A 72089-nucleotide genomic window follows, 5' to 3' on the forward strand; every position below is an offset into this window, starting at 1 on the left:
AAGTAACTCGGAATCCTCCAAGTCAGTAGTAGCCACAGGCACATCAATAGGTTGGTTTATATGAAAGGATGAAACCACTTTCAGCAGAAATTGTGGACGGGTCCGCAATTCTGCTCTGTCAGCATGGAAAACCAGATAGGGGCTTTTATGTGACAAAGCCGCCAACTCTGACACACGCCTAGCCGAAGCCAAGGCTAATAGCATGACCACCTTCCACGTGAGATATTTCAACTCCACCGTTTTGAGTGGTTCAAACCAGTGGGATTTCAGGAAACTCAACACCACGTTAAGATCCCAAGGTGCCACTGGAGGCACAAAAGGGGCTGAATATGCAGCACTCCCTTTACAAACTTCTGAACTTCAGGTAGAGAAGCCAACTCCTTTTGAAAGAAAATGGATAGGGCCGAAATCTGGACCTTAATGAAACCCAATTTTAGGCCCAAATTCACTCCGGACTGTAGGAAGTGAAGGAAACGGCCCAGCTGGAATTCCTCCGTAGGAGCATTCCTGGCCTCACACCAAGCAACATATTTTCGCCATATACGGTGATAATGTTGAGCTGTCACGTCCTTCCTAGCCTTTATCAGCGTAGGAATGACCTCATCCGGAATACCTTTCTCTGCTAGGATCCGGCGTTCAACCGCCATGCTGTCAAACGCAGCCGCAGTAAGTCTTGGAACAGACAGGGCCCCTGTTGCAACAAGTCCTGTCTTAGAGGAAGAGGCCACGGGTCCTCTGAGCATCTCTTGCAGATCTGGATACCAAGTCCATCGTGGCCAATCTGGAACAATAAGTATTGTTCTCACTCCTCTTTTTCTTATTATCCTCAGCACTTTGGTTATGAGAGGAAGAGGAAATACATAGACCGACAAACACCCACGGTGTCACCAGGGCGTCTACAGCTATCGCCTGAGGGTCTTTTGACCTGGCGCAATACCTCTGTAGCTTTTTGTTGAGGCGGGATGCCATCATGTCCACCTGTGGCAGTTCCCACCGACTTGTAATCAGTGCGAAGACTTCCTGATGAAGTCCCCACTCTCCCGGGTGGAGGTCGTGTCTGCTGAGGAAGTCTGCTTCCCAGTTGTCCACTCCCGGGATGAACACTGCTGACAGTGCGCTTACGTGATTCTCCGCCCAGTGAAGAATTCTGGTGGCTTCCGCCATCGCCACTCTGCTCCTTGTGCTGCCTTGGCGGTTTACATGAGCCACTGCGGTGATGTTGTCTGACTGAATCAGAGCCGGTTGGACGCGAAGCAGGGTCTCCGCTTGACGTAGGGCGTTGTATATGGCCTTTAGTTCCAGGATGTTGATGTGAAGGCAAGTCTCTTGACTTGACCACAGACCTTGGAAATTTCTTCCCTGTGTGACTGCTCCCCAACCTCGGAGGCTTGCGTCCGTGGTCACCAGGACCCAGTCCTGAATGCCGAATCTGCGGCCCTCGAGAAGGTGAGCACTCTGCAGCCACCACAGGAGTGACACCCTGGCCCTGGGGGATAGGGTGATTAACCGATGCATCTGAAGATGTGATCCGGACCACTTGTCCAGTAAGTCCCATTGAAAGGTCCTCGCATGGAACCTGCCGAAGGGAATGGCCTCGTATGATGCCACCATCTTTCCCAGGACTCGAGTGCAGTGATGCACTGACACCTGTTTTGGTTTTAATAAGTTCCTGACCAGGGTCATGAGTTCCTGAGCTTTCTCTATTGGGAGATAAACCCTTTTCTGGTCTGTGTCCAGAATCATGCCCAGGAAAGGCAGACGAGTCGTAGGAACCAACTGCGACTTTGGAATATTTAGAATCCAGCCGTGTTGCCGTAACACTTCCAGAGAAAGTGATACGCTGTTCAGCAACTGCTCTTTTGATCTCGCTTTTATGAGGAGATCGTCCAAGTACGGGATAATTGTGACCCCTTGCTTCCGCAGGAGTACCATCATTTCCGCCATTACCTTGGTAAATATTCTCGGCGCCGTGGAGAGACCAAACGGCAACGTCGGAAATTGGTAATGACAATCCTGTACCACAAATCTGGGGTACGCCTGATGAGGTGGATAAATGGGGACATGAAGGTATGCATCCTTTATGTCCAGAGACACCATAAAATCCCCCCCTCCAGGCTTGCGATGACCGCTCTCAGCGATTCCATCTTGAACTTGAACCTTTTCAGGTATATGTTCAGGGATTTTAAATTCAATATGGGTCTGACCGAACCGTCCGGTTTCAGGACTACAAACATGGTCGAATAATAACCCCTTCCCTGTTGAAGGAGGGGAACCTTGACCACCACCTGTTGAAGATACAATTTGTGAATTGCAGTTAACACTATTTCTCTGACGTCCTAGTGGATGCTGGGACTCCGTCAGGACCATGGGGATTAGCGGCTCCGCAGGAGACAGGGCACAAAAATAAAAGCTTTAGGACTAGGTGGTGTGCACTGGCTCCTCCCCCTATGACCCTCCTCCAAGCCTCAGTTAGGTTTTTGTGCCCGTCCGAGCAGGGTGCAATCTAGGTGGCTCTCCTAAAGAGCTGCTTAGAAAAAGTTATTAGGTTTTTTATTTTCAGTGAGTCCTGCTGGCAACAGGCTCACTGCAACGAGGGACTTAGGGGAGAAGAAGTGAACTCACCTGCGTGCAGGATGGATTGGCTTCTTAGGCTACTGGACACCATTAGCTCCAGAGGGATCGAACACAGGCCCAGCCATGGAGTCCGGTCCCGGAGCCGCGCCGCCGACCCCCTTGCAGATGCCGAAAAGTGAAGAGGTCCAGAAACCGGCGGCAGAAGACTTTTCAGTCTTCATGAGGTAGCGCACAGCACTGCAGCTGTGCGACATTGTTGTCAGCACACTTCACACCAGCGGTCACTGAGGGTGCAGGGCGCTGGGGGGGGGGGGGGGGGCGCCCTGGGCAGCAATGATAATACCTTGTTCTGGCTAAAAATACATCACATATAGCCCCTGGGGCTATATGGATGTATTTAACCCCTGCCAGGTCTCACAAACACCGGGAGAAGAGCCCGCCGAAATAGGGGGCGGGGCCTATCTCCTCAGCACACAGCGCCATTTTCCTGCACAGCTCCGCTGCGAGGAAGGCTCCCAGGACTCTCCCCTGCACTGCACTACAGAAACAGGGTAAAAAAAACAGAGAGGGGGGGCACTTTTTTGGCGATATTGATATATTAAGCTGCTATAAAGGAAACAACACTTCTGTAGGGTTGTTACTATATATTTATAGCGCTTGGGTGTGTGCTGGCAAACTCTCCCTCTGTCTCCCCAAAGGGCTAGTGGGGTCCTGTCTTCGATAAGAGCATTCCCTGTGTGTCTGCTGTGTGTCGGTACGTGTGTGTCGACATGTATGAGGACGATGTTGGTGTGGAGGCGGAGCAATTGCCGGTAATGGTGATGTCACCCCCTAGGGAGTCGACACCGGAATGGATGTCTTTGTTTATGGAATTACGTGATAATGTCAGCACGTTACAAAAATCAGTTGACGACATGAGACGGCCGGCAAACCAGTTAGTACCTGTCCAGGCGTCTCAGACACCGTCAGGGGCTGTAAAACGCCCTTTACCTCAGTCGGTCGACACAGACCCAGACACGGACACCGAATCTAGTGTCGACGGTGAAGATACAAACGTATTTTCCAGTAGGGCCACACGTTATATGATCACGGCAATGAAGGAGGCTTTGCATATCTCTGATACTGCAAGTACCACAAAAAGGGGTATTATGTGGGGTCTGAAAAAACTTCCTGTAGTTTTTCCTGAATCAGAGGAATTGAATGAAGTGTGTGATGAAGCGTGGGTTAACCCCGATAGAAAACTGCTAATTTCAAAGAAGTTATTGGCATTATATCCTTTCCCGCCAGAGGTTAGGGCGCGCTGGGAAACACCCCCTAGGGTGGATAAGGCACTCACACGCTTATCAAAACAAGTGGCGTTACCGTCTCCTGAAACGGCCGCCCTCAAGGATCCAGCTGATAGAAGGCTGGAAACTACACTGAAAAGTATATACACTCATACTGGTGTTATACTGCGACCAGCCATCGCCTCTGCATGGATGTGCAGTGCTGGGGTGGTTTGGTCGGATTCCCTGACTGAAAATATTGATACTCTGGATAGGGACAGTATTTTATTGACTATAGAGCAATTAAAGGATGCTTTTCTTTATATGCGAGATGCTCAGAGGGATATTTGCACTCTGGCATCGAGAGTAAGTGCGATGTCCATATCTGCCAGAAGAAGTTTATGGATGCGACAGTGGTCAGGTGATGCGGATTCCAAACGGCATATGGAAGTATTGCCGTATAAAGGGGAGGAATTATTTGGGGTCGGTCTATCGGATTTGGTGGCCACGGCAACAGCCGGGAAATCCACCTTTTTACCTCAGGTCCCCTCCCAACAGAAAAAGACACCGTCTTTTCAGCCGCAGTCCTTTCGTTCCTATAAGAATAAGCGGGCAAAAGGACAGTCATATCTGCCCCGAGGCAAAGGAAAGGGTAAGAGAGTGCACCAAGCAGCTCCCTCCCAGGAGCAGAAGCCCTCCCCGGCTTCTGCAAAGCCCTCAGCATGACGTTGGGGCTTTACAAGCGGACTCAGGGGCGGTGGGGGGTCGACTCAAGAATTTCAGCGCACAGTGGGCTCACTCACAGGTGGACCCCTGGATCCTGCAGGTAGTATCTCAGGGTTACAGGTTGGAATTCGAGAAGTCTCCCCCTCGCCGGTTCCTAAAGTCTGCTCTGCCAACGTCTCCCTCAGACAGGGCGACGGTATTGGAAGCCATTCACAAGCTGTATTCTCAGCAGGTGATAGTCAAGGTACCCCTCCTACAACAGGGAAAGGGGTATTATTCCACACTATTTGTGGTACCGAAGCCGGACGGCTCGGTAAGACCTATTCTAAATCTGAAATCCTTGAACCTGTACATACAAAAATTCAAGTTGGAGTCACTCAGAGCAGTGATAGCGAATCTGGAAGAAGGGGACTTTATGGTGTCCCTGGACATCAAGGATGCTTACCTGCATGTCCCAATTTGCCCTTCACATCAAGGGTACCTCAGGTTCGTGGTGCAAAACTGTCATTATCAGTTTAAGACGCTGCCGTTTGGATTGTCCACGGCACCTCGGGTCTTTACCAAGGTAATGGCCGAAATGATGTTTCTTCTGCGAAGAAAAGGCGTATTAATTATCCCTTACTTGGACGATCTCCTGATAAGGGCAAGGTCCAGAGAACAGCTGGGGGACGTAGTAGCACTAACCCAAGTAGTGCTGCAACAGCACGGGTGGATTCTGAATTTTCCAAAATCTCAATTGACCCCGACGACACGTCTGCTGTTCCTGGGAATGATTCTGGACACGGTTCAGAAAAAGGTGTTTCTTCCGGAGGAGAAAGCCAGGGAGTTATCCGAACTTGTCAGGAACCTCCTAAAACCAGGAAAAGTGTCTGTGCATCAATGCACAAGAGTCCTGGGAAAAATGGTGGCTTCTTACGAAGCGATTCCATTCGGCAGATTCCACGCACAAACTTTTCAGTGGGATCTGCTGGACAAATGGTCCGGATCGCATCTGCAGATGCATCAGCGGATAACTTTGTCTCCACGGACAAGGGTGTCTCTTCTGTGGTGGTTGCAGAGTGCTCATCTGTTAGAGGGCCGCAGATTCGGCATACAGGACTGGGTCCTGGTGACCACGGATGCCAGTCTGAGAGGCTGGGGAGCGGTCACACAGGGAAGAAACTTCCAGGGAGTGTGGTCAAGCCTGGAGATGTCTCTTCACATAAATATACTGGAGCTAAGAGCGATTTACAATGCTCTAAGCCTGGCAAAACCCCTGCTTCAGGGTCGGCCGGTGTTGATCCAGTCAGACAACATCACAGCAGTCGCCCACGTAAACAGACAGGGCGGCACAAGAAGCAGGAGGGCAATGGCAGAAGCTGCAAGGATTCTTCGCTGGGCGGAAGATCATGTGATAGCACTGTCAGCAGTGTTCATTCCGGGAGTGGACAACTGTGAAGCGGACTTCCTCAGCAGACACGATCTACACCCGGGAGAGTGGGGACTTCATCCAGAAGTCTTCCACATGATTGTGAACCGTTGGGAAAAACCAAAGGTGGATATGATGGCGTCCCGCCTCAACAAAAAACTGGACAGGTATTGCGCCAGGTCAAGAGACCCTCAGGCAATAGCTGTGGACGCTCTGGTAACACCGTGGGTGTTCCAGTCAGTGTATGTGTTTCCTCCTCTGCCTCTCATACCAAAAGTACTGAGAATTATACGGCAAAGGGGAGTAAGAACGATACTCGTGGCTCCGGATTGGCCAAGAAGAACTTGGTACCCGGAACTTCAGAAGATGCTCACGGAAGATCCGTGGCCTCTACCTCTAAGACGGGACCTGCTTCAGCAGGGACCGTGTCTATTCCAAGACTTACCGCGGCTGCGTTTGACGGCATGACGGTTGAACGCCGAATTCTAAGGGAAAAAGGCATTCCGGAAGAGGTCATCCCTACCCTGGTAAAAGCCAGGAAGGAGGTGACTGCACAACATTATCACCGCATTTGGAGAAAATATGTTGCGTGGTGTGAGGCCAGGAAGGCCCCGACGGAGGAATTTCAACTGGGTCGATTCCTACATTTCCTGCAAACAGGATTGTCTATGGGCCTCAAATTAGGGTCCATTAAGGTTCAAATTTCGGCCCTGTCGATTTTCTTCCAGAAAGAATTGGCTTCAGTTCCTGAAGTCCAGACTTTTGTAAAAGGAGTACTACATATACAGCCCCCGGTTGTGCCCCCAGTGGCTCCGTGGGATCTTAATGTAGTTTTGGATTTTCTCAAATCCCATTGGTTTGAGCCACTCAAATCGGTGGATTTGAAATATCTTACATGGAAAGTAACCATGCTACTGGCCCTGGCTTCAGCCAGGAGAGTGTCAGAATTGGCGGCTTTATCGTATAAAAGCCCATATCTGATTTTCCATTCGGACAGGGCAGAACTGCGGACGCGTCCTCAGTTTCTGCCTAAGGTGGTTTCAGCGTTTCACCTGAACCAGCCTATTGTGGTGCCTGCGGCTACTAGCGATTTGGAGGATTCCAAGTTGCTGGACGTTGTCAGGGCATTGAAAATATATATTTCAAGGACGGCTGGAGTCAGAAAATCTGACTCGCTGTTTATACTGTATGCACCCAACAAGCTGGGTGCTCCTGCTTCTAAGCAGACGATTGCTCGTTGGATTTGTAGCACAATTCAACTTGCACATTCTGTGGCAGGCCTGCCACAGCCTAAATCTATCAAGGCCCATTCCACAAGGAAGGTGGGCTCATCTTGGGCGGCTGCCCGAGGGGTCTCGGCATTACAACTCTGCCGAGCAGCTACGTGGTCGGGGGAGAACACGTTTGTAAAATTCTACAAATTTGATACCCTGGCTAAAGAGGACCTGGAGTTCTCTCATTCGGTGCTGCAGAGTCATCCGCACTCTCCCGCCCGTTTGGGAGCTTTGGTATAATCCCCATGGTCCTGACGGAGTCCCAGCATCCACTAGGACGTCAGAGAAAATAAGATTTTACTTACCGATAAATCTATTTCTCGTAGTCCGTAGTGCATGCTGGGCGCCCATCCCAAGTGCGGATTGTCTGCGATACTTGTACATAGTTATTGTTACAAAAAAAAATCGGGTTGTTATTGTTGTGAGCCGTCTGTTCAGAGGCTCCTACGTTTGTCATACTGTTAACTGGGTTCAGATCACAAGTTGTACGGTGTGATTGGTGTGGCTGGTATGAGTCTTACCCGGGATTCAAAATCCTTCCTTATTGTGTACGCTCGTCCGGGCACAGTATCCTAACTGAGGCTTGGAGGAGGGTCATAGGGGGAGGAGCCAGTGCACACCACCTAGTCCTAAAGCTTTTATTTTTGTGCCCTGTCTCCTGCGGAGCCGCTAATCCCCATGGTCCTGACGGAGTCCCAGCATCCACTACGGACTACGAGAAATAGATTTATCGGTAAGTAAAATCTTATTTTCTCTAACGTCCTAAGTGGATGCTGGGACTCCGTAAGGACCATGGGGAATAGCGGCTCCGCAGGAGACTGGGCACAACTATAAAGAAAGCTTTAGGTCTAACTGGTGTGCACTGGCTCCTCCCACTATGACCCTCCTCCAGACTTCAGTTAGAATCTTGTGCCCGGCTGAGCTGGATGCACACTAGGGGCTCTCCTAAGCTCCTAGAAAGAAAGTATATTTTAGGTTTTTTATTTTACAGTGAGATCTGCTGGCGGGTGTAGTACGGGTGACCGGCGGTCTCCTGACCTCCGGTCACCTTACCGACGCTGGGATCCCGGCAGCATACCGACGCCGGGATCCCGGCGGGGAGGGGCGAGTGCAGCAAGCCCCTTGCGGGCTCGCTGCGCTCGCCACGCTGCGGGCTCGGTGGCGACCTGCGGTCGCCACGGGTTCTATTCCCACTCTATGGGTGTTGTGGACACCCACGAGTGGGAATAGTCCCTGTTGGTCGGCATGCCGACCATCGGGATAGTGAGCCGTCGGGCTCACGGAGGAGGTCATGTGACTGTCGGTCAGCCGACCGGCGGTCACATGACTACCAGGCCTGCTGGCAACAGACTCACAGCAGCGAGGGACTAAGGGGAGAAGAAGCGAACCTACTTAACAGGTGGTAGTTTGGGCTTCTTAGGCTACTGGACACCATTAGCTCCAGAGGGATCGACCGCAGGACCCGACCTTGGTGTTCGTTCCCGGAGCCGCGCCGCCGTCCCCCTTACAGAGCCAGAAGCATGAAGAGGTCCGGAAAATCGGCGGCAGAAGACTTCGGTCTTCACCAAGGTAGCGCACAGCACTGCAGCTGTGCGCCATTGCTCCTCATGTACACCTCACACTCCGGTCACTGATGGGTGCAGGGCGCTGGGGGGGGGGGCGCCCTGAGGGCAATATATGACACCTTGGCTGGCAAATCTACATCATATATAGTCCTAGAGGCTATATAGATGTAAAAATACCCCTGCCAGTATTCCAGAAAAATGCGGGAGAAGTCCGCCGGAAAAGTGGCGGGGCCATCTCCCTCAGCACACTGGCGCCATTTTTCCCTCACAGCTCCGCTGGAAGGAAGCTCCCTGGCTCTCCCCTGCAGTCTGAACACTACAGAAGGGTAAAAAAGAGAGGGGGGGGGGCACTAAATTTAGGCGCAGGATATATATATATATATATATATATATATATAAAAAGCAGCTATAAGGGAAAACACTTATTTATAGTGGGATCCCTGTGTTATATAGCGCTCTGGTGTGTGCTGGCATACTCTCTCTCTGTCTCCCCAAAGGGCTTTGTGGGGTCCTGTCCTCTGTCAGAGCATTCCCTGTGTGTTTGTGGTGTGTCGGTACGGCTGTGTCGACATGTTTGATGAGGAGGCTTATGTGGAGGCGGAGCAGATGCCTGTAAATGTGATGTCACCCCCTGCGGGGTCGACACCTGAGTGGATGGTGCTGTGGAAGGAATTACGCGACAGTGTCGACTCCTTGCATAAAAGGTTTGACGACATACCTAATGTGGGACAGCCGGCTTCTCAGCCTGTGCCTGCCCAGGCGTCTCAAAAGCCATCAGGGGCTCTAAAACGCCCGCTACCTCAGATGGCAGACACAGATGTCGACATGGATACTGACTCCAGTGTCGACGACGATGAGACTAATGTAACTTCCAGTAGGGCCACACGTTACATGATTGAGGCAATGAAAAATGTGTTGCACATTTCTGATGTTACCCCCGGTACCACAAAAAAGGGTATTATGTTTGGAGAGAAAAAACTACCAGTAGCTTTTCCTCCATCTGAGGAGTTAAATGAAGTGTGTGAAGAAGCGTGGGCTTCCCCTGATAAGAAGCTGGTAATTTCTAAGAGGTTACTAATGGCGTACCCTTTCCCGCCAGAGGATAGGTCACGTTGGGAAACATCCCCTAGGGTGGATAAAGCGCTCACACGCTTGTCAAAGAAGGTGGCACTACCGTCTCCGGATACGGCCGCCCTGAAGGAATCTGCTGATAGAAAGCAGGAGGCTATCCTGAAATCTATATATACACACACAGGTGTTATACTGAGACCAGCTATTGCTTCAGCCTGGATGTGCAGTGCTGCAGCTGCATGGTCAGATTCCCTGTCAGAAAATATAGATACCCTAGACAGGGACACTATATTGCTAACCGTAGAGCATATAAAAGACGCACTTTTATACATGAGGGATGCACAGAGGGATATTTGCTGGCTGGCATCCAAAATTAGTGCAATGTCCATTTCTGCCAGGAGAGGGTTATGGACTCGGCAGTGGACAGGAGATGCAGATTCCAAAAGACACATGGAAGTTCTGCCTTATAAGGGTGAGGAGTTGTTCGGGGATGGTCTCTCGGACCTCGTTTCCACAGCAACAGCTGGGAAGTCTACATTTTTACCCCATGTTCCCTCACAGCCAAAGAAAGCACCGTATTATCAGGTACAGTCCTTTCGGCCCAATAGGGGCAAGCGGGTTAAAGGCGCGTCCTTTCTGCCCAGAGGCAGAGGTAGGGGAAAAAAGCTGCAGCATACAGCCAGTTCCCAGGAGCAAAACTCCTCCCCCGCTTCCTCTAAGTCCACAGCATGACGCTGGGGCTCCACAGGCGGAGCCAGGTACGGTGGGGGCCCGTCTCAAATATTTCAGCAATCAGTGGGCTCGCTCACGGGTGGATCCCTGGATTTTTCAGATAGTATCTCAGGGGTACAAGCTGGAATTCGAGACGTCTCCCCCCATCCGTTTCCTCAAATCTGCCTTGCCAACCACTCCCTCAGGCAGGGAGGCAGTGTTACAGGCAATTCACAAACTGTATTCACAACAGGTGATAGTAAAGGTACCCCTACTTCAACAAGGACGGGGTTACTATTCCACAATGTTTGTGGTACCGAAACCGGACGGTTCGGTGAGACCCATTTTAAATTTGAAATCCTTGAACACATATATAAAACAATTCAAGTTCAAGATGGAATCACTCAGGGCGGTTATTGCAAGCCTGGACGAGGGGGATTACATGGTATCACTGGACATCAAGGATGCTTACCTGCATGTCCACATTTACCATCCTCACCAGGAGTACCTCAGATTTGTGGTACAGGATTATCATTACCAATTCCAGACGTTGCCGTTCGGTCTATCCACGGCTCCGAGGGTCTTTACCAAGGTAATGGCCGAAATGATGATACTCCTTCGAAAGAAGGGAGTTTTAATTATCCCGTACTTGGACGATCTCCTGATAAAGGCGAGGTCCAGAGAGCAGTTGTTGGTCGGGGTAGCACTATCTCGGGAGGTGCTACAACAGCACGGCTGGATTCTAAACATTCCAAAGTCGCAGCTGGTCCCTACGACACGTCTACTGTTCCTGGGGATGGTTCTGGACACAGAACAGAAAAAAGTGTTTCTCCCGGAGGAGAAGGCCAAGGAGCTGTCATCTCTAGTCAGAGGCCTCCTAAAACCAAAACAGGTGTCGGTGCATCACTGCACGCGGATCCTGGGAAAGATGGTAGCTTCCTACGAAGCAATTCCATTCGGCAGGTTCCATGCAAGAACCTTTCAGTGGGACCTGTTGGACAAGTGGTCCGGATCGCATCTTCAGATGCATCGGCTGATAACCCTGTCTCCAAGGACAAGGGTGTCTCTGCTGTGGTGGCTGCAGAGTGCTCATCTTCAGGAGGGCCGCAGATTCGGCATACAGGACTGGGTCCTGGTGACCACGGATGCCAGCCTTCGAGGCTGGGGGGCAGTCACACAGGGAAGAAACTTCCAAGGACTATGGTCAAGTCAGGAGACTTCCCTGCACATAAATATTCTGGAACTAAGGGCCATTTACAATGCCCTAAGTCAGGCAAAACCCCTGCTTCAAAACCAGCCGGTACTGATCCAGTCAGACAACATCACGGCGGTCGCCCATGTAAACCGACAGGGCCGCACGAGAAGCAGGACGGCGATGGCAGAAGCCACAAGGATTCTCCGATGTGCGGAAAATCACGTGTTAGCACTGTCTGCAGTGTTCATTCCGGGAGTGGACAACTGGGAAGCAGACTTCCTCAGCAGGCACGACCTCCACCCGGGAGAGTGGGGACTTCATCCAGAAGTCTTCCAACTGATTGTAAACCGTTGGGAAAGGCCACAGGTGGACATGATGGCATCCCGCCTAAACAAAAAGCTAGAAAAGTATTGCGCCAGGTCAAGAAACCCGCAGGCGATAGCTGTGGACGCTCTAGTGACACCGTGGGTGTACCGGTCGGTTTATGTGTTCCCTCCTCTTCCTATCATACCAAAGGTACTGAGGATAATACGGAGAAGAGGAGTAATAACTATACTCATTGTTCCGGATTGGCCAAGAAGAGCTTGGTACCCGGAATTTCAAGAAATGATCTCAGAGGACCCATGGCCTCTACCGCTCAGACAAGACCTGCTGCAGCAGGGGCCCTGTCTGTTCCAAGACTTACCGCGGCTGCGTTTGACGGCATGGCGGTTGAACACCGGATCCTGAAGGAAAAGGGCATTCCGGAGGAAGTAATTCCTACGCTGATTAAAGCTAGGAAAGAAGTAACCGCAAACCATTATCACCGCATATGGCGAAAATATGTTGCGTGGTGTGAGGCCAGGAAGGCCCCAACGGAGGAATTTCAGCTGGGCCGTTTTCTGCACTTCCTACAGTCAGGGGTGACTATGGGCCTTAAATTGGGTTCCATTAAGGTCCAGATTTCGGCTCTATCGATTTTCTTCCAGAGAGAACTGGCTTCACTACCTGAAGTTCAGACTTTTGTTAAGGGAGTGCTGCATATTCAGCCCCCTTTTGTGCCTCCAGTGGCACCTTGGGATCTCAACGTGGTGTTGGATAGTCACATTGGTTTGAGCCACTGAAAACCGTGGATTTGAAATATCTCACGTGGAAAGTGGTCATGTTGTTGGCCTTGGCTTCGGCCAGGCGTGTATCAGAATTGGCGGCTTTGTCATGTAAAAGCCCTTATCTGATTTTCCATATGGATAGGGCAGAATTGAGGACTCGTCCCCAGTTTCTCCCTAAAGTGGTATCAGCTTTTCATCTAAACCAACCTATCGTGGTGCCTGCGGCTACAAAAGATTTGGAGGCTTCCAAGTTGTTGGACGTAGTCAGGGCCCTGAAAATATATGTTTCCAGGACAGCTGGAGTCAGAAAGACTGACTCGCTATTTATCCTGTATGCGCCCAACAAGTTGGGTGCACCTGCTTCAAAGCAGACTATTGCTCGCTGGATCTGTAGTACGATTCAGCTTGCACATTCTGCGGCTGGACTGCCGCATCCTAAATCGGTAAAAGCCCATTCCATGAGGAAGGTGGGCTCTTCTTGGGCGGCTGCCCGAGGGGTCTCGGCTCTTCAACTTTGCCGAGCAGCTACTTGGTCGGGGTCAAACACGTTTGCTAATTTCTACAAGTTTGACACCCTGGCTGAGGAGGACCTAGAGTTTGCCCATTCGGTGCTGCAGAGTCATCCGCACTCTCCCGCCCGTTTGGGAGCTTTGGTATAATCCCCATGGTCCTTACGGAGTCCCAGCATCCACTTAGGACGTCAGAGAAAATAAGAATTTACTCACCGGTAATTCTATTTCTCGTAGTCCGTAGTGGATGCTGGGCGCCCATCCCAAGTGCGGATTGTCTGCAATACTTGTATATAGTTATTGCTTAACTAAAGGGTTATTGTTGAGCCATCTGTTGAGAGGCTCTGTTGTTGTCATACTGTTAACTGGGTATTGTATCACGAGTTATACGGTGTGATTGGTGTGGCTGGTATGAGTCTTACCCGGGATTCAAAATCCTTCCTTATTGTGTCAGCTCTTCCGGGCACAGTATTCTAACTGAAGTCTGGAGGAGGGTCATAGTGGGAGGAGCCAGTGCACACCAGTTAGACCTAAAGCTTTCTTTATAGTTGTGCCCAGTCTCCTGCGGAGCCGCTATTCCCCATGGTCCTTACGGAGTCCCAGCATCCACTACGGACTACGAGAAATAGAATTACCGGTGAGTAAATTCTTATTTTCCCTCTCGTGGGGGGGAGCTGGCAGGGCCGATTTGAGGTATTGGTGAGGGGGCATCTTCTCGAATTCCAGCTTGTATCCCTGAGACACAATATCTATTGCCCAGGGATCCAACTGGGAGTGAACCCACCTGTGGCTGAAATTTCGAAGACGTGCCCCCACCGGGCCTAGCTCCGCCTGTGGAGACCCAGCCTCATGCGGTGGATTTTGTAGAGGCCGGGGAGGACTTCTGTTCCTGGGAACTAGCTGTGTTGTGCAGCTTCTTTCCTCTGCCTCTGGCAAGAAAGGACGCACCTCGAACTTTCTTGTTTTTCTGTGATCGAAAGGACTGCATTTGATAATACGGTGCTCTCTTAGGCTGTGAGGAAACATATGGCAAAAAATGTGACTTTCCAGCAGTAGCTGTGGAGACCAGGTCCGAGAGACCTTCCCCAAACAATTCCTCACCCTTGTAAGGTAAAACCTCCATATGCCTTTTTGAGTCGGCATCACCTGTCCATTGCCGAGTCCACAGGACCCTTCTGGCAGAAATTGACATAGCATTTATTCTAGAACCCAGTAGACAAATGTCTCTTTGAGCATCTCTCATATATAGGACAGCGTCTTTAATATGCCCCAAGGTCAACAATATAGTATCCTTGTCTAAGGTATCAATTTCCTCAGATAAGGTATCCGTCCATGCTGCTACAGCACTACACACCCAGGCCGACGCGATCGCCGGCCTCAGTGAGGTACCTGAATGTGTATAAATGGACTTCAAGGTAACCTCCTGTTTGCGATCCGCATCATCTTTGAGGGTAGCCGTATCCTGTGACGGCAGGGCTACCTTCTTGGATAAGCGTGTTAAAGCTTTGTCCACCTTAGGGGAAGATTCCCAGCGTAACCTGTCCGTTGGCGGGAAAGGATACACCATAAGAATCCTTTTGGAAATCTGCAGTTTTTCATCTGGAGAATCCCAAGCCTTTTCACATAACTCATTTAGCTCGTGTGAGGGGGGAAAGGTTACCTCCGGCTTCTTTTCCCCATACATATGAACCCTCTTGTCAGGGACTGGGGTTTCCTCTGTGATGTGCAACACATCCTTAATTGCTATAATCATATAACGGATGGATTTAGCCAATTTTGGCTGTAACTTTGCATCATCGTAATCGACACTGGAGTCAGAATCCATGTCGCTATCTGTGTCAACAATTTGGGATAGTGGGCGCTTCTGAGACCCTGACGGCCTCTGCGACATAGGAACAGGCACGGGTTGGGACCCTGACTGTCCCGAGGCTTCAGCTTTTTCCAGCCTTTTATGCAAGGAATTAACATTATCATTTAAAACCTTCCACATATCCATCCAATCAGGTGTCGGCGCCGTCGGCGGACACACCACATTCATTTGCTCCCGCTCTGCTTCCACATAGCCTTCCTCATCAGACATGTCGACACAAGCGTACCGACACACCACACACTCAGGGAATGCCCTATTTGAAGACCGTTCCCCCACAAGGCCCTTTGGAGAGACAGAGAAAGAGTATGCCAGCACACACCCCAGCGCTATAACCCAGGAATAACACAGTAACTTAATGTTAACCCAGTAGCTGCTGTTTATATATTGTTTTTGCGCCTAATTATGTGGCCCCCCCCTCTCTTTTTACCCTCTTCTACCGTGTATCTGCAGGGGAGAGCCTGGGGAGCTTCCTCTCAGCGGAGCTGTGGAGAAAAAATGGCGCTGGTGAGTGCTGAGGAAGAAGCACCACCCCCTCGACGGCGGGCTTCTGTCCCGCTTAAATATGCAATTTATGGCAGGGGCTCATACACATATACAGTGCCCAACTGTATATATGTTAAACTTTTGCCAAAAGAGGTCCCAAATGCTGCCCAGGGCGCCCCCCCTGCGCCCTGCACCTTTACAGTGACCAGAGTATGTGAGGTGTGTGGGAGCAATGGCGCACAGCTGCAGTGCTGTGCGTTACCTCAGTGAAGAACGGAGTCTTCTGCCGCCTGTGAAGTCTTCTTTGCTTCTCATACTCACCCGGCTTCTGTCTTCTGGCTCTTCGAGGGGGACGGCGGCGCGGCTCTGGGATCGGACGGTGAGGGTAAGATCCTGCGTACGATCCCACTGGAGCTAATGGTGTCCAGTAGCCTAAGAAGCAGAACCTAACTTCAGAGAGTAGGGCTGCTTCTCTACCCTCAGTCCCACGCTGCAGGGAGTCTGTTGCCAGCAGAGCTCCCTGAAAATAAAAAACCTAACAAAATACTTTCTCTCAGCAAACTCAGGAGAGCTCACTGAAAAGCACCCAGCTCGTCTGGGCACAGTATCAAACTGAGGTCTGGAGGAGGGGCATAGTGGGAGGAGCCAGAATACACCAGAACCTAAATTCTTTCTTAAAGTGCCCATGTCTCCTGTGGAGCCTGTCTATCCCCATGGTCCTTACGGAGTCCCCAGCATCCACTAGGACGTTAGAGAAACCCAGAGCTGGGGTACAGGAGCTCAGTTTAAATTAAACTTTCTTCTGGTTCCATAGGGGTCCACAGGGATAACATTGGGGTTATAGGTGGTAGGATCAGCTCCTGGGCACCATACAGTTAAGCCTTTCAGATATCCCAGGATGCTCCGGTCCTTCTCACTATAACCCCGACCCCAAGCTTTTTGTATGGTGCAGCAGGAAGCTGGATGCACCTTTTGTAGCCCCAAAGCCTTTTTCTACTTATTTTTTTTTCTTTTATGTCCTAGAGGATGCTGGAGTCCACATTAGTACCATGGGGTATAGATGGGTCCACCAGGAGCCATTGGCACTTTAAGAATTTGAGAGTGTGGGCTGGCTCCTCCCTCTCTGTCCCTCCTACCAGACTCCGTTTAGAAAATGTGCTACTAGCTGTGACCGGCTCCACCGGGCACATTTTCTAAACTGAGTCTGGTAGGAGGGGCATAGAGGGAGGAACCAGCCCACACTGTTAAACTCTTAAAGTGGCAATTGCTCCTGGTGGACCCGTCTATACCACATGGTACTAATATGGACCCCAGCATCCTCTAGGACAGGCATTCCCAACCACGGTCCTCAAGGCACACCAACAGTGCAGGTTTTAGTGATATCCAGGCTGCAGCACAGATGGTTCAATCAAAATAACTGAGCTACTAATTAAGTCACCTGTGCTGAAGCCTGGATATTACTAAAACCTGCCCTGTTAGTGTGCCTTGAGGACCGTGGTTGGGAATGCCTGCTCTAGGACGTAAGAGAAAAGGGCTTACAGCAAACAGTCTCAGCCAGACAAATCTGGTAAGACGAGGAACAGGAATGTACAAGGGAAACAGACCTTGTCAACTAGATGCCCAGCTTCTAAACCAGAAGACAAGCTATCAGTTTGATGGCACGGGCCTCCACCTGGGCGACCCCAGGGTGGGAGGAAGACTTCTTTTTGCACAGGTTTGGAAAAATTCCACCACAGATACCTGGGTGCAAGAAGCGGTATCTCATGGTTACGATTTTTCCTTCAGGAAGTTTGCAAATGGGCCTTGCACCCAGAAGTTTTCTAGGTTCTGGTAAACAAATGGGGTCTGCCGGAAGTAGATCTGAGGGCCTCTCGCCAGAACACAAAGGTCCGGGTCGAGAAAAAAAGATCCTGAAGCGAGCTTCGTTGATGTGCTATCTGTGAGATGGAATTTTCATCTGGCTTACGTGTTTCCACCAATCTCTCTGGTACCCAGAGTGATTAGAAAATTGAAACAGGAAGGGGGCGCCGTGATATTAATAGCTCCGGCGTGGCCCAGAAGAAGTTGGGACACAGATCTGCAGATGCTGTCCACGGATGCTCCGTTCCTATTGCCTCAACGTCCAGATCTGATTCAGGGTCCCTTTCTCTACAAATATCTGGTTCGACTGTCTTTGACGGTATAGCTCGTAAAACATCTGTATTAAAGGCTAAAGGGTTTTAGCAAGAGGTAAGCTAAATGATGCTTAAAGCAAGAAAGCCGCCTTCTGCACGCATCTATTATAGGATATGGCATGCATACTTTCAATGGTGCGTTGCCAAAAAGTTGGATCCTAGGTCCTTCAGAGTATCTAGAATTCTAGCCTTTCTTCAAGCGGGAATGGACAGGGATCTCTGCGTGGCTTCCTTGAAGGTACAAGTCAGCATTATCTGTATGGTTTCAAAAGAAAATTGCAAACCTACAGGATGTTCGCACATTCTTCCAAGGAATGCTTCACATTAAACCTCCGTTTGTTCTTCCAACAGCTCCCTGGGATCTAGGCTTAGTTCTCAGGGCTCTTCAGGTTGCTCCATTTGAACCACTGTCTCTGGTGGATCTCAAATGGTTGACAACCAAGGTGCTGTTTCTTCTGGCAATGACTTTTGCCAGAAGAGTATCAGATTTAGGAGCACTGATGTGTCGTCCTCCTTATCTGGTATTTCATCCAGACAGAGTAGTTCTCAAAACCAAATCTGGATATCTTCCTAAAGTGGTCTCTAAGTTCCATCTTCATGAAGAAATAGTAGTTTCTGGCTTTTCAGGGACCAGAACTCTCTGCGGGAGATGCATCTTTAGACGTAGTTCATGCTGTAAGGACCTACGTGGATCGTACCAGTGCCATCAGAAGGACAAACTCTTCGTCCTCTACGGATTTCACAAGAGAGGATGGCCTGCCAATAAGCAAACACTGGCAAGATGGCTTCGGATTACAATCTCAGAAGCATACTTCCAAGCTGATCTCCTGATTCCACATAATGGGGGTCATTCTGATCTGATCGCAAGCTGCCGTTCATCGCACCGCAGGGATCAGGTCAGAAGTGCGCATGCCAGACAGCCGACGGCTGTCGTTGCCCAGCGATCGCCTCTGCCTGATTGACAGGCAGAGGCGGTCGCTGGGCGGGAGGGGACAGTACGGTGGCGTTTGGCCGCCGTTTTGTGGGTGCGGTCTGGCAAACGCAGGCGTGGCCAGATCGTGCTTGGGTGGGCCGCAGCAGCTGCGTGAAGTCACACGCAGCCGCAGCAACGAGTAGCTCTCAGCCAGCGCGCAGGAGCTACTCGTTGGCAGGGACTGACAAGCGGGACGGGCTAGCCCTGTGCTGGGCGTCCCCCCACATGTCAGTGTGCCTGATCGTAGCTATGCTAAATTTAGCATAGCTACGATCAACTCTGAATCACCCCCAATGTCTCTGATCACTCTTCCCGTAAGGTAGGTCCTTCTTGGGCAGCCTATCGAGGTGCCTCAGGATATTTAAGGCAGCCACATGGTCATCCATTAACACATTCATTAGACATTATGCCTTTGACACATTCGCTCAGGATGCTGCATTTGGGCTAAGGATTCTCCTGTCTAATAAGGAGTGTCCCCTCCCTTAATACTACTTTCGGAAGTCCCAAGGTAGATCCTGTGGGTCACTGTGGACCCTGATAGAGAAAGCAGAGGTTATGGTAGACTTACCTAGATAACCCTCTTTCTTTGAAGTCCACAGGGATCCCACCCTGATGCACATGATTTGAGAATCTGTACACTTCCTAACTTCTTACTATCCTTTGGTGTGAAAGTGTGTGTATGTTTTCTCGCCTGAATAGGTCTCCCTCTATTAAAACTGCTCCTGCCTTGAGCTATGGAACCAACTGAATTGCCTGAGCCGGGAGGCGGGGATATATGGGGCTGGCCCGATGCATCCTGGGAGTCTGAAAAGCTTAACTGTTTGGTTTTAATCCGCTGTCACTTCGCAATATCCCAAGGTAGATCCTGTGGACACTGTGGATTTCAGAGTAAGAGGATTATCTAGGTAAATCTACCATAACCTCTGCTATTTCACATTTAATACCAATGAACACTTTAATAAGAGGCGCTGTCTATTTTTAGATAGTCTTTGGTATACATGGCTGCTAGAATTGTGCATTAGTCATAATGGTGTGGGCAGTACAATAACTTACCTGTGGCTCTCTGCCCTGAAAAATCCCTCTGGCCTAAACAATCCTACATATAAATTGTCTGATATAATAGAGCCAGTAGTGCCATACACTTTAATATGCACAATATGAAGACTCATTGAGTGACTACTCCCAGGATATCACCGGGTGAGACCTAACTGCTGTGCAAGGGTCTTATAAGGATACATTGCAGTACCAGATTTAAGAAAAAAAAAAAAAAAAACTATTTAAAAAGAACAAGAAATAAAGTTTTATTATAATGTTCCCTTAACATGTTTACAATGTTATATATTACTGTTTTAATTTGGGAAGATATTGTACTGGTCCACTACTGCCAAGGTAATCTATTCTATTTTACCTCCCCTAACATCACTTTTCCACGTCACACATGACCGATATATTAACAATAGAGTCTGTCAGGCTTGGATCTGTGGAGCGTCCACACACCCGGCTCTCATTGGCTTAATTTGGTCATCCCACGTGAAACAATCTGCACAGACCCAGCAAGTCGGAAACGATGCATGTATGAGGCGATTCACCTATCCAGATAGGTCATGTGACAATGGGGCGGGGCCTATTCACATATGATAGACGGATACATCAGGTGGGTTCAAAATGTGTTCTCCACTTTCATCAGGGAACTGGGTAGTTGCCTGGCCCGTGGTGGCTTTTATTGTGGCCTAAATGTAGGAGCACTGACTGGGTAGGTTCCTCTGCCAACAGTGTAATGACGCGGCAGAAGGTCAGCGAATAGGTCCCACAGAGTAATGCTGCTCGTAGTAATCAGACTTCTGGGAAAAATCATTGTAAATTGTACGAGAACAGCGCGAGACCCACGGTCGACTCAGTTCTCCGTGTCCTGGCGGTAGTATCAGTGATAAGGGCAGACTCTCCCTTAGAACACGCCCCATAGAGACTGCTTAGGGGTCTTGGAAGTCACTAAATGTTGGGGAAATGGTCAAATTTGTGGGCCCGGGGCTTGTTTTTCCCCTCCGGAGCAGGAGAAACGCCATTGCCGGGAATCTGCGGCAGCAGCTGCGTCTGCAAAGAAGGGGAAAGAAATATAAGTAACCCCCATCCTGGTATTTAATCTGTGGGACACAGAAACGTTTCCTGTGGGCATAGAGATTATTGCTACAGTAAATGTTTTTTTGTAGAATTGATCATTGCATCATATAGGAATATTCCACAGCAATTAAAGTGTAACAATTAGGCCGTGTCACCCCAATCTCCCCAGATGACGCTGGCCAGGAGGACACTCAGGGGTATTATTACCTGCTGTCTCCGCCTCCCCTTTCCCTTCCTCTTCTCTGGCTCCTCACGCGTGGGGTTTAAGTAATTACTCTCCAGGAGCTGCTCGCAGGACAGTCTGTCGTCAGGGTTCATGCGCAGGCATCCCTACAAAGAGGAGTCAGAGGTAGGAGAGGGCCTGGCCTGGGAAAACACTGAATGCAGCCTCTAGCACAAACCTGGGGGCACAGAAGTCACAAGAAGGAGCTTTTCCTTACATAAAGTGCTGAAACACACTACCCGGCTTTTGCCGGCCGGGAAAAAGCCGGACGGCTTTTTCCCGTGCCGGCATTGTAGTTAACAGTGTGAGGGCTAGGGTCCCTTCACACTGCACGGCCCCGGGTCTCACGGCCCCGGGTCTGCAGCCGGGTCTCACCACTGGAAGGTCCGGCGGGGACATACTAAAAGGAATGACACTCTGGTCTGCATAAATGGAATGCCAATTGACTATAATGGGAGTAGATTGAACATTTATATATATTTCCAAAAATCTTAAACTTATGAACTATATCTTCAGCACACTTCTTCCTAAGGTGATGTCACATATTATAAATCCAGAATGACGCGGAATGACTGCGGTTTGCTATGGAATGACAGCTGTTTTCTCCATCGCCCCTAAGCAAAATTAGCATGAAAGCACTGCATATGTCCCATATAAAACCCCCCGATTTTTCTATGATCCCCTAAGCGCACACAATAATCCTTTTCCATATGCGTCCGCCTACAACATTAGCCTACTATACATGTCACATAATGCGGAATTATGGCGGTTTTCTATGGAATGACAGCTGCTTTATCCAGCGCCCCTAAGCAAAATTAGCATGAAAGCACTGCATATGTCCCATATAAAACCCCCAAACTTTCTATGATCCCCTAAGCGCACACACTAATCCTTTTCCATATGCGTCCGCCTACATCTGTAGCCTACTATACATGTCACATCATGCGGAATGACGGCGGTTTGCTATGGAATGACAACTGTTTTCTCCACCGCCCCTAAGCAAAATTAGCATGAAAGCAGTGCATATGTCCCATATAAAACCCTCACATTTTCTATGATCCCCTAAGCTCACACACTAATCCTTTTCCAAACGTGTCCACCTACATCATTAGCCTACTATACATGTCACATAATGTGGAATGACGGCGCTTTGCTATGGAATGACAGCTGTTTTATCCACCGCCCCTAAGCAAAATGAGCATGAAAGCACTGCATATGTCCCATTTAAAACCCCCGATTTTTCTATGATCCCCTAAGCGCACACACTAATCCTTTTCCATATGCGTCCGCCTACATCATTAGCCTACTATACATGTCACATAATGCGGAATTATGGCGGTTTTCTATGGAATGACAGCTGCTTTATCCAGCGCCCCTAAGCAAAATTAGCATGAAAGCACTGCATATGTCCCATATAAAACCCCCAAACTTTCTATGATCCCCTAAGCGCACACACTAATCCTTTTCCATATGCGTCCGCCTACATCTGTAGCCTACTATACATGTCACATCATGCGGAATGACGACGGTATGCTATGGAATGACAACTGTTTTCTCCACCGCCCCTAAGCAAAATTAGCATGAAAGCACTGCATATGTCCCATATAAAACCCTCACATTTTCTATGATCCCCTAAGCTCACACACTAATCCTTTTCCAAACGTGTCCGCCTACATCATTAGCCTACTATACATGTCACACAATGTGGAATGACGGCGCTTTGCTATGGAATGACAGCTGTTTTATCCACCGCCCCTAAGCAAAATTAGCATGAAAGCACTGCATATGTCCCATATAAAACCCCCGATTTTTCTATGATCCCCTAAGCGCACACAATAATACTTTTCCATATGCGTCCGCCTACATCATTAGCCTACTATACATGTCACATAATGTGGAATGACGGTGCTTTGCTATGGAATGACAGCTGTTTTATCCACCGCATGAAAGCACTGCATATGTCCCATATAAAACCCCCGATTTTTCTATGATCCCCTAAGCGCACACAATAATCCTTTTCCATATGCGTCTGCCTACATCTGTAGCCTACTATACATGTCACATCATGCGGAATGACGGCGGTTTGCTATGGAATGACAACTGTTTTCTCCACCGCCCCTAAGCAAAATTAGCATGAAAGCACTGCATATGTCCCATATAAAACCCTCACATTTTCTATGATCCCCTAAGCTCACACACTAATCCTTTTCCAAACGTGTCCGCCTACATCATTAGCCTACTATACATGTCACATAATGTGGAATGACGGCGCTTTGCTATGGAATGACAGCTGTTTTATCCACCGCCCCTAAGCAAAATTAGCATGAAAGCACTGCATATGTCCCATATAAAACCCCCGATTTTTCTATGATCCCCTAAGCGCACACAATAATCCTTTTCCATATGCGTCCGCCTACATCATTAGCCTACTATACATGTCACATAATGCGGAATTATGGCGGTTTTCTATGGAATGACAGCTGCTTTATCCAGCGCCCCTAAGCAAAATTAGCATGAAAGCAGTGAATATGTCCCATATAAAACCCCCAAATTATACCAGGCGATTATACCAGGCAAATGTATCAAGGAGCACCCGCAGAGACAGGGGCTCAGAGTAGAAGCGGGACTCCTGTGCATGTGCGGTCCCACTTACCACACATGGAGTACATTGCTTGGGAGGGTTCTGGGGGAACCCTCTGCTGGATAATTAAGCGAAATGTAGCCCATAGGCTACAGCGGTCTAACTTCATCTTCAAATAGCATTAGCTGCAGGGGCCATTCTGGTAGTATCAAATCCACCATAGAAATGTATGGTGGCTGCAGCTGTTGTCGGGAATGGAGGAATCGCCACAGATAATGCAGATAAACGCTGCAGTCCCTCAGTTATACACTTGTATGGCTCAAAATATTTGCGGTTATCACCCGAAAAAGTTTTTTGGGGAGGAATAAGTGGTAAATATTTAATTATAAATGGGCACAAAGAGAGAGAGAGAAATTATATTATGAATATATAATGGTTGCTGTTAAAAACTAAATAAATTAGGAAGTATCAGTGTAAACTTTCCTTATTAGCAATAAAAGTGTGGGGACAGCTGCTTTTCGGAGCAAAGACAAGACTGGCTAATGCTGGGTACACACTGGTAGATATATCTGCAGATCAATGGATCTATAGGAGGATCGGAAGTGTGTTGTGTATACACGCTGCCCGACCCGTCTTGAATGACATCATGACCTGGGCTGGCAGTTTACATGCGCCCGCCCAGTTGCGTTGTCAATCACAGCCGGTTTGTGCAGGAGGTGTATGGTACACACACATTGTGTGTGCTGCAGGGACGACGTGATATGTCTGTGAATGACGGCGTTGACAGACATTGTTGGTACACACTGGCTGACGGACCAGCGATATACCAGCGAGTTTGCTTGCAGCTGGAGAGGGCCTGATGTTGTAGGAGAGACACTCTGTCTAAAGGTGCGTACACACGGGGGGTCATTACGAGTTGATCGTAGCTGTGCTAAATTTAGCAAAGCTACGATCATGTTCCCAGACTGTGCGATGCTTTTGTACTTGTTGAGTAACTCCCGGCCAGCGCAGCTCATGCGGCTGTCCGGGAGTTGCTCGTCGCTGCCCCTGGTCACGCAGCCGCTGCGGCACACCCCCCGCACGGTCCGGCCACGCCTGCGTTGGCCGGACCGCGCCCCAAAAACGGCGGCCTAACGCCGCGGTGCCATCCGCTCCCGCCCATAGACCACCTCTGCCTGTCAATCAGGCAAAGGTGATCACTAGGGAACTACGGCATGCGAACAACTTCAGCAAGCGATCGGGTCGGAATGACCCCAACGGTGCGATGTGCATAGCACCTGACATTGACTATGCGATTTGGCTGGAGCCCGGCACCATCGATATAGTCAATGTTGGGTTGCCTGCACAGTCTATTTTTTCTTGTCAAGTTTATGCCGCGGGACCGCACATCGGCATCGCAAGCTGTATACAGACGATGCGATATGCACTATATTTTCCTGCAATATGGACTATATGGTCCATATCGCAAGGAAAATCGCACCGTTTGTTTGCACCTTAAGATAGCATAGATTTACTCAAAAGTTACATGTTCGAGTTATTTCCAATTTTATACGTCATCGGCAGATGTGAGAGATGCCAGCAGCATCTCTATACAAAAGACGGCATCTGACTGATTAGCATATTTTCTCATGTCCACTGCAAGCTAAATCATATCTTCAAATGCATTTGGGCCCATCTCTGAATTTGGCCCTGAGTCATGGTCATTCACTCACTGGAATGCGGTATCTTGGCTAGTCAATTTGAATAACTTGATCAGCTATAATAATCAGTATTTGTTTTTTACAAAAAATGTGGAGTGTCTTTTACTAAATTGCTCATATCATTGCGTCAGTACTGTATATTACCTGTCACGGTTCCTATATAACAACACAAAATATTTAAAGAATACAGAGATGCTGCCAGACTTTTCAAATAACAATAGTACATTCAGTCTAAAACACTATAACATAATATATATATATATATATATATATATATATATATATATATATATATATCCTGACGAAAATCAATTGGATTGAAACATTGATCATCAGCGGAGTGGTCTCCCTGGGATTTTTTTATTATGTTGTTCGGTCCCGTGAATGCCTCCCCCCGCAGTGTGTGTATGTGTATGTATATGTGTATATACCTATATATAGTCAAAGAAGTGCTTGTCAATTATTGAATACCAGGTGTTTCATTCACACCCGATGCCACAGGTATATAAATTCAAGCACCTTAGCAATACTTTCTCCATTTGTAAACATTGGTGATACAAAATGGGTCGTTCTGAAGAGCTGTGACTTCAAGCGTGGTACTGTGATAGGGTGCCACCTTTGCAACAAGACGGTTTGTGAAATTTCATCCCTGCTGGATATTTCAAGGTCACCTGTAAGTGATATTAGAAAGTGGAAGCATTTAGGAACAACAGCAACTCCACACCACGAAGTGGAAGACCACGTAAAATCACTGAGCAGAGTCAATTACTGCTAAAGGGGTATGGTGCGTAAAAGTCACCAACGCTCTGCTGATTCCATAGCTGAAGAGTTCCGAACTTCCACTGGCATTAACGTAAGTACAAAAACTTTGCGGAGGGAGCTGGGTTTGGTGGATGCCGGAAGAACGTTACCTGTCTGACTGCATTGTGCCAACTGTGAAGTTTGGTGGAGGAGGGATAATGGTTTGGGGCTGTTTTTCAGGGTTTGGGCTAGGCCCCTTAATTCCAGTGAAGGGCAATCTTAATGTTAGTAACACAAATTAAAAACTTTCCTGGGGTTTTAAAACATGTAGGATAGAAACCGGGGCAAATACACCTGCCTTCAAATACTATTCCAGTGTTCATGTCACTTATATATATATATATATATATATATATATATATATATATAAAATCATTTATTTAAAATTAAGGTGATATTAAAGTAAAACAATAATCTATTAATGAATGTTACAAAACTCAATGACTAACGGGCATATTTATCACAATCCGCATCTCCGATACATATGAGATGTGATTAATACGACCGAGTCGGCAATGAGATAATAGAAAACATCACGGGGATGTATCAGTGGAGGAGACAGTAACAAAAAAATAAGGGGGTTTAACATGAGAGCTGAGAGGGACAGAGAGCGAGGAGGGGAGTGAGGGAGAGGGGAGAGAGAGACAGGGAGGTGGAGTAGAGAGGGGGAGGAGCAAGCCGGGACTGCTTCCAATAGGTAAGCAGCGGGGGCAAGCAAGCATTCGCCACCTATAGCGCTCCCACATTAAAGCTCCGAAAACATTGTATTTTCAGAGCTTGATGAATGAGGTCCCTATACTAGTGTATGGAGACGCTGGGCCAGCTCAGGAGGGAAAGGTGAGCAGGAAATATCTGTGATATATCAAAAAAAATAATATATATATATATATATATATATATATATATATATATAAAATAATTTATATATATCTGTGATATCTCCTGCATTACCTTCTTGATGAATTTCCCCAAAATTTAATTTTTACAAAAGTAGGTGAAAAAAAAAAAAGGGTTAATTTATCAAATCTGCTTTGCTACTATAGTAACTATACATCAAGTTTATCAGATGTGGTGCTACAAATGTTACACTGTACTTAATTAATTTCACTAACCATACCAAAAGCTATGTAATAAATAGGGGGACATGTACTAAGCAGTGATAAAAGTGGAGAAGTGAGCCAGTGGAGAAGTTTCCCATCGCAACCAATCAGCATGGGCGTAGCATTTATAATTTGCATACTATAAACACATACAGAGCAGCTGATTGGTTGCAATGGGCAACTTCTCCATTTTTATCACTGCTTAGTACATGTCCCCCAAAGTATGATGTGTGTACTTAGGGAAACATTTAATGCTAATTTTGTTTAAGGGCGCTGGATAAAGCAGCTGTCATTCCAAAGCAAACCGCCGTAATTCCGCATGATGTGACATGTATAGTAGGCTAATGATGTAGGCCAGGCCTGGCCAACCCGTTGCCCTCCAGCTGTTGTGAAACTACAAATCCCAGCATGCCCTTCCACAGTTTTGCTATTACGGAATACAAAAGTTGTGGCAGAGCATGCTGGGATGTGTAGTTTTACAACATCTGGAGAGCCACAGGTTGGCCAGGCCTGATGTAGGCGGACACGTTTGGAAAAGGATTAGTGTGTGAGCTTAGGGGATCATAGAAAATTTGGGGGTTCTATATGGGACATATGCAGTGCTTTCATACTAATTTTGCTTAGGGGCGCTGGATAAAGCAGCTGTCATTCCATAGCAAACTGCCGTCATTCCGCATGATGTGACATGTATAGTAGGCTACAGATGTAGGCGGACGCATGTGGAAAAGGATTAGTGTGTGCGCTTAGGGGATCATAGAAAATGTTGGGGTTTTATATGGGACATATGCACTGCTTTCATGCTAATTTTGCTTAGAGGTGGCGAATAAAACAGCTGTCATTCCATAGCAAACCGCCATAATTCCGCATTATGTGACATGTATAGTAGGCTACAGATGTAGGCGGACGCATATGGAAAAGGATTAGTGTGTGCGCTTAGGGGATCATAGAAAACTTGGGGGTTTTATATGGGACATATGCAGTGCTTTCATGCTAATTTTGCTTAGGGGCGGTGGATAAAACAGCTGTCATTCCATAGCAAAGCGCCGTCATTCCACATTATGTGACATGTATAGTAGGCTAATGATGTAGGCGGACGCATATGGAAAAGGATTAGTGAGTGCGCTTAGGGGATCATAGAAAATTTGGGGGTTTTATATGGGACATATTCACTGCTTTCATGCTAATTTTGCTTAGGGGCGCTGGATAAAGCAGCTGTCATTCCAAAGCAAACTGTCGTCATTCCGCATGATGTGACATGCATAGTAGGCTAATGATGTAGGCAGACGCATATGGAAAAGGATTAGTGTGTGCGCTTAGGGGATCATAGAAAAATTGGGGGTCTTATATGGGACATATGCAGTGCTTTAATACTAATTTTGCTTAGGGGCGGTGGAGAAAATAGCTGTCATTCCATAGCAAACCGCCGTCATTCCGCATGATGTGACATGTATAGTAGGCTACAGATGTAGGCAGACGCATATGGAAAAGGATTAGTGTGTGCGCTTAAGGGATCATAGAAAGTTTGGGGGTTTTATATGGGACATATGCAGTGCTTTCATGCTAATTTTGCTTAGGGGCGCTGGATAAAGCAGCTGTCATTCCATAGAAAACCGCAGTCATTCCGCATTATGTGACATGTATAGTAGGCTAATGATGTAGGCGGACGCATATGGAAAAGGATTATTGTGTGCGCTTAGGGGATCATAGAAAAATCGGGGGTTTTATATGGGACATATTCACTGCTTTCATGCTAATTTTGCTTAGGGGCGGTGGATAAAACACCTGTCATTCCATAGCAAAGTGCCGTCATTCCACATTATGTGACATGTATAGTAGGCTAATGATGTAGGTGGACACGTTTGGAAAAGGATTAGTGTGTGAGCTTAGGGGATCATAGAAAATGTGAGGGTTTTATATGGGACATATGCACTGCTTTCATGCTAATTTTGCTTAGGGGCGGTGGAGAAAACAGTTGTCATTCCATAGCAAACCGCCGTCATTCCGCATGATGTGACATGTATAGTAGGCTAATGATGTAGGCGGACGCATATGGAAAAGGATTAGTGTGTGCGCTTAGGGGATCATAGAAAGTTTGGGGGTTTTATATGGGACATATGCAGTGCTTTCATGCTAATTTTGATTAGGGGCGCTGGATAAAGCAGCTGTCATTCCATAGAAAACCGCCATAATTCTGCATTATGTGACATGTATAGTAGGCTAATGATGTAGGCAGACGCATATGGAAAAGGATTAGTGTGTGCGCTTAGGGGATCATAGAAAAATCGGGGGTTTTATAATTTATATGGGACATATGCAGTGCTTTCATGCTAATTTTGCTTAGGGGCGGTGGATAAAACACCTGTCATTCCATAGCAAAGCGCCGTCATTCCACATTATGTGACATGTATAGTAGGCTAATGATGTAGGCGGACACTTTTGGAAAAGGATTAGTGTGTGAGCTTAGGGGATCATAGAAAATTTGGGGGTTCTATATGGGACATATGCAGTGCTTTCATGCTAATTTTGCTTAGAGGTGGCGAATAAAACAGCTGTCATTCCATAGCAAACCGCAGTCATTCCGCGTCATTCTGGATTTATAATATGTGACATCACCTTAGGAAGAAGTGTGCTGAAGATATAGTTCATAAGTTTAAGATTTTTAGAAATATATATAAATGTTCAATCTACTCCCATTATAGTCAATTGGCATTCCATTTATGCAGACCAGAGTGTCATTCCTTTTAGTACTTCCCGGTCCGGCGGCCGGGCGGCCGCCGGGCCGTCTTTGGAGCAGTAAACCATGTGTGTGAAGGGGAGCTTTCACACACAAGGTTTTTTTCTGAAGCCGTGTCTGATGCTGCGCATGCGCACAGCATCACACACGGCTCAAAGCCGTCCTGTGTGAGCGACTCTGCCGGTTTCTCCCAGATGGCAAAAAGCCGGACAAAGTTTGTCCGGCTTTTTGCCATCCGGGAAAAACCGGAGTGTGTGTTAGAGCCCTTTGCTCCCACGACGTAGTCTCACAGCGGGTGTGGTGGGGTGTCATACAGTGGCAGAATACATGGGCAGACATATGGCTATTGGTAAGATTTAGCAGCATTGTCACAAGGTGGCGCCAGAGGTCGAGGGACAGAAAAGATGAGGGCTGTGCCTGTGTGTAAGATCTAAGAGGATGATTCAAGAGCTCACGGAACATGATTCCCTGAGCTCCTGAATCATGTGCATAGAGGTATGTGCACCTATAATAAATTATAATAATAATATATACAGTATGTGTACATGTTTCAGGGGTTCACCGTGACAGTAAATGGGATGAATGGCAGCAGAGGGATGAATTCCAGGAGGTATGACGGGGAATTACAGACCTGCGGCCCTTCCATCTTTGATATTATGGAAAATTTGGTATTTTAGCAAAATTTGACACCAGCCAATCAGAGAATGTGGCAGAGGGAGTTTCAGCGTGCGCTATTTCCCAGAATCCTCTGGGAGTCATGGGCCCTCCATTTTACCTTCATGAAGCTCATCGCCATAGGCTGAATATTTGGGAACTTTTCCTGAAGCGTCTCCTGCGGAAGAAAGAATTTGCAAAGATAGATTTAAATCCAAATGTATAGCAAGCAGAGGCGTCACTTTATAGCATGTTTATCCTGACGTTTATCACGCTGTCCAGAATGCTGCGCCTTTTTGTAGAATGGAACATGGAACATTTATGGGGGATATTTCTGGCAGTTGTTCCTTGGTCATTGCGCAGGAATGGCGCTGCCTGGGGTCTACAGCTGGGTGTCAGCAAATTTGGTGCTTTCGCCTTAGAGTCATTTCTGGTATAAAGTATTTGAAAAAAATAACAAAATAAAAATTGGGACAAAAATCTGCCCACACCACCCCCTAATCCACCTAACCGCTCCCCTACCCAAACCACCATGTTCCTTATAAGAGCAGCACAGTCTACCCTGTATTACTAAAAATATTTTATGCTGCGTTACGCTAGAAGTCACTCACAGGTAGGTCTGTTCCCTATTCTCTAATCACATGACAGGAAGTGAGTGTACAATAGCAGTGTACTTACCACATCGTCTGGGTCAGGCTCAGGGATGCTGACTCCATGGAAGAACTGGTTACTATGGAAAATGTACTGGTGCCTGGGGATAAGTTTTCCTGTGAGAAAGGCAAGGCGGGAAGTCATCTAACATTACTAATAAATCCCCAAATTGCCACGAATCAAGAACGTAAAATGACTCTATCTGACCACTGCACTTTTGTGTAAAAGTATAAAGTGTACTGTGAATATTTCCTTCCGTCGATCACCAGAGTTCTGCTATCGCTACCTGTATAGTCCTGATATGTGACAAAAAGCTCAAATGGGAAAGCAATGCATGTCAGTTATTTCCAGGAAAACTTAGTATGACATCACTGGCCATGCCGCACGTGTCGGGCAGTTCACTACAAACCTGCTACTTAAAGCTTCTGCGTTGCCTCAGAGCGATATTCCACAGGGACCCATACTATATCTCCACCTATGTATTGTTGAATGGGCTCTCACCAAGGAGACGGGGCAGAAAGCAACGTTATGTGTATACTCCGTGTGCTTCTCGTCAGTTCGTTCCGCTCTGCGCCATCCACTGGGCAGGTTATGGCACGGTTGGTGGATGAGAGACAGTCAAAAGGTCGACGTGATAATGGTCGACACAGCTTTTTAGGGTTTTTTCATGTTTTTACAACTTTTGCTGCATTTACCATCCATGCCACAAACTATTACCGTTAGTAACCTTGTGGCGGCCGAAGCGTGGCGAGAGAACGCATTTCAACAAATTTGGGCGAAATATTTTTAAAAACACTAAATAACACCATCAACCTTTTTGACCCTGTCGACCCTATGGTGTCGACCTATTGACAGAGCTGGGAGTTGCTGTCTAGTCTGATGTTCATCTGTCTACCCTACCCAGGGTCCTGATGATCAGGTAGAGCTGGTCCACGTCAGATTTCCCTGGCCACAGAGGCTGCCCAGACAGCAGCTCAGCGAAGACGCAGCCTACGGCCCAGACGTCCACTGCAGCTCCGTACTGTGTGTCCCCAACCAGCAGCTCAGGGGCCCGATACCAGCGAGTAGCCACGTAGTCTGTGTAGTCGTCACCCGGCCTGGCTGCAAAGGAAAAACAATAAGTAATGGGAAGCTCTGCTCCCCTCTCTGCTGCCATTTCCCGACAAATGCCACAGGCTCTAGTATGTAAATGAGGGGGAGGAGTCAGGGCCAGGAGCTACGTCCGCTGACGCTCAGCCATGTGGACAAATCCTGACTGAAAGACATTGGTGTCATTATACGGAGGGCGGATAACCCCTGTAATAAGACACTGAAGCTGATGCCAAGCATCCAGTATGCTGTATGTACATCACACGTTTGTGATTGGGGTTCCTCCCACACCCCAAAAACACACAGCTTCCGACAACAAGTGAACCCTAAAGTGATAGGGAATACACGTTGTGAGCTCCTCTGGGGCGGGGACTGGTGTGAATGATTGAAATAGTCCATACTTGCCTACTCTACCGGCAGCTGCGGGATGCTCCCTTTTTTGGGGGTAGCCCCCCCCACCCCCGGAAGAGTAGGCGGGTCTCCTGCATCCTAGCGATGCGGGCAGAATGGAGAGATAATCTCCCGTGTTCGCGGGTCCGTGGAGTGGCGAATGGGTTAAAATTACGCGAATCGCGGACCCGCGAATCGCAGCATTTTCTGGATGTGGGGGCGGGGCTTGTTGATGTCACAGTCCAGCCCCCCGAACTCTCCTTCAGCGTCTCCTCTCCTCTCCGGGCTTCTCCCGGAGAGGAGAAATTCAAAGTAGGCAAGTATGAAATAGTCTCTGTGAAGCGCCACAGAATATGTGTGCGCTATATAAATAAGGGTTAATATAATAATTATCACCGGGAACAGCTGCACATAAGCCCGGACATGACACTTACTCAGGATTCGAGCGAAGCCGAAGTCGCACAGCTTTATGACGCCCTGTTTGGTCAGAAGGATGTTCTCAGGTTTGACGTCTCTGTGAATGCACTAGGGGGGGAGAGACAAGCACGGTCACAGCTAAATACTGTGCATGAAACGTGGCAGTACCGCTGACATCTCCCCGCGCGGTATATCACTGGCGCCCTCGCTCGGCTGCTCTGACAGCCACCGTGTACCAAGTATAGCAGCACCACAACTTATCCATATAGTAACTGACAATATAGAGCTCCACATGTCACTGGGAGAACCTGCCGAGGTCACTGCTGTGTCATCTACCACCCCATTCCATAAGCCTCTGTGTGACTGTGACGCAGCACCCCTCCTGTGTGACTGTGATGCAGCACGCCTCCCGTGTGTGACTGTGATGCAGCACGCCTCCCGTGTGTGATGGTAACGCAGCAACACTCCCATGTGTGACTGTAACGCAGCACCCCTCCCGTGTGTGACTGTGACGCAGCACCCCTCCTGTGTGACTGATGCAGCACACCTCCCGTGTGTGACTGTGATGCAGCACGCCTCCCGTGTGTGACTGTGATGCAGCACGCCTCCCGTGTGTGACTGTGACGCAGCACGCCTCCCGTGTGTGACTGTGACGCAGCACGCCTCCCGTGTGTGACTGATGCAGCACGCCTCCCGTGTGTGACTGTGACGCAGCACGCCTCCCATGTGTAACTGTGACGCAGCACGCCTCCCATGTGTGACTGTGACGCAGCACGCCTCCCATGTCTGACTGTGACGCAGCACCCCTCCCATGTGTGACTGTGACGCAGCACGCCTCCCGTGTGTGATTGTGACGCAGCACGCCTCCTGTTGTGTGACTGATGCAGCACGCCTCCCATGTGTGACTGTGACGCAGCACCCCTCCTGTGTGTGACTGTGATGCAGCACTCCTCCTGTGTGTGACTGTGACTCTGACTCAGCACATTCCTGTGTGTGACTGTTACCCAGCATCATTCCAGTGTGTGACTGGGACGCAGCACTCCTCCTGTGTGTGATTGTAATGCAGCACATCTCCTGTGTGTGACTGTGACGCAGCACGCCTCCTGTGTGTGACTGTGACGTAGCACGCCTCCTGTGTGTGACTGTGATGCAGCACGCCTACTGTGTGTGACTGTGACACAGAAGGCAGCACATCTCCTGTGTGTGACTGTAACGCAGCACCCCTCCTGTGTGTGACTGTGACGCAGCACATCTCCTGTGTGTGACTGGAACTCAGCACGCCTCCTGTGTGTGATTGTGATGCAGCAACCCTCCCTTGTGTGACTGTGACTCAGCACGCCTCCTGTGTTACCGAGATGCAGCACCCCTCCTGTGTGACGGTGACGTAGCACCCCTCCTGTGTGTGACTGACTCAGCACGCCTCCTGTGTGTGACCGTGATGCAGCATGCCTCCTGTGTGACTGTGACGCAGCACGCCTCCTGTGTGTGACTGTGATGCAGCACGCCTCCTGTGTGTGACTGTGATGCAGCACATCTCCTGTGTGTGACTGGAACTCAGCACGCCTCCTGTGTGTGATTGTGATGCAGCAACCCTCCCTTGTGTGACTGTGACTCAGCACGCCTCCTGTGTGTGACCGTGATGCAGCATGCCTCCTGTGTGACTGTGACGCAGCACGCCTCCTGTGTGTGACTGTGATGCAGCACGCCTCCTGTGTGTGACTGTGATGCAGCACATCTCCTGTGTGTGACTGTGATGCAGCACATCTCCTGTGTGTGACTGGAACTCAGCACGCCTCCTGTGTGTGACTGTGATGCAGCACGCCTACTGTGTGTGACTGTGACACAGAAGGCAGCACATCTCCTGTGTGTGACTGTAACGCAGCACCCCTCCTGTGTGTGACTGTGACGCAGCACATCTCCTGTGTGTGACTGGAACTCAGCACGCCTCCTGTGTGTGATTGTGATGCAGCAACCCTCCCTTGTGTGACTGTGACTCAGCACGCCTCCTGTGTTACCGAGATGCAGCACCCCTCCGGTGTGACGGTGACGTAGCACCCCTCCTGTGTGTGACTGACTCAGCACGCCTCCTGTGTGTGACCGTGATGCAGCATGCCTCCTGTGTGACTGTGACGCAGCACGCCTCCTGTGTGTGACTGTGATGCAGCACGCCTCCTGTGTGTGACTGTGATGCAGCACCCCTCCTGTGTGTGACTGTAACGCAGCACGCCTCCAGTGTGACTGTGACACAGCACGCCTCCTGTGTGTGATTAAAGCAGCACATCTCATGTGTGACTGTGACACAGCACGCCTCCTGTGTGTGATTGAAGCAGCACATCTCCTGTGTGTGACTAACGCAGCACGCCTCCTGTGTGTGACTGTGACGCAGCACATCTCCTGTGTGTGACTGTGACGCAGCACATCTCCTGTGTGTGACAGTGACGCAGCACGCCTCCTGTGTGTGACTGTGACGCAGCACGCCTCCTGTGTGTGACTATAACGCAGCACGCCTCCTGTGTGTGACTGTGACGCAGCACGCCTCCTGTGTGTGATTGAAGCAGCACATCTCCTGTGTGTGACTAACGCAGCGCGCCTCCTGTGTGTGACTGTGACGCAGCACATCGCCTGTGTGTGACTGTAACGCAGCATGCCTCCTGTGTGTGACTGACGCAGCACCACTCCTCTGTGTAACACAGCACCCCTCCTGTGTGTGACTGTGACTCAGCACGCTTCCTGTGTGTGACTGTGATGCAGCACGCCTCCTGTGTGTGACTGTGTTGCAGCACATCTCCTGTGTGTGACTGTGATGCAGCACGCCTCCTGTGTGTGACTTGTGACTGTAAGGCAGCATGCCTCCTGTGTGTGACTGTAAGGCAGCATGCCTCCTGTGTGTGACTGTGACGCAGCACACCTACTGTGTGTGATTGTGACGCAGCACGCCTACTGTGTGTGATTGTGACGCAGCACACCTACTGTGTGTGACTGTGACGCAGCACGCCTTCTGTGTGTGACTGTAACGCAGCACGCCTACTGTGTGTGATTGTGATGCAGCACGCCTACTGTGTGTGATTGTGACGCAGCACGCCTCCTGTGTGTGACTGTGACGCAGCACGCCTCCTGTGTGTGACTGTGACGCAGCACGCCTACTGTGTGATTGTGATGCAGCACGACTCCTGTGTGTGACTGTGACGCAGCACGCCTCCTGTGTGTAATTGTGACGCAGCACGCCTCCTGTGTGTGACTGTGATGCAGCACGCCTCCTGTGTGTGATTGTGACGCAGCATGCCTCCTGTGTGTGACTGTGACGCAGCATGCCTCCTGTGTGTGACTGTGATGCAGCACGCCTCCTGTGTGCGATTGTGACGCAGCATGCCTCCTGTGTGTGACTGTGATGCAGCACGCCTACTGTGTGTGATTGTGACGCAGCACACCTACTGTGTGTGACTGAAGCAGCACGCCTTCTGTGTGTGACTAACGCAGCACGCCTACTGTGTGTGATTGTGATTCAGCACGCCTACTGTGTGTGATTGTGACGCAGCACGCCTCCTGTGTGTGACTGTGACGCAGCACGCCTCCTGTGTGTGACTGTGACGCAGCACGCCTACTGTGTGTGAATGTGACGCAGCACGCCTCCTGTGTGATTGTGACGCAGCACGCCTCCTGTGTGTGACTGTGACGCAGCACGCCTCCTGTGTGTGACTGTGACGCAGCATGCCTTCTGTGTGTGAATGTGACGCAGCACGCCTCCTGTGTGTGAATGTGACGCAGCACGCCTCCTGTGTGTGAATGTGACGCAGCACGCCTCCTGTGTGTGAATGTGACTCAGCACGCCTCCTGTGTGTGAATGTGACGCAGCACGCCTCCTGTGTGTGAATGTGACGCAGCACGCCTACTGTATGTGACCAGGCACTATTGTGTGTATGTTACCAGGAAATAGGTCAGAACGAGAGGTGACTGTCCAGGTATTATTCCTGGTAACATCTGAGGAGATAAATGTAGTAGCTGTTGGTGATCACTGCACTTACGTTGTTCCTGTGGCAGAAACTCACGGCCTGTAGTATCTGCAGCACAATGTTCTTTGTCATCGCATCAGGAACCCTGAAATAGAAGCCACAGGAGGGTCAGGGTGACATCCGGCTGGAGAGACCGCACCAGGATATATACTGGTAGATGGGGATTAGAATTCACCAAGACATTTTGCACGAGGCAACAGGAGAAATGGGATTACAAAGACGGCAAGTCTCCAAACTGAAGGCCTTAATCAGAGATGTGCGTAGAACCGATGCTTTCCGTACATCTCCGATGGTCATTGATCCAATGTTTATTTTTAAACAAAAAATTGACTTCTGGCCACACCGTAAGGAAATTTAGGTTTGCATTTTTCATTAACAGCCACATGGGCACAGTCTGTTTCCTCATATGTACTAACCCGTTGGGGTGTTTCTCCAGCTCATTAAGAACAGTGTGATCACAGTATTCAAAGACCAGATGCAGCTTCCTCTTCCTGCGGAAGACTTCCAGCAGATTCACCAGGTTACTGTGCTTCAGTTGCTGGAATAAACCCAGACCAGGAGTTACAGCAGGTTCAGGGGACATCTACGCTTACTGTATGAATGGAGGCAGCAGGAAGCCACAGACTGAGAGTTATATAGTGGGAGGAGCAGGGTCCCCAGCAGCACAGAGTATATCAGGAAATGAGTGATGTGTCAGTGAGGACAGGGCTACATGTGACAGGGGCAGTGGCATGATGTGAGGAGGGGAATGGAGGCAGCAGGAAGCCACAGACTGAGAGTTATATAGTGGGAGGAGCAGTGTCCCCAGCAGCACAGAGTATATCAGGAGATGAGTGATGTGTCAGTGAGGACAGGGCTACATGTGACAGGGGCAGTGGCATGATGTGAGGAGGGGAATGGAGCCAGCAGGAAGCCACAGACTGAGAGTTATATAGTGGGAGGAGCAGAGCCCCAGCAGCACAGAGTATATCAGGAGATGAGTGATGTGTCAGTGAGGACAGGGCTGCATGTGACAGGGGCAGTGAGATAGTGTGAGGAGGGGTATAGAGGCAGCAGGAAGCCACAGACTGAGAGTTATATAGTGGGAGGAGCAGTGTCCCCCAGCAGCACAGAGTATATCAGGAGATTAGTGATGTGTCAGTGAGGACAGGGCTGCATGTGACAGGGGCAGTGACATAATGTGAGGAGGGGTATGGAGGCAGCAGGAAGCCACAGACTGAGAGTTATATAGAGGGAGGAGCACGGTCCCCAGCAGCACAGAGTATATCAGGAGATGAGTGATGTGTCAGTGAGGACAGGGCTGCATGTGACAGGGGCAGTGACATGATGTGAGGAGGGGAATGGAGGCAGCAGGAAGCCACAGACTGAGAGTTATATAGTGGGAGGAGCAGGGTCCCCAGCAGCACAGAGTATATCAGGAGATGAGTGATGTGTCAGTGAGGACAGGGCTGCATGTGACAGGGGCAGTGACATAATGTGAGGAGGGGTATGGAGGCAGCAGGAAGCCACAGACTGAGAGTTATATAGTGGGAGGAGCAGGGTCCCCAGCAGCACAGAGTATATCAGGAGATGAGTGATGTGTCAGTGAGGACAGGGCTGCATGTGACAGGGGCAGTGACATGATGTGAGGAGGGGAATAGAGGCAGCAGGATGCCACAGACTGAGAGTTATATAGTGGGAGGAGCAGGGTCCCCAGCAGCACAGAGTATATCAGGAGATGAGTGATGTGTCAGTGAGGACAGAGCTGCATGTGACAGGGGCAGTGACATGATGTGAGGAGGGGAATGGAGGCAGCAGGAAGCCACAGTCTGAGAGTTATATAGTGTCCGGAGCAGGATCCCCAGCAGCACAGAGTATATCAGGAGATGAGGGATGTGTCAGTGAGGACAGGGCTGCATGTGACAGGGGCAGTGAGATAATGTGAGGAGGGGTATAGAGGCAGCAGGATGCCACAGACTGAGAGTTATATAGTGGGAGGTGCAGGGTCTCCAGCAGCACAGAGTATATCAGGAAATGAGTGATGTGTCAGTGAGGACAGGGCTACATGTGACAGGGGCAGTGACATGATGTGAGGAGGGGAATGGAGGCAGCAGGAAGCCACAGACTGAGAGTTATATAGTGGGAGCAGCTGGGTCCCCCAGCAGCACAGAGTATATCAGGAGATGAGTGATGTGTCAGTGATGACAGGGCTGCATGTGACAGGGGCAGCGACATGATGTGAGGAGGGGAATGGAGGCAGCAGGAAGCCACAGACTGAGAGTTATATAGTGGGAGGAGCAGGGTCCCCAGCAGCACAGAGTATATCAGGAGATGAATGATGTGTCAGTGAGGACAGGGCTGCATGTGACAGGGGCAGTGACATGATGTGAGGAGGAGAATGGAGGCAGCAGGAAGCCACAGACTGAGCGTTATATAGTGGGAGGAGCAGGGTCCCCAGCAGCACAGAGTATATCAGGAGATGAGTGATGTGTCAGTGAGGACAGGGCTGCATGTGACAGGGGCAGTGACATGATGTGAGGAGGGGAATAGAGGCAGCAGGATGCCACAGACTGAGAGTTATATAGTGGGAGGAGCAGGGTCCCCAGCAGCACAGAGTATATCAGGAGATGAGTGATGTGTCAGTGAGGACAGAGCTGCATGTGACAGGGGCAGTGACATGATGTGAGGAGGGGAATGGAGGCAGCAGGAAGCCACAGACTGAGAGTTATATAGTGGGAGCAGCTGGGTCCCCCAGCAGCACAGAGTATATCAGGAGATGAGTGATGTGTCAGTGATGACAGGGCTGCATGTGACAGGGGCAGCGACATGATGTGAGGAGGGGAATGGAGGCAGCAGGAAGCCACAGACTGAGAGTTATATAGTGGGAGGAGCAGGGTCCCCAGCAGCACAGAGTATATCAGGAGATGAATGATGTGTCAGTGAGGACAGGGCTGCATGTGACAGGGGCAGTGACATGATGTGAGGAGGAGAATGGAGGCAGCAGGAAGCCACAGACTGAGCGTTATATAGTGGGAGGAGCAGGGTCCCCAGCAGCACAGAGTATATCAGGAGATGAGTGATGTATCAGTGAGGACAGGGCTGCATGTGACAGGGGCAGTGACATGATGTGAGGAGGGGAATAGAGGCAGCAGGAAGCCACAGACTGAGAGTTATATAGTGGGAGGAGCAGGGTCCCCAGCAGCACAGAGTATATCAGGAGATGAGTGATGTGCCAGTGAGGACAGGGCTACATGTGACAGGGGCAGTGACATGATGTGAGGAGGGGAATGGAGGCAGCAGGAAGCCACAGACTGAGCGTTATATAGTGGGAGGAGCAGGGTCCCCAGCAGCACAGAGTATATCAGGAGATGAGTGATGTGTCAGTGAGGACAGGGCTGCATGTGACAGGGGCAGTGACATGATGTGAGGAGGGGTATGGAGGCAGCAGGAAGCCACAGACTGAGAGTTATATAGTGGGAGGAGCAGGGTCCCCAGCAGCACAGAGTATATCAGGAGATGAGTGATGTGTCAGTGAGGACAGGGCTGCATGTGACAGGGGCAGTGACATGATGTGAGGAGGGGAATAGAGGCAGCAGGATGCCACAGACTGAGAGTTATATAGTGGGAGGAGCAGGGTCCCCAGCAGCACAGAGTATATCAGGAGATGAGTGATGTGTCAGTGAGGACAGAGCTGCATGTGACAGGGGCAGTGACATGATGTGAGGAGGGGAATGGAGGCAGCAGGAAGCCACAGTCTGAGAGTTATATAGTGTCCGGAGCAGGATCCCCAGCAGCACAGAGTATATCAGGAGATGAGGGATGTGTCAGTGAGGACAGGGCTGCATGTGACAGGGGCAGTGAGATAATGTGAGGAGGGGTATAGAGGCAGCAGGATGCCACAGACTGAGAGTTATATAGTGGGAGGTGCAGGGTCTCCAGCAGCACAGAGTATATCAGGAAATGAGTGATGTGTCAGTGAGGACAGGGCTACATGTGACAGGGGCAGTGACATGATGTGAGGAGGGGAATGGAGGCAGCAGGAAGCCACAGACTGAGAGTTATATAGTGGGAGCAGCTGGGTCCCCCAGCAGCACAGAGTATATCAGGAGATGAGTGATGTGTCAGTGATGACAGGGCTGCATGTGACAGGGGCAGCGACATGATGTGAGGAGGGGAATGGAGGCAGCAGGAAGCCACAGACTGAGAGTTATATAGTGGGAGGAGCAGGGTCCCCAGCAGCACAGAGTATATCAGGAGATGAATGATGTGTCAGTGAGGACAGGGCTGCATGTGACAGGGGCAGTGACATGATGTGAGGAGGAGAATGGAGGCAGCAGGAAGCCACAGACTGAGCGTTATATAGTGGGAGGAGCAGGGTCCCCAGCAGCACAGAGTATATCAGGAGATGAGTGATGTGTCAGTGAGGACAGGGCTGCATGTGACAGGGGCAGTGACATGATGTGAGGAGGGGAATAGAGGCAGCAGGATGCCACAGACTGAGAGTTATATAGTGGGAGGAGCAGGGTCCCCAGCAGCACAGAGTATATCAGGAGATGAGTGATGTGTCAGTGAGGACAGAGCTGCATGTGACAGGGGCAGTGACATGATGTGAGGAGGGGAATGGAGGCAGCAGGAAGCCACAGACTGAGAGTTATATAGTGGGAGCAGCTGGGTCCCCCAGCAGCACAGAGTATATCAGGAGATGAGTGATGTGTCAGTGATGACAGGGCTGCATGTGACAGGGGCAGCGACATGATGTGAGGAGGGGAATGGAGGCAGCAGGAAGCCACAGACTGAGAGTTATATAGTGGGAGGAGCAGGGTCCCCAGCAGCACAGAGTATATCAGGAGATGAATGATGTGTCAGTGAGGACAGGGCTGCATGTGACAGGGGCAGTGACATGATGTGAGGAGGAGAATGGAGGCAGCAGGAAGCCACAGACTGAGCGTTATATAGTGGGAGGAGCAGGGTCCCCAGCAGCACAGAGTATATCAGGAGATGAGTGATGTATCAGTGAGGACAGGGCTGCATGTGACAGGGGCAGTGACATGATGTGAGGAGGGGAATAGAGGCAGCAGGAAGCCACAGACTGAGAGTTATATAGTGGGAGGAGCAGGGTCCCCAGCAGCACAGAGTATATCAGGAGATGAGTGATGTGCCAGTGAGGACAGGGCTACATGTGACAGGGGCAGTGACATGATGTGAGGAGGGGAATGGAGGCAGCAGGAAGCCACAGACTGAGCGTTATATAGTGGGAGGAGCAGGGTCCCCAGCAGCACAGAGTATATCAGGAGATGAGTGATGTGTCAGTGAGTACAGGGCTGCATGTGATAGGGGCAGTGACATGATTTGAGGAGGGGAATGGAGGCAGCAGGAAGCCACAGACTGAGAGTTATATAGTGGAAGGAGCAGTGTTCCCCCAGCAGCACAGAGTATATCAGGAGATGAGTGATGTGTCAGTGAGGACAGGGCTGCATGTGACAGGGGCAGTGACATGATGTGAGGAGGGGAATGGAGGCAGCAGGAAACCACAGACTGAGAGTTATATAGTGGGAGGAGCAGGGTCCCCAGCAGCACAGAGTATATCAGGAGATGAGTGATGTGTCAGTGAGGACAGGGCTGCATGTGACAGGGGCAGTGACATGATGTGAGGAGGGGAATGGAGGCAGCAGGATGCCACAGACTGAGAGTTATATAGTGGAAGGAGCAGGGTCCCCAGCAGCACAGAGTATATCAGGAGATGAGTGATGTGTCAGTGAGTACAGGGCTGCATGTGATAGGGGCAGTGACATGATTTGAGGAGGGGAATGGAGGCAGCAGGAAGCCACAGACTGAGAGTTATATAGTGGGAGGAGCAGAGCCCCAGCAGCACAGAGTATATCAGGAGATGAGTGATGTGTCAGTGAGGACAGGGCTGCGTGTGACAGGGGCAGTGACATGATGTGAGGAGGGGAATGGAGGCAGCAGGAAACCACAGACTGAGAGTTATATAGTGGGAGGAGCAGGGTCCCCAGCAGCACAGAGTATATCAGGAGATGAGTGATGTGTCAGTGAGGACAGGGCTGCATATGACAGGGGCAGTGACATGATGTGAGGAGGGGTATGGAGGCAGCAGGATGCCACAGACTGAGAGTTATATAGTGGAAGGAGCAGGGTCCCCAGCAGCACAGAGTATATCAGGAGATGAGTGATGTGTCAGTGAGGACAGGGCTGCATGTGACAGGGGCAGTGACATGATGTGAGGAGGGGAATGGAGCATACTTGCCTACCCTCCCGGAATGGCCGGGAGGCTCCCGAAAATTGGGTGACCCTTCCGGCCCCCCGGAAGAGGAGGCAAGTCTCCCGATTACAGGGGTCCCCCCTGCCCGGCTGCCCACTTAGCGAGTGAAGTGGGCGGTCCGGGCAGGCGATATCAGGAGATGAGTGATGTGTTAATGAGGACAGGTCTGCATGTGACAGGGGCAGTGACATGATGTGAGGAGGGGAATGGAGGCAGCAGGAAGCCACAGACTGAGATTTATATAATGGAAGGAACAGGCTCCCCAGAAGCACAGAATAGTAAAGGCTCCTGACATGCATAAGTATTGTGGTATCAAGTCCCTCTTTATGTGACAAATAGTCAGTACAACTAATTTTACCCCACAACTGTCATTTTTTGCACGGATGTGATTTGTGACAAAATGACCTCACCTTTAACATACGTATCTCACGTAAGGCAATCTTTTTAATGACAGGGTCATCCTCCGACTCAACAAACTTCTTGATGGCTACTACTTGCCCGGTGTCCTTATTCCGACACTTGAAGACCACCCCGTAAGACCCTTCACCAATTTTGGCCAACTTCTCGTACTTCTCCATCCCTGGAGTGCAATGGCAGTCTACCGGTCCAATTATATTAAGGTGTTGTATCAGCTATAAGGTAATGTGTATATTTGTTAGGTGCACCACCTGTAATTCTGCATTATAAAACAGTATGCAAGTCACAGTAATGGGCTGTAACCCAGAGCTGACCATTAAACGTTAGTCCTCATTGCAGTGAGTGAATTGTTCTTGGGAAAAGAACCTTATTATTGGAAATGAGTAGCTACCAATCACATCCCATCTTCTGTAGTTACCATCCAATGGCATTCCGCCTGCTCTGTCTATCACATGCCACCCGCACAGGCCAACTGTCTGGCTGAAGATACAACCCTATTAAAGTGGACTTTTCTGATAATTAAACAGGCAGCAGAAAATACGGTTTAATTACAGTGACACAGGTGATGCTACAGTATATCCTTTCAGACACACAGCAGATGTAACTCTGCTATTGTGTAATCAAGAATACGGACGGACTTCGCATAAAGGGATACATTCGACAAGACAAGAGAAACCTTACAGCGAATGAGGCCACTAATAATGTTCCCACATAAGTCAATAAGAGCACAGGTCAATTATGACCCCTAGTGTCTATGTGCCGCTCCCACAATGCCGTGCGGTGCATAGCGCACCACACAGCTGTGACAGCACAGCACCGGGGCGCACCACCAGTAGCGGATCTTGCTACGGCGGCGGCGCCCTCCGGAAGGCGGCGCCCCGTGCAAAAATCCTGTGTGCCCGTAGCAAGATCCGCTACTGAATGTTATTTTTTGGTTTATCGTATTGCACTCTATGCTAATCTGGTATTCATGCCCTGACCACCTATTCTTACTTCTCCCTCTGCACCTCCCAGAGGGCAGGCATGAAACATAGGTTCTATTTACTAAGCCTTGGAGAGAGATAAAGTGGATGGAGATAAAGTACCAGCCAATCAGCTCCCGCCGTGTTACATGCTGTGTTTGAAAAATGACAGGAGCTGATTGGCTGTTACTTTATCTCCGTCCAAGCCTTAGTAAATAGACCCCATATAGACCAGTGTGGGTTAACATCACAGTACGTCACTGGGAATTACACAGATAAATCTTGCTGTGATCCCAATATGCAAAAAAAAAAAGCAAAAAATGAAATAATCTATCCCGCAAGCCGCGTATCTCCCTTCTGCCATTACCCTGCAGTGTTACCAGCCGGGTACCTCATCGTTTTGTATTTATTTGCAGCAGTGATCACACAGCGATAAAACCGGAGTCAATATTTGCCCACAGCACAGACCGCAGCCAGCACGGCCCACGTGGGGTGTAAATAAATTACAGCCGTCCTGTTCCTAAACAGTCCCAATTCCACATGGCCTGTCCCTGCCAGGTATCCCAGAATGAAGGCGGAGCGGGTAGAAACATGATAAATCACAATGTAACCTGATAAAATGACATTACTATCACATAAAACGTTTATTCCTCATCAGCCGCTCCCGAGTAATGTAAATAAAGTGACTTTTACCACTGATTTATGCACACCACAGAACATACAGGTGTTGCAGCAATTCAAACACACCATGAGGTAAGTACATATATATTCTGGTGTATAGAAGACACCAGCTTCACCATGCGTAAACAAAACCCAAAGGTCAGACACCCTGCAAAGCTACCCCCGCATTATATAAAGTGCAATGGAAAACATTATTAAGTACGTCACCCACTGGCTGGTGTAATCCCAGAGGAGGCGGCTGTCCCCAAGAATGTGGTAGCGTCCCCGTGTCACCTGTGGTCACTCACTATAAATTCTCCACCAGCTGCCCTTCTAGTAATGGGAGTCTATGGGTTGCCCGGGGCAACCGTGCTCAGGCTGCAGGGGAAAGCACTAGGCCGGGACGGCCTTCTTCCCTCCCTCCCTCCCTCCCTTCTGGAGACTGTGCTGCCCTTTGTTTGCAATGTCAGGCAAGGAGTTTCTATGGTGATACTGGCATGTAGGCCTAGGACCGCATTCAGGGCCTCTCCTGTCACCGTTCACAATGCAGGAACCGTGCAGGTCGTTTACAGGGAACTTGTTACAGCGGTGCCACAAAAATCCTCAATGCGTACATTTACATATTAAACTATATATACTGTATGTATATAGATAGATAGATAGATAGATAGTTATAGGCAGGGCTGCCACCTGTTTGTGATGTTCTGAAGATCGTGAGCTTCTGCATGTTTTTTCATTTAGTTGCCTCAAATTACCCCAAAAGCACTTTTTTTCTACAGTTTTTTTTATTTTTGCACTTTTTGTTTAATTGCTTTGCAATTAAATGAAATTCGGAAGCGTTAATAATTTTTTTAATAGCAATAATCAGCCATTTGACACCTTTTAAGAGCGTCCAGTACTTTCCGTATGCCCATAACAGCCTTCTATATGGTCCTGCTAACGAAGGTGTCACTTATTTGGGGTCCAGGAAAGGTCTCCCCACTTTGCCTTGCTCTTCTCCCAGGTGGCATTTAGCAGAAAATTCGCTCCCTCACACCGCGAGTACCGCGAACAGGCATTTCTCACTGGATTGCGCATCTCTCAGGTGTGTGAGTTTCATGAAACAAGTCACATTCACAGACTCACACCTAATTGGATTCCCCGTTTGTATCTGTAGGTACTATACAAATAGTATATTGATACAGATTCAGTATCATCCCGATGGAGGGGATGCCAGTGGTCAGAATCCCAACAGCAGCATTCCGACCATCAGAACCCCGACAGCCCACTGGAAAGTAACCTAACCCTCTCCTGCCCCCTACCCCAACCCTCCCTTGTGGGTGCCTAACCCTAAAGCTCCCTTCCCTGCTGCCTAACCCTAACCCTCCCTTCCACAATGCCTAACTCTAACCCTCCCGGGTGGTGCCCAGTGCCGTAACTAGACATTTTAGCGCTGTCTGCAAGAAACAGGCATCGGCGTCCCTCACGCCCCCCCCACCCCAATATTTAAAACAGGGCCAGCGCGTGGCAAAAATATAGGGGCGTGGCTTCATGGTGAAGCAGCCACAAAATGATGCCAATTCATATTACGCTGCACAGAAGTCTCCATTATTCAAATTACGCCGCACAGTAGTGCCACTTACACACATTACGCCAGGTAGAGCCCTTATACACGTTACTACATGTACAGCCTCTTACACACGTTACGCCAGGTACAGTCCCCTCCAATGCCTGCCAATACACTGCTCTGCCAACACGACACACAGAGCAGCCCACACGAAGGATGCCTCTCCCACTACGCAGCGCTGCCTGCTGTTACCTACACAGTGCCCAGTGCTGCACCGTTCACATACAGATGTAGCGCTCTATATAAACATAGTATCTGCTAAGAACACAATCATTTGTACATCTCTATATTTTAATTATAAATACTTACGAGAATTGTATGTATTGTATGGCAGCCTGAACGCACTAGTAGGAGATACTATGGTACTGAGGAGGCTTTGTGGGATGCTTCAAGAGACCATGTGCAGAGTATGGGGGACCCACGCGTCAGAGGTGGGAAAAAGGGGTGCCGTGCGGCCACTCTCAGTGGAATATATAAGTACCCCCAGCTGTTACAGAGACCAGACTGCGGCTCCCCTTGAGTGCGCTCACATCCCTCTAGCTGCCTGCGGTGCTAGTAGGAGAATTAAGCTGTAAACCGCGGCAGCAGCAGCAGGAGCTGTGGGGGATAGTGAATACAGAGCTGGGCAGCAGCACGTCCTTCAGGGAGAGGTTGGCGGCGCTGGTACCTGTAATAGCGCTGGGAAGCTGGTCCCCTGGGTGGCTGTCACGGCGGCATCTGCAAGAGAGACCAGTAGAAGCCGCTCAGGTAGCTGGTGACGGGAGAGCTGAGCTGGAGCAGTGAGCAGAGCACCTGAAAGTGGAAGCAGTATTGAGAGACCAGCCAATCCTGGGCCAGCTCTAAGTGGCCAATTTGGGGGAATGACAGCCTGAGATTGGGACTAAGCTGCGCTGCAGCAGTGAGGAGTTTCCAAGATTGTAAGTGTGATCTATAGCGGGGGGGGCCCTGCGGGTGTTGCCAGCGGTTCTGCGCCCACAGTGCATATGCGCTGTGTGCCAGGCACCGCTGGCACACACCTAGTTACGGCCGTGGTGGTGCCTAACCCTCCCCTTCTTAGTACCTAACCCTAACCCTCCCTTCTCCTCTGCCTAACCCTAACCCTCCCTTCTCCTCTGCCTAACCCTAACCTCCCTTCCCTGCTGCCTAATCCTTACCCCCCTTCTCCTCTGCCTAACCCTAACCCTCCCTTCTCCTCTGCCTAACCCTCCCTTCTCCTCTGCCTAACCCTAACCCCCCTTCTCCTCTGCCTAACCCTAACCCTCCCTTCTCCTCTGCCTAACCCTAACCCTCCCCTTCTACGTGCCTAACCCTAACCCTCCCTTCCCCGCTGCCTAATCCTATCCCCCCTTCTCCTCTGCCTAACCCTCCCCTTCTACGTGCCTAACCCTAACCCTCCCTTCTCCTCTGCCTAATCCTAACCCTCCCTTCTCCTCTGCCTAACCCTAACCCTCCCTTCTCTGCCTAACCCTCCCTTCTCCTCTGCCTAACCCTCCCTTCTCCTCTGCCTAACCCTAACCCTCCCTTCTCCTCTGCCTAACCCTAACCCTCCCCTTCTACGTGCCTAACCCTAACCATCCCTCCCCGGTACCTACCCATACCTTTCCCATCCCTGCACCCTAACCCCCCTTCTCCTCTGCCTAACCCTAACCCTCCCTTCTCCTCTGCCTAATCCTAACCCTCCCTTCTTCTCTGCCTAACCCTAACCCTCCCCTTCTACGTGCCTAACCCTAACCCTCCCTCCCCGGTACCTACCCATACCTTTCCCATCCCTGCACCCTAACCACCCTTCTCCTCTGCCTAACCCTAACTTCTCCTTTGCCTAACCCTAACCCTCCCTTCTCCTCTGCCTAACCCTCCCTTCTCCTCTTCCTAATCCTAACCCTCCCTTCTCCTCTGCCTAACCCTAACCCTCCCCTTCTACGTGACTAACCCTAACCCTCCCTCCCCGGTACCTACCCATACCTTTCCCATCCCTGCACCCTAACCCCCCTTCTCCTCTGCCTAACCATAACCCTCCCTTCTCCTCTGCCTAACCCTAACCCTCCCTTCTCCTCTGCCTAATCCTAACCCTCCCTTCTCCTCTGCCTAACCCTCCCCTTCTACGTGCCTAACCCTAACCCTCCCTCCCCGGTACCTACCCATACCTTTCCCATCCCTGCACCCTAACCCCCCTTCTCCTGCCTAAACCTAACCTTCCCACCCCACGGCAGGACGCCAGCAAGTCCAGCTGGAAGAACGATCGGAATTCCGGCAGTTGGTATTTTGATGCCGGCATAATGTCTCTGGTCGGGATTCCGGTGGCGGTATTTCAATCGCCGAGCTCTGGTTCGGTGGCATTGTAACTACATCCCATTGATACTGTACTGTGTGCTGGGAAAGCAATGCAAACATATCATATAGACACAAAAGCACGATGGCCCCACAGGTATAATATACGATATATAAAGCTCTTATTTTTAAATAGAAGACTTGTTTGGTGAGATTTAAGGACACTGGTGCAGATAAATGACAGTGAATAATACCACAGGATTGGTTCCTATGTATGAGAGGCCGATCTCTGGTGTGACAGTGGCAGGGCTACCATCAGGAATTGTGGGGCCCTTCCCACCGAAAAAAAGATTCTCCTGCACAGCTCAACTCCTATGTGATGTCATACATTGCCTGGTGCAGCTCTCCAGATATTGGCGGTAGGAGCCAGGGATGGGCCCCCCACTCTGTAAGGGCCCAGGACACCAGTCCCCACAGTTCCCCCCTGATGACTGCCCTGGACAGGGGTTGAGACCGAAATTTGGCAAACACTTATCAAACATGTGCATCTACAAAGGGGGACGTTTGTAAAAGTCTATGTAACCTTAGGAATTACACGCTGTTTATTATTCTAGCACCTTCTTATTTTGCACTTAGCTGCGCATTAGCTTTCATCAATGTACCCAGAGTGCTTCATAAAAGGATAACGCGTCTGAGATATCACTAAATGCCAGGGACTCTGTTCCAATGTACAGGCTGCTTATAATCGACACCTAGAATGTTCCTTATGTATATTTACATTCACACAGAGGAATGTGACTGAAGCCGTTTACTCGGATCATGAGGCTGATAACAAATACAGGGGAGAATGCAACTGGTTTCCACCCTCCTGGTTGCCACTAGATGGCGCCCAAGTGTTCACTGTAGCACCCTGCACCTAATCAGTGAGGACTGCAGATTTTAAATTGAAAGGGCAAAGGGGGTAATTCCAAGTTGATCGCAGAAGGAAATTTTTTAGCAGTTGGGCAAAACCATGTGCACTGCAGGGGGGGCAGATATAACATGTGCAGAGAGAGTTAGATTTGGGTGGGTAATTTTGTTTCTGTGCAGGGTAAATACTGGCTGCTTTATTATTACACCGCAATTTAGATTGCAGATTGAACTCACCACACCCAAATCTAACTCTCTCTGCACATGTTATATCTGTCCCCCCTGCAGTGCACATAGGGGGGTCATTCCGAGTTGTTCGCTCGCAAGCTGCTTTTAGCAGCTTTGCACACGCTAAGCCGCCGCCTACTGGGAGTGAATCTTAGCTTATCAAAATTGCGAACGAAAGATTAGCAGAATTGCGAATAGACACTTCTTAGCAGTTTCTGAGTAGCTCCAGACTTACTCGGCATCTGCGATCAGTTCAGTCAGTTTCGTTCCTGGTTTGACGTCACAAACACACCCAGCTTTCGCCCAGACACTCCTCCGTTTCTCCAGCCACTCCCACGTTTTTCCCAGAAACGGTTGCGTTTTTTCACACACACCCATAAAACTGCCAGTTTCCGCCCAGAAACACCCACTTCCTGTCAATCACACTCCGATCACCAGAACGAAGAAAAAACCTCGTAATGCCGTGAGTAAAATACCTGACTGCATAGCAAATTTACTTGGCGCAGTCGCACTGCGGACATTGCGCATGCGCATTAGCGACTAATCGCTCCATTGCGAGAAAAAAATAACGAGCGAACAACTCGGAATGACCCCCATGGTTTTGCCCAACTGCTAACAAATTTCCTGCTGCGATCAACTTGGAATTACCCCCAAAATGTTAGACACGAGCTGAAGCCATACATCACATATAATATTCCCTCCTCACTGATTAGGTGCAGGGGGGCCTAAATTACTAGAAGATCAAAATTCTATGGGCCCGATTCAGACCTGATCGCCGTGCTGCAAATTTGCAGAGGTCTGTGATCAGACAGTCACCGCCCAGGAAGAGTAGAAACCCGCCCCATGCAAGTGTGCGAATGCATGTGTACGCCGTGCAAAAATTCCACCAGACAGCTGTGAATCCGTTCGCAACTCACTCACCATCTAATGTTTTTTTGGGGGATTGCTGATGTCAGTCTTGCTACAGCATCTGCCAAGAGAGGGTAATAGTGGTGCTTTAGGAGTATGCTGTTTATTTATACTTAGATTCTGTTGCCTAGCGCCTGCACGCCATGGGATGGTTGCTATGTTTATACATAATATTGCATCAATGGCTTAAATAGAATTATAACAGGATTTTAATACCTACCGGTAAATCCTTTTCTCCTAGTCCATAGAGGATGCTGGGGTCCACTTCATGACCATGGGGTATAGACGGTTCCGCAGGAGCCATGGGCACTTTAAGACTTTTCAATGGGTGTGAACTGGCTCCTCCCTCTATGCCCCTCCTCCAGACCTCAGTTATAGGAACTGTGCCCAGGGAGGCGGAAATTTCGAGGAAAGGAATTGTTGTTAAACTAAGGTGAGATACATACCAGCTCACACCTCAACCATGCCGCACAACATGGCATTCAACATAACACACGCCAACAGGCATGAACCAATTACAGCAACATGCTGAAACTAATATAACACAACATGTGTAACTCTAATGAACTAAACTGCAGGTAAAGTACGCACTGGGACGGGCGCCCAGCATCCTCTACGGACTAGGAGAAAAGGATTTACCAGTAGGTATTAAAATCCTGTTTTCTCATACGTCCTAGAGGATGCTGGGGTCCACTTCATGACCATGGGGTTTATACCAAAGCTCCAGTACGGGCGGGAGAGAGCGGATGACCCTGCAGCACCGATTGACCGAACTTGAGGTCTTCATCGGCCAAGGTGTCAAACTTGTAGAATTTTGCAAATGTGTTTGACCCCGACCAAGTAGCTGCTCGGCAAAGCTGTAATGCAGAGACCCCCGGGCAGCCGCCCAGGATAAGCCCACCTTCCTAGTGGAATGGGCCTTCACCCACGTCGGTAACAGCAATCCAGCCGTAGTTTGATGCTTGCTGAATCGTACCTCTGATCAAGCGCGCAATAGTCTGCTTGGAAGCAGGACACCCAATCTTGTTGGGAGCATACAGGACAAACAAAGACTCTGTTTTCCGAATTCGAGCTGTTCTAGCTACATAAATCTTCAAAGCTCTAACCACATCTAGAGACTTTGATTCAATGAACGTGTCAGTAACTACTGGCACCACAATAGGTTGGTTTATGTGGAAAGATGAAACCACCTTTGGAAGAAAATGTGGACGAGTTCTCAACTCTGCCCTATCTTCATGGAAGATCAGGTAAGGGCTCTTGTGAGACAAGGCCCACAATTCAGACATCCGCCGTGCGGATGCCAATGCCAAAAGCATCACCACTTTCCAAGTGAGAAACTTCAACTCTATCTCTCGTAGAGGCTCAAACCAATCTGATCGAAGGAACTGCAACACCACATTAAGGTCCCATGGTGCCACTGGAGGCACAAATGGAGGCTGGATGTGCAGAACCACTTTCAAAAAGGTCTGAACCTCTAGAAGAGAGGCCAATTGTTTTTGGAAGAACACTGACAAGGCCGAAATCTGGACCTTGATTGACCCCAATCGGAGGCCCGCCTCCACACCAGCCTGCAGAAAATGGAGAAAACGTCCTAAGTGAAACTCTTCCGTAGGAGCCTTCTTGGATTCACACCAAGACACATATTTTCTCCAAATACGGTGGTAATGTTTCAACGTTACTCCTTTCATGGCCTGTATAAGTGTGGGAATGACTTCTTTCGGAATACCCTTTCGGGCTAGGATCCGGCGCTCAACAGCCATGCCGTCAAACGTAGCCGCGGTAAGTCTTGATACACGCACGGCCCCTGCTGCAGCAGGTCCTCGCGAAGAGGAAGAGGCCGAGGATCTTCTATGAGCAACTCCCGAAGATCTGGGTACCAAGCCCTCCTTGGCCAGTCTGGGGCAATGAAGATTGCTTGAACCCTTGTTCTTCTTATGATCCTGAGAGCTTTTGGGATCAGCGGAAGTGGAGGGAATACCCACTGGGTCACTAGCGCATCCACCGCTATTGCTTGAGGGTCTCTCGACCTGGAACAATACCTCTGAAGCTTCTTGTTGAGACGAGATGGCATCATGTCTATTTGAGGAACTCCCCAAAGACTTGTCACCTCTGCGAAGACTTCTTGGTGGATGTCCCACTCTCCTGGATGGAGATCATGTCTGCTGAGGAAGTCTGCTTCCCAATTGTCTACTCCCGGAATTAAAATTGCTTTTCTGCCCAGAGAAGGATCTTCGCCACCTCTGCCATTGCCTCTCTGCTTTTCGTTCCGCCCTGCTTGTTTATGTACGTGACTGCTGTTACATTGTCTGACTGGATCTGCACCGGATGATCTTGAAGAAGATGTACCGCTTGTTGAAGGCCGTTGTAAATGGCTCTCAATTCCAGCACGTTTATGTGAAGGCAGGCTTCCTGACTTGACCATTTTCCTTGGAAGCTTTCCCCTGAGTGACAGCTCCCCAGCCTCGGAGACTTGCATCCGTGGTTACCAGGACCCAGTCCTGAATCCCGGACCTGCGTCCCTCTAGTAGGTGCGAACTGTGTAGCCACCACAGGAGCGAAATCCTGGCTTTTGACGACAGGACTATCTTCCGGTGCATGTGTAGGTGGGATCCCGACCACTTGTCCAACAGGTCCCACTGGAATACTCTGGCATGGAACCTGCCAAACTGTATGGCCTCGTAGGCCGCCACCATTTTCCCCAACAACCGAATGCACTGATGGATCGACACACTTGATGGTTTCAATATCTGCTTTACCATGTTCTGGATTTCCAGAGCCTTTCTCTGAACTTCTGTGTCCAGAATCATCCCGAGAAAAGACAATCTTGTTGTCTGATCCAACTGTGACTTTGGAAAATGTATGATCCAACCGTGTTGTTGGAGTATGGACAGGGAGAGTGTGATGTTCTGTAGCAACTGCTCCCTGGATCTCGCCTTTATCAGGAGATCGTCCAGATAAGGAATAATATTAACTCCTGTTTGACGGAGGACCATCATCTCCGCCATCACCTTGGTGAATGCCCTCGGCGCCGTGGAGAGACCGAAAGGCAACGTCTGGAACTGGTAATGGCAATCCTGAACCGCGAATCTCAAATAAGCCTGGTGAAGAGGATAAATGGGAACATGCAGGTAAGCATCCTTTATGTCTACCGACACCATGTAATTCCATCTTGAACTTGAACCGTTTCAAGTAGAGATTCAGATTTTTTAGGTTTAGGATCGGTCTGACCGAACCGTCCGGCTTCGGAACTACAAAGAGGCTTGAATAAAACCCCTCCCCTTGTTGTGGCAAAGGTACCAGGACTATAACCTGGTCCTGACATAATTTTTGAATTGCCGTCGTTACTGCTTCTCTTTCTGGAAGAGAAGCTGGCAAGGTCGATTTGAAAAATCGGCATGGGGGAACGTCTTGAAACTCCAGTTTGTACCCCTGGGACACTAAAAACCAGGGATCTAGGCCAGATTGAATCCAACCCTGACTGAACAGTTTGAGACGTGCCCCCACCCGAGCGGCCTCCCGCAAGGGAGCCCCAGCGTCATGCTGTAGATTTGGCAGAAGTAGGGGTAGACTTCTGCTCCTGGGAACCTGGAGCCGCTGTGGACTTCTTTCCCTTTCCCCTTCCCCTACCTGCAAAGAAGGGGAAACCTCTCGCATTTTTGTATTTACTGGGCCGAAAGGACTGCATGTGAGGGTGATATGTCTTTTTTGCCGGTGCAGGCGCATAGGGCAAAAATGTCGACTTACCTACGGTAGCCGCCGAGACTAACGCATCCAGTCCATCGCCAAATAAGGCCTCACCTTTATATGGGAGAGCCTCCATATTTCTTTTGGAATCTGCATCCGCGTTCCACTGGCGAATCCACAACGCCCGCCGAGCAGATACTGCCATGGTAGCGGCTTGTGAACTCAAGAGTCCAATATCTTTCATCGCTTCTAGCATGTATGCGGCAGCGTCTTTGATATTCCCTAACTTAAGGAGTATCTCATCTTTATCAATTGTGTCAATTTCTGATGACACGCTTTCTGACCATTTTTCAAAAGCACGACTCACCTACGCGCAAGCAATTGTGGGTCTGAGTAGCGTACCATTTGCAACATAAATGGATTGCAATGTAGTTTCCATTTTGCGGTCTGCCGGCTCCTTGAGTGAAGCCGTGCCAGGTGCAGGGAGAATTACCTTCTTTGTCAACCTGGACAGAGCACTGTCTAACACAGGATTTTTTCCTGTCCTCCACCGGGAAAGGATAAGCTATCTGAATTCTCTTGGGAATACGAAATTTCTTTTCGGGATTCACCCACATCCCTTCAAAGAGAGTATTAAGCTTGTGGGAAGGAGGGAAAGTGACCTTGGATTTCTTTTTATAGAAATAAGCCTTCTCCTGAGGTACAGGAGTGGCTTCAGTGACTTCCAGAACTTCCCTTATAGCTACAATCATATATTGCATATTTTTTTCCAATTTATGATCTATTTCTCTGGAGTCACTATCGTCGACACAAGAATCAGTGTCCGTGTCGGTATCAGTATGCACAATATTCGCAAATGGTCTCTTATATGACCCAGAGGGGTCGCCTGCGGATGGAAGAACAGAGCCCTGAAAAATCACATCCTCCACAGATTTTCTCCAGCACTCGGCATGAGATTCAGACTTATCTAATCTCCTATTGATATGATACGTACTATCACGTATTTCTTTCACCCATGCAGGCTCTTGGTGTGCCAGCAGCGCCACCACATTACAACTCTGTGTCCCTAAAATGGTTTCCTCCGGGGAGGAACTCCCTGCCTCTGACATGTCTTACACACGTGTACAACACACACACACCGACACACTGGGACTTATAGGAGACAGACCCACAGTAAAATCTGTCAGAGGGACACAGTTTAGGAGCAGCCAGTTCACAACCCCAGCGCCAGTATCTAATGCCTGTGAGCACAGAATGCCCACTGACATGCAGCGCTTTTTACACAGTAAAAACACACTTGTAAAGCACCAAATTCGCTTGTGCCCCCCCCCCCCGTTTTGCACCCTGATACTTGTAGTCAGAAGTGAAGGAGGACCAGCGATGTCTCTGCAGCCTGAGGAGAGAGAAAATGGCGCTGAGCAGTGTGCTGGCTGACCTGAGGAAGGCGCTCCGCCCTCACAATGGCGCGTTTTTACTAGAGATGAGCGCCTGAAATTTTTCGGGTTTTGTGTTTTGGTTTTGGGTTCGGTTCCGCGGCCGTGTTTTGGGTTCGAACGCGTTTTGGCAAAACCTCACCGAATTTTTTTTGTCGGATTCGGGTGTGTTTTGGATTCGGGTGTTTTTTTCCAAAAACACTAAAAAACAGCTTAAATCATAGAATTTGGGGGTCATTTTGATCCCAAAGTATTATTAACCTCAAAAACCATAATTTACACTCATTTTCAGTCTATTCTGAATACCTCACACCTCACAATATTATTTTTAGTCCTAAAATTTGCACCGAGGTCGCTGTGTGAGTAAGATAAGCGACCCTAGTGGCCGACACAAACACCGGGCCCATCTAGGAGTGGCACTGCAGTGTCACGCAGGATGTCCCTTCCAAAAAACCCTCCCCAAACAGCACATGACGCAAAGAAAAAAAGAGGCGCAATGAGGTAGCTGTGTGAGTAAGATTAGCGACCCTAGTGGCCGACACAAACACCGGGCCCATCTAGGAGTGGCACTGCAGTGTCACGCAGGATGGCCCTTCCAAAAAACCCTCCCCAAACAGCACATGACGCAAAGAAAAAAAGAGGCGCAATGAGGTAGCTGTGTGAGTAAGATTAGCGACCCTAGTGGCCTAGCTGCCGAGTGCCGACACAGAGGTAGCCACAGCCGTGAACTACCGCACTGTACTGTGTCTGCTGCTAATATAGACTGGTTGATAAAGAGATAGTATACTCGTAACTAGTATGTATGTATAAAGAAAGAAAAAAAAACCACGGTTAGGTGGTATATACAATTATGGACGGGCTGCCGAGTGCCGACACAGAGGTAGCCACAGCCGTGAACTACCGCACTGTACTGTGTCTGCTGCTAATATAGACTGGTTGATAAAGAGATAGTATACTCGTAACTAGTATGTATGTATAAAGAAAGAAAAAAAAACCACGGTTAGGTGGTATATACAATTATGGACGGGCTGCCGAGTGCCGACACAGAGGTAGCCACAGCCGTGAACTACCGCACTGTACTGTGTCTGCTGCTAATATATAGACTGGTTGATAAAGAGATAGTATACTCGTAACTAGTATGTATGTATAAAGAAAGAAAAAAAAAACCACGGTTAGGTCACTGGTATATACAATTATGGACGGGCTGCCGAGTGCCGACACAGAGGTAGCCACAGCCGTGAACTACCGCACTGTACACTGGTTGATAAAGAGATAGTAGTATACTCGTAACAACTAGTATGACGACGGTATAAAGAATGAAAAAAAAACCACGGTTAGGTGGTATATAATACAATTATGGTTGGACGGACTGCCTGCCGAGTGCCGACACAGAGGTAGCCACAGCCGTGAACTACCGCACTGTACACTGGTTGATAAAGAGATAGTAGTATACTCGTAACAACTAGTATGACGACGGTATAAAGAATGAAAAAAAAACCACGGTTAGGTGGTATATAATACAATTATGGTTGGACGGACTGCCTGCCGAGTGCCGACACAGAGGTAGCCACAGCCGTGAACTACCGCACTGTACACTGGTTGATAAAGAGATAGTAGTATACTCGTAACAACTAGTATGACGACGGTATAAAGAACGAAAAAAAAAACACGGTTAGGTGGTATATATTATAATACAATTATGGATGGACGGACTGCCTGCCGAGTTCCGACACAGAGGTAGCCACAGCCGTGAACTACCGCACTGTACACTGGTTGATAAAGAGATAGTAGTATACTCGTAACAACTAGTATGACGACGGTATAAAGAACGAAAAAAAAAACCACGGTTAGGTGGTATATATTATAATACAATTATGGATGGACGGACTGCCTGCCGAGTTCCGACACAGAGGTAGCCACAGCCGTGAACTACCGCACTGTACACTGGTTGATAAAGAGATAGTAGTATACTCGTAACAACTAGTATGACTATGACGACGGTATAAAGAAAGAAAAAAAAAACCACGGTTAGGTGGTATATAATACAATTATGGATGGACGGACTGCCTGCCGAGTGCCGACACAGAGGTAGCCACAGCCGTGAACTACCGCACTGTACTGTGTCTGCTGCTAATATAGACTGGTTGATAAAGAGATAGTATACAATACTACTAATATACTGGTGGTCAGGCACTGGTCACCACTAGTCACACTGGCAGTGGCACTCCTGCAGCAAAAGTGTGCACTGTTTAATTTTAATATAATATTATTTATCATGTACTCCTGGCTCCTGCTATAACAACCTGCAGTGCTCCCCAGTCTCCCCCACAATTATAAGCTTTATATACAATACATTGATGTGCAGCACACTGGGCTGAGCAGTGCACACAGACTGAGTCACTGTGTGACTGTGTATCGTTTTTTTCAGGCAGAGAACGGATATATTAAATAAAACAAACAACTGCACTGTCTCTGGTGGTCACTGGTCACTGTGGTCGTCAGTCACTAAACTCTGTCTGCACTCTGCACTCTCTTCTAATCTACAGTATCACAGCAATCTCTCTCTCTCTCTCTCTTCTAAATCTAATCTAAATGGAGAGGACGCCAGCCACGTCCTCTCCCTATCAATCTCAATGCACGTGTGAAAATGGCGGCGACGCGCGGCTCCTTATATAGAATCCGAGTCTCGCGAGAATCCGACAGCGTCATGATGACGTTCGGGCGCGCTCGGGTTAACCGAGCAAGGCGGGAAGATCCGAGTCGCTCGGACCCGTGAAAAAAAAAGTGAAGTTCGTGCGGGTTCGGATTCAAAGAAACCGAACCCGCTCATCTCTAGTTTTTACCTCAAAAACTTTTCATAATATTTATACTGGCGGGGGTAGGGCTGTGCCTGGGCATCTTATGCCCCCTTTTTGCCAGTTTATAGAGGTGTTTTTGCTGCCCAGGGCGCCCTGCACTCTGCAGTGCCTGTGTGTGTGGGCAGCAATGGCGCGTTGCGCTCCCGCCAGCCGCGCTGTACCTCAGCCGTCACTTTGCTCGATAGAAGATCTGTCTTCTTCTACTCACCTGTCTTCTGGCTCTGTGAGGGGGGTGACGGCGTGCTGTGGGAGTGAGCACATAGCCGCAGCTAGCGTTCAGTACCCTTCAGGAGCAAATAGTGTCCTGTCAGCCAGAAGCAGAACCATGTAACTCTTCAGGAAGTTGGTTCCTACTTCTGCCCCCTCAGTCCCATAAAGCAGGGAGACTGTTGCCAGCAGATCTCCATGAAAATAAAAAAACCTAACATAAGTCTTTTCAGAGAAGCTCAGTAGAGCTCCCCTGGAGTGCATCCAGTCTGCATGGGCACATTTCTAAAACTGAGGTCTGGAGGAGGGGCATAGAGGGAGGAGCCAGTTCACACCCACTGAAAAGTCTTAAAGTGCCCATGGCTCCTGCGGAACCGTCTATACCCCATGGTCATGAAGTGGACCCCAGCATCCTCTAGGACGTATGAGAAAAGCTGTTTCTGACCTTTGTACATTTTGTTAATTTCATTAATTATTATTTCTACACCTTGCATTGACTATTATAATTTATATACTATGATGATTTATACGTTACTGCTGTGATGCCCATAGGTCTTATTTGTTATTTATTATATTACTGTTTGTTGATTTTTCTTAAAGTACCAATAAAAATAAGAATTTACTTACCGATAATTCTATTTCTCATAGTCCGTAGTGGATGCTGGGGACTCCGTAAGGACCATGGGGAATAGCGGCTCCGCAGGAGACTGGGCACATCTAAAGAAAGCTTTAGGACTAACTGGTGTGCACTGGCTCCTCCCCCTATGACCCTCCTCCAAGCCTCAGTTAGGATACTGTGCCCGGACGAGCGTACACAATAAGGAAGGATTTTGAATCCCGGGTAAGACTCATACCAGCCACACCAATCACACCGTATAACTTGTGATCTGAACCCAGTTAACAGTATGATAACAGAGGAGCCTCTGAAAAGATGGCTCCCAACAATAATAACCCGATTTTTGTAACAATAACTATGTACAAGTATTGCAGACAATCCGCACTTGGGATGGGCGCCCAGCATCCACTACGGACTATGAGAAATAGAATTATCGGTAAGTAAATTCTTATTTTCTCTAACGTCCTAAGTGGATGCTGGAGACTCCGTAAGGACCATGGGGATTATACCAAAGCTCCCAAACGGGCGGGAGAGTGCGGATGACTCTGCAGCACCGAATGAGAGAACTCCAGGTCCTCCTCAGCCAGGGTATCAAATTTGTAGAATTTAGCAAACGTGTTTGCCCCTGACCAAGTAGCTGCTCGGCAAAGTTGTAAGGCCGAGACCCCTCGGGCAGCCGCCCAAGATGAGCCCACTTTCCTTGTGGAACGGGCTTTTACAGATTTTAGCTGTGGCAGGCCTGCCACAGAATGTGCAAGCTGAATTGTACTACAAATCCAACGAGCAATAGTCTGCTTAGAAGCAGGAGCACCCAGCTTGTTGGGTGCATACAGGATAAACAGCGAGTCAGATTTCCTGACTCCAGCCGTCCTGGAATATTTTCAGGGCCCTGACAACATCCAGCAACTTGGATTCCTCCAAGTCCCTAGTAGCCGCAGGCACCACAATAGGTTGGTTCAGGTGAAAACGCTGGAACCACCTTAGGGAGAAACTGAGGACGAGTCCTCAATTCCGCCCTGTCCGAATGGAAAATCAGATAAGGGCTTTTACTGGATAAAGCCGCCAATTCTGACACGCGCCTGGCCCAGGCCAGGGCCAACAGCATGACCACTTTCCATGTGAGATATTTTAACTCCACAGATTTAAGTGGTTCAAACCAATGTGACTTTTGGAACCCAAACTACATTGAGATCCCAAATTGCCACTGGAGGCACAAAAGGAGGCTGTATATGCAGTACCCCTTTTACAAACGTCTAAACTTCAGGGACTGAAGCTAGTTCTTTTTTGGAAGAAAATTGACAGGGCCGAAATCTGAACCTTAATGGACCCCAATTTCAGGCCCATAGACACTCCTGTTTGCAGGAAATGTAGGAATCGACCCAGTTGAATTTCCTCCGTCGGGCCTTACTGGCCTCGCACTACGCAACATATTTTCGCCAATTTCGGTGATAATGTTTTTGCGGTTACATCCTTCCTGGCTTTAGATCAGGATAGGGATGACTTCATCCGGAATGCCTTTTTTCCTTCAGGATCCGGTGTTCAACCGGCATGCCGTCAAACGCAGCCGCGGTAAGTCTTGGAACAGACAGGGTCCTTGCTGGAGCAGGTCCCTTCTTAGAGGTAGAGGCCACGGATCCTCCGTGAGCATCTCTTGAAGTTCCGGTTACCAAGTCCTTCTTGGCCAATCCGGAGCCACGAATATAGTGCTTTCTCCTCTCCCTCTTATCAATCTCAGTACCTTGGGCATGAGAGGCAGAGGAGGGAACACATACACTGACTGGTACACCCACGGTGTTACCAGAGCGTCTACAACTATTGCCTGAGGGTCTCTTGACCTGGCGCAATACCTGTCGAGTTTTTTAATCATGTGGACGACTTCTGGGTGAAGTCCCCACTCTCCCGGGTGGAGGTCGTGCTGAGGAAGTCTGCTTCCCAGTTGTCCACTCCCGGAATGAATACTGTTGACAGTGCTATCACATGATTTTCCGCCCAGCGAAGAATCCCTGCAGCTTCTGCCATTGCCCTCCTGCTTCTTGTGCCACCCTGTCTGTTTACGTGGGTGACTGCCATGATGTTGTCCGACTGGATCAACACCGGCTGACCTTGAAGCAGAGGTCTTGCTAAGCTTAGAGCATTGTAAATGGCCCTTAGCTTCAGGATATTTATGTGAAGTGATGTATCCAGGCTTGACCCTAAGCCCTGGATATTCCTTCCCTGTGTGACTGCTCCCCAGCCTCGCAGGCTGGCATCCGTGGTCACCAGGACCCAGTCCTGAATGCCGAATCTGCGGCCCTCTAGAAGATGAGCACTCTGCAACCACCACAGGATGGATACCCTTGTCCTTGGTGACAGGGTTATCCGCTGATGCATCTGAAAATGCGACCCGGACCATTTGTCCAGTAGGTTCCACTGGAAAGTTCTTGCGTGGAATCTAGCGAATGGGATTGCTTCGTAGGAAGCCACCATTTTTACCCAGAACCCTTGTGCATTGATGCACTGAGCCTTGGTTCGGTTTTAGGAGGTTCCTGACTAGCTCGGATAACTCCCTGGCTTTCTCTTCCGGGAGAAACACCTTTTTTCTGGACTGTGTCCAGGAACATCCCTAGGAAACAGAAGACAAGTCGTCGGAACCAGCTGCGATTTTGGAATATTGAGAATCCAATCGTGCTGCCGCAACACTACCTGAGATAGTGCTACACCGACTTCCAACTGTTCCCTGGATCTTACCCTTATCAGGGAATCGTCCAAGTAAGGGATAACTAAAATTTTCTTCCTTCGAAGGGATATCATTTCGGCCATTACCTTTGTAAAGACCCGGGGTGCCGTGGACCATCCCTACGGCAGCGTCTGAACTGATAGTGACAGTTCTGTACCATAACCTGAGGTACCCTTGGTGAGAAGGGTAAATTTTGACATGAAGGTAAGCATCCTTGATGTCCCGAGACATCATGTAGTCCCCTTCTTCCAGGTTCGCAATCACTGCTCTGAGTGACTCAATCTTGAATTTGAACCTCTGTATGTAAGTGTTCAAAGATTTTAGATTTAGAATCGGTCTCACCGAGCCGTCTGGCTTCGGTACCACAATAGTGTGGAATAATACCCCGTTCCCTGTTGCAGGAGGGGTACCTTGATTATCACCTGCTGGGAATACAGCTTGTGAATGGCTTCCCAAAACTGCCTCCCTGTCAGAGGGAGACGTCGGTAAAGCCGACTTTTGGAAACGGCGAGGGGGAGACGTCTCGAATTCCAATATGTACCCTTGAGATATTACCTGAAGGATCCAGGGGTCTACTTGCGAGTGAGCCCACTGCGCACTGAAATTCATTGAGAACGGGTCCCCACCGTGCCTGAGCTTGTAAGGCCCTAGCGTCATACTGAGGGCTTGGCAGAGGCGGGAAAGGGTTTCTGTTCCTGGGAACTGGCTAATCTCTTCAGCCTTTTTCCTCTCCCTCTGTCACGAGCAGAAAAGAGGAACCTTTTGTCCGCTTGCCAACAAAGGACTGCGCCTGATAATACGGCGTCTTATTTTGAGAGGCGACCTGGGGTACAAACGTGGATTTCCCAGTTGTTGCCGTGGCCACCAGGTCTAAAAGACCGACCCCAAATGTCCCTTTTCAAAGGCAATACTTCCAAATGCCGTTTGGAATCCGCATCACCTGACCATTTTACTGGTAGAATTGGACAACGCACTTATACTTGATGCCAGTCGGCAAATATTCCGCTGTGCATCATGCATATATAGAAATGCATCTTTTAATGCTCTATAGGCAATAATATACTATCCTTATCTAGGATATCAATATTTCCAGTCAGGGAATCCAACCATGCCAACCCAGCACTGCACCTCCAGGCTGAGGCGATTGCTGGTCGCAGTATAACACCAGTATGTGTGTAAATACCTTTTTGGATACCCTCCTGCTTTCTATCAGCAGGATCCTTAAGGGCGGCCATCTCATGAGAGGATAGAGCCCTTGTTCTTACAAGCGTGTGAGCGCCTTATCCCCCCTAGGGGGTGTTTCCCAACGCACCCTAACCTCTGGCGGGAAAGGGTATGCAGCCAATACTTTTTAAGAAATTATCAATTGTTATCGGGGGGAAACCCACGCATCATCACACACCTCATTTTATTTCTCAGATTCAGGAAAACTACAGGTAGTTTTTCCCTCACCGAACATAATACCCCTTTTTGGTGGTACTCGTATTATCAGAAATGTATAAAAACATTTGCCATTGTCTCAATCATGTAACGTGTGGCCCTACTGGAAATCACGGTTGTCTCTTCACCGTCGACACAGGAGTCAGTATCCGTGTCGGCGTCTGTATCTGCCATCTGAGGTAACGGCCGCTTTAGAGCCCCTGACGGCCTATGAGACGTCTGGACAGGCACAAGCTGAGTAGCCGGCTGTCTCATGTCAACCACTGTTTTTTTTTTATATAGAGCTGACACTGTCACGTAATTTTCAACAGTACATCCACTCAGGTGTCGACCCCCTAGGGCAGGGGTGTCAAACTCAAATTCATCGGGGGCCGCATCAGCAGTTTGGTCCCCATCAAAGGGCCGGTTGTATCTGTAGGTCAGTATATCCAAAATTTACCACTCCACCTGCCTTATATGTGCCCAGCCATCTGCCCCCTTTTAAAGTGCCCAGCCATGTGCCCCCTTTTATAGTGCCCAGCCATGTGCCCCCTTTTATAGTGCACAGGTCCCCATTTTACACATTGCGGCAGGTACAGGTCCCCATTTTACACATTGTGGCAGGCACAGGTCCCCATTTTACACATTGTGGCAGGCACAGGTCCCCATTTTACACATTGGCACAGGTCCCCATTTTACACATTGTGGCAGGCACAGGTCCCCATTTTACACATTGTGGCAGGCACAGGTCCCCATTTTACACATTGGCACAGGTCCCCATTTTACACATTGTGGCAGGCACAGGTCCCCATTTTACACATTGGCACAGGTCCCCATTTTACACATTGTGGCAGGCACAGGTCCCCATTTTACACATTGGCACAGGTCCCCATTTTACACATTGTGGCAGGCACAGGTCCCCATTTTACACATTGTGGCAGGCACAGGTCCCCATTTTACACATTGGCACAGGTCCCCATTTTACACATTGTGGCAGGCACAGGTCCCCATTTTACACATTGGCACAGGTCCCCATTTTACACATTGTGGCAGGCACAGGTCCCCATTTTACACATTGTGGCAGGCACAGGTCCCCATTTTACACATTGGCACAGGTCCCCATTTTACACATTATGGCAGGCACAGGTCCCCATTTTACACATAGCGGCAGGTGGTGGAAGGAGGGAGAGAGAGAGAAAGAGAGGAAGGGAGAGGGGCTGACTTACATTTGAAGCGGTTCTCGCCGCTCTTCAGCCGCCTCTCCCTCCTCGTCTGCGCGGCTCCCTTCTTCTCCCTCCTCCGACGGGGTTTCGTTGAATGACGCGTTTGCGCCGTGACGTCACGACGCAATCGCGTCATTCCGCGAAACCCCGCCCCCCCCCCCCCGAGCTGGGCACTCGGGAGAAGGGGGTTTCATGGCGGCGGCACCGCGGGCCATCAGACGAGGTCTGGCGGGCCGGATTCGGCCCGCGGGCCTTGTCTTTGACACCCCTGCCCTAGGGGGTGACATCACTGTTACAGACACTCTGCTCCGTCTCCACATCATTTTTCTCCTCATACATGTCGACACAAACGTACCGACACACAGCACACACACAGGGAATGCTCCGATAGAGGACAGGACCCCACTAGCCCTTTGGGGAGACAGAGGGAGAGTATGCCAGCACACACCAGAGCGCTATATATATACAGGGATAACCTTATATAAGTGTTTTTCCCCTTATAGCTGCTGTATGTTTTAATACTGCGCCTAAATAGTGCCCCCTCTCTTTTTTTAACCCTTTCTGTAGTGCAGGGAAGAGTCAGGGAGCTTCCCTCCAACTGAGCTGTGAGGGAAAATGGCGCCAGTGTGCTGACGAGATAGGCTCCGCCCCCTTTTCGGCGGCCTTATCTCCCGTTTTTTTGTATATTCTGGCAGGGGTTAAATGCATCCATATAGCCCAGGAGCTATATGTGATGCATTTTTTTGCCATGTAAGGTATTTTTTATTGCGTCTCAGGGCGCCCCCCCCCAGCGCCCTGCACCCTCAGTGACCGGAGTGTGAAGTGTGCTGAGAGCAATGGCGCACAGCTGCAGTGCTGTGCGCTACCTTATTTGAAGACAGGAACGTCTTCTGCCGCCGCTTTCTCCGGACCTCTTCGCTCTTCTGGCTCTGTAAGGGGGCCGGCGGCGCGGCTCCGGGACCCATCCAGGCTGAACCTGTGATCGTCCCTCTGGAGCTAATGGGGGTAATTCCAAGTTGATCGCAGCAGGAATATTTTTAGCAGTTGGGCAAAACCATGTGCACTGCAGGGGGGGGGCAGATATAACATGTGCAGAGAGAGTTAGATTTGGGTGTGGTGTGTTCAATCTGCAATATATTTTGCAGTGTAAAAATAAAGCAGCCAGTATTTACCCTGCACAGAAACAAAATAACCCACCCAAATCTAACTCTCTCTGCACATGTTATATCTGCCCCCCCTGCAGTGCACATGGTTTTGCCCAACTGCTAACAAAATTCCTGCTGCGATCAACTTGGAATTACCCCCAATGTCCAGTAGCCAAGAAGCCCAATCCACTCTGCACGCAGGTGAGTTCGCTTCTTCTCCCCTTAGTCCCTCGATGCAGTGAGCCTGTTGCCAGCAGGTCTCACTGAAAATAACAAACCTAAACTAAAACTTTCACTAAGAAGCTCAGGAGAGCCCCTAGTGTGCACCCTTCTCGTCGGGCACAGAAATCTAACTGAGGCTTGGAGGAGGGTCATAGGGGGAGGAGCCAGTGCACACCAGTTAGTCCTAAAGCTTTCTTTAGATGTGCCCAGTCTCCAGCGGAGCCGCTATTCCCCATGGTCCTTACGGAGTCCCCAGCATCCACTTAGGACGTTAGAGAAAATGTATTGAAAGTGTGCACTGTACACAGTAGGTCGCTGCGACGCGGTGTGGAATACTTATAGCACAAGCCTGTTTGTTGATGTTATGTACACAATGATCATGATGAGGTATCAGGGTGGCAACATGGTGTCAGGATTCTGGCAGTCGGAATACAGACGTCAAAATCCCAAAAGGGACAGGAGACAGACGCCGAAATCCTGAATGCAAGTAAAGCGGGCGGGTTAGGGCTGGTGTGTGTGTGTGTAGGGGTTTAGGCTCCACACGGTGTGGTTAAGCTGCGGGGAGGGGGGGTTAGAGTAAGGCACCACCGGAGGTTAGGTTTAGACACTAAGGGGGAGAGTTAGGGTTAGGCTGCGGGTAAAGGGGGTTAGGGGAGGGGGGAGGAACATACTTAACTTACCTCTGCCAGGATTTCACAGATCGGGATTTCGGCATTGCTATTGTGACCACTGGCATCCCGTCTGGCGGTCATTCATACTGAATCTGTATATTGTCACGGCCAGGTTATTCATTACAGATGTCAAAACGTAAGGTACTATGTGAATGTTGCTATTCATTGACTAGAAAACCATGAGTCACGTGTGTATATGGAGAAGTTATGGAGGGTCGGTTCTGACTGTCGGACCGCATCCCGTTATGGATTCTCGCGGATGCCCAGCAACCTGCTCAACTGCCTCCCCCCCACTGTGTTTAGGGTTAAATATTACCCCCAGTCGCCAGCGGAACAGTGTTCCCAGGATAGTAAGTGACACGGTGCAGCGCATGACTGTATTCAGTAAATAAAAGCTCGCAGGCATCGGAACCGTCAATGCAGCAAAATAAACTAAAATAAATGACACATTACAAGCTAAATCCTTTTACACTATTTATTCTGTTACACAAAAACAAAACCACGTTATCTTCTTAAAGATATTTCGTCATCTCGGCCGGATGAAGTGCTAAAATGTTGCAGTCACCTAGAATATATCATTCTGTACTTAAACTGTATAGAGATTAAAAAGACCCAAAAAAACCAAGAAATGCTTAAAACACAAAACTGAGAATAGATGAGGTCAACCGTTAATCCGCAAACTGAAAGTGGACCCGTTCTATCTACACAGAGCGAGATGGCCATTCTCTGGGGTACCCCAACATCCACAGCCTATAGTCTGGCTGGGAACCGGTGACACGGCTGAGGCACACACTGGTGTGACTGGTCCCCAGTGAATCAATAGGCTACAATCTAATGGATGCTGGGCTCAAACCACAAAATGCCTCCATGGTGTGGAGATCAGCTGCAGAGTTTAAAAGAGCATTAAGCGTTAAGTGCCGTACACACTCTCGGTGTACAAAGGGCTGCCCGTACACATTCTCGGTGTACAAAGTGCTGTAACCATCCTAGTTCTGCAGCGACTCCATCAGTGATTCATGATACACCATGCACCAAAATTGAAAAGCAGCTTCATTTAAAATAAAAGTGAAAAGTCTACAGATGCCAACTTCAACCAATCGGACAGGCGTGAATGCCAGGCTTTGTGGCAGTCGATATTCAGACGATCTGATAGGGAGATGAAAGGGCGACCATATTGTACAACAGTGCAAATGTCCGGGAAATAGGGAGGAGTTGAAATACCCAATAAATAAGATTACACGACCCTCCCATGGCAGCAGCCGGCCGCGATACTCCCACAGTAATCTTTGGGAACGTTGCATATATTTGAGTCTGCTTCTTATGGCTACATCCTCTTAATACACTTGGAAAAACACTAAGTAACACTAGTCAGAAGTCACGCATGTTAGTTACGTCATGCTGTGCTTATAGAGTGCAATACTGCATTAAGCGCCAGAGGTTTCTAATGTACAATAGCCCACAGTGTACTCTCTGACCCCTGGCCAAGGCAGGGTAAGATAATTCCCCTCAGTGATCTCCCTTTCTGGCATGAAAGGGGTTTGGTACTTAATACACCATGTTGAGAGCCCTTTGGCAGTTCCAGCAGTCTATGGATTAGGCAAGATGTCTTCACAGCATTGTATAGACCATGAATGGAGCGGACACACAGTGAGGTGGAGGCAGGTGACTACTATGTGCCGGGTTGTGGAGTCCAGGATTGCTGAAGGGGGGGAGGGGGGGGGGGAGTTACAGGGGATTCTGGGAATGTAATAGGGAGCAGTGGGCTGAGTTGACCGCTGTGCAGCCGAAACAGCGGGACCTTCATGTCATGTGGAAATTCCTTGTCCCGTTTCATTTGAAAGCCCGAAGACATGCTGTGTGCAGTATGTTCGGCATCACATCAGATACCAGGCGAGGGAGGCAGCCAGGGCGGCGGCACAGGCTGCTAGAAGTGCTTTTACCTCAGGGCGTCTGACTAGAGCCAGTGCGGCGTGGTATGGACACCCTGACGGGCCGGCAATGCCTGTGGGATAGAGGGATAACACAGTTACTGACGGCATATTGATCTGTGCGGTCACACCGCTCCATCTGCCAGGTCACACCGCTCTGCCAATCTCACCGGCCTGTCAGTCACTCACCTTGCTTTGCAGCATAATAAGGGCATTTGCGGATATCGCCTTTCCCATCATGCAGTGGGAGACCAGCTCCCTGCGCCTCGTCTGGGATTGAGGCCCCTAATTTATCCAACTCCTCAAACACCTGCAGGAAAGAAGCGTGGATCAGGATATGGAAGCGTTTTACATATTCAAAGGCGTCGTACCTTACAGACGATGGAAGACAACAGTTAGCACCATGTGTTTCGCCAATTACCAGATGTTGTCCTACGTACCCTCAGCAATAAATAGGGCAGGTGAGGGGGCTATTAATTCGTTGGGAAGAAAAATATAACACTGAGTCATAAGGTGCCTCGTGCCTCAGTGGCGAGAATGATTACTAGTGAGTAAGTGGGCAGTATTATCAGTGCAGTACACCATACTGCAGCCAGCAGTAGGTGATAGGTACACGTATTATAATGGTACAATGACTTAAGAACCAGACCAGGAATTCTGATCCTGCCACCCTGATCACAGCCAACAGGACTTAACGGTAATACTGCTTGTCGCAGTGCCAGCAGGGGGCAGCAGCAATGCAGAGCTGGAGGGGCTTCTATCAGGTATCTCCTGCCTGTAGCACTCAGATGCATGAATCCCTCACTATGGATGTAACTACTCGGCCTATGAACTGACGGATAGCAGGCAGGGTTGGAAAAAAAAAACAGGTTGGAACAAGTGGTATTCACTGCTCCTACCTATTTAACCCTTTATTTGTATCACTCATGCGGTGCCCTGGGGTTGTCTGGCTAGGTGACTTTAGGGTATCCTGCCCCCCCGGACCCGAACCCCTTTAGTTAGTGTTAGGGACTTACCCAATGAGAGGCTACCTTGGCGCGGTGGGTAAGCTCATAGCCCTGGCCAGGATTATGCTAAATGCCTCTGGTTATTACAGGTTGAGCTAGTGTGAGATAGTGCACCTGCACCTTTTTCTGCTTGTACAAAGAATTTGTAATATCCTGTGCATCAAAACTGTATAAAGCCACTGCAACAAGGATGGGCTACTTGGATTCTCTGAAGTCCAAAAGTACGCTAGGAACTTAACTGAATATAAAAAGTTATGTTTTTGAAAACTTTTCATACCTTACCTATTGCTCTATGGGGGTAATTCCAAGTTGATCGCAGCAGGATTTTTGTTAGCAATTGGGCAAAACCATGTGCACTGCAGGGGAGGCAGATATAACATGTGCAGAGAGAGTTCGATTTGGGTGGAGTGTGTTCAATCTGCAATCTAAATTGCAGTGTAAAATAAAGCAGCCAGTATTTACCCTGCACAGAAATAAAATAACCCACCCAAATCTAACTCTTTCTGCACATGTTATATCTGCCTTCCCTGCAGTGCACATGGTTTTGCCCAATTGCTATCAAAAATCCTGCTGCGATCAACTTGGAATTACCCCCTATATCGGGGTCCCTTGTCCACGTGGAATTCTGACCGACCTGCACATTAAACTGGAAGGCTACATTTGCTTCCTCCACTATGCTCTCCTTGGTCTCGGGGTCCAGGTCTAGTGCGTTCAGCCGGGCCCGGTACAGCTGCTTGAACTGTTGGAAGTTAGTGACGTTATCAAACACGTAGAACTGGATCCCTTCCTCGGTGCTGGGTAAGCGCAGGGCCCTCTGAGCCACCTTCCTCAGGATCTGACCTCCTGACAGGTCCCCCATGTAGCGTGTGTAGGCGTGAGCCACCAGCAGCTCCGGCCTGTGGTGACCCAGATGGTGGATCCGTTCCACGTAGGCCTGTGTGGCCTTGGAGCACTGGATGAGATCCTCCCAGCCATCCCCGTAGAAGTAACTGAGATCTTTCTTCAGAGCTTCCGTCCTATGTAGCTCCTGCGGGAAATACAGGGGAGCTATGGCGGCGTTCTCCTTATTCCGGTCTAGCTCCTCCTCCAGCGCAGAATAGGTGTAGTACAGTGCAACAGTGGCCAACTGTGTACAGGAGACACACAACATGAGGGTCAAATGCTTTCTGCTTTACCTCTGTGCCCTCTTATATAATAGTACTGTAACACTGTCCTGGCTGAGTCCCTACAATAGTCTGTAACCACATAATAAGAATTATAGAGAGGATATAGAAATGAGAGGTCTTCTTACATTAATACAGTTACAGTATGTAACCAACAAAAGGTCCAACTCTACAGTGGGATTAAATGTATGGAGTTACCGGGGAATGGGGGGCGTACCTGGAATA

The 72089-nt window shown here is 49.3% G+C and overlaps 2 protein-coding genes across 6 annotated transcripts in view; both read right to left on the reverse strand.

Moving 5' to 3' along the window:
- Nucleotides 1-20162: 20162 nt before the first annotated feature.
- CDKL4 (cyclin dependent kinase like 4) lies at nucleotides 20163-46067 on the reverse strand. Of its 3 annotated transcripts, none has more exons than XM_063935418.1 (10): nucleotides 45961-46067; nucleotides 44024-44245; nucleotides 37771-37892; nucleotides 37367-37439; nucleotides 33362-33452; nucleotides 32349-32549; nucleotides 31476-31564; nucleotides 30919-30975; nucleotides 21212-21334; nucleotides 20163-20977 (listed from the first exon to the last, which is right to left on the reverse strand). In XM_063935418.1, the coding sequence occupies exons 2-10, from the start codon at nucleotides 44189-44191 to the stop codon at nucleotides 20876-20878; spliced, it is 1026 nt and encodes a 341-aa protein (XP_063791488.1). In that variant the 5' UTR covers nucleotides 44192-44245; nucleotides 45961-46067; the 3' UTR covers nucleotides 20163-20875. The 3 variants fall into 3 exon arrangements, with proteins under 3 accessions (XP_063791488.1, XP_063791486.1, XP_063791487.1); XM_063935416.1 differs by having other exon boundaries at nucleotides 45885-46067; XM_063935417.1 differs by having other exon boundaries at nucleotides 45881-46067.
- A 22160-nt stretch (nucleotides 46068-68227) lies between these two features.
- HMOX2 (heme oxygenase 2) overlaps nucleotides 68228-72089 on the reverse strand; it is a 21879-nt gene continuing 18017 nt past the window's right edge. For all 3 annotated transcript variants that reach the window (XM_063935421.1, XM_063935420.1, XM_063935419.1), the window contains exons 4-6: nucleotides 71336-71827; nucleotides 69884-70004; nucleotides 68228-69768 (exon numbers count right to left, since the gene is read on the reverse strand). In XM_063935421.1, coding sequence (XP_063791491.1) covers nucleotides 69641-69768; nucleotides 69884-70004; nucleotides 71336-71827 — 741 coding nt within the window. In that variant the 3' untranslated portion in view covers nucleotides 68228-69640. The remainder of the gene's footprint in view (nucleotides 69769-69883; nucleotides 70005-71335; nucleotides 71828-72089) is intronic.

Source organism: Pseudophryne corroboree, chromosome 7 (genome assembly GCF_028390025.1).
Source record: "Pseudophryne corroboree isolate aPseCor3 chromosome 7, aPseCor3.hap2, whole genome shotgun sequence".
Classification (NCBI taxonomy): Eukaryota; Metazoa; Chordata; class Amphibia; order Anura; family Myobatrachidae; genus Pseudophryne; species Pseudophryne corroboree.

Coding starts and splice junctions, on each gene's coding strand:
- CDKL4 (XM_063935418.1), bottom strand. CDS start 44,191: ATGGAGAAGTACGAGAAGTTGGCCAAAATTGGTGAAGGGTCTTACGGG. Junction 31,565..32,348: donor CCTGATCATCAGGACCCTGG/GTAGGGTAGACA, acceptor CCTTTCTCACAG/GAAAACTTATCCCCAGGCAC. Junction 30,976..31,475: donor AGCCTGACCCAGACGATGTG/GTAAGTACACTG, acceptor TTTCTTCCGCAG/GAGACGCTTCAGGAAAAGTT.